The following is a 60948-nucleotide window of genomic DNA, read 5'->3' on the forward strand; positions in this document are numbered from 1 at the left end:
AAGAAAAAGATCTTCATGCTGAGTAGACTGAAGAGGAGGAGGAAAAGGAGGAGTTGGTCTTACTGTTTCAAGGGTATTTTATGATAGTCAATGACAAAATAGCCTACCATCTACATATATTTTATGCATTCATGACATACCTATTTTTTAAATTTTTTTGATATTTCTAGGCTATGCAGTTTGTCTGCAAATTTCTTTTTTTGTTTTTCTTTATGTTTTACTTTTTTTTCTTTTCTTTTTTTTTTTTTTTTTTTTTTTTTTTTGGAGGCAGGATCTCACTCTGTCACCCAGCCTGGAGTGCAGTGGTGTGATCTCGGCTCACTACAACCTTCACCTCCTGGGCTCACTTGATCCTCCCACCTCAGCCTCCCAGGTAGCTGGGACTACAGGCACACGCCACCACGCCCAGCTAATTTTTTAATTTTTTGTAGAGACAGGGTCTCAATTTGTTGCCCAGGCTGGTCTTGAACTCCCAGCCTCAAGCAATTCTCCCACCTTGGCCTCCCAACGTGTTGGGATTACAGACATGAGCCACTACACCTAGCCTAAGTTTTTTCAAATTATTGCAAATCTCCTAAACATGTTCCAATATATTTATTGAAAAAAATCCATGTAGAAAAAAATCCATGGACTCAAGCAGTTGAAACCCATGTTGTTCAAGAGCCAACTACAGATAGATAGATAGATAGATAGATAGATAGATAGATAGATAGATAGATAGATAGATAGAAAGAATTTTGGTAGCATATTACACATTGGTCTTTACTGTGCTTTTCACTTATCTATATATAGCTTGGACACCTTTCCACAACAGTGAATAGTATGCCATCTAATTCCTTTTTTTTTTTTTTTTTTTTTTTTTTTGAGACAGAGTTTCACTCTTGTTGCCCAGGCTAGAGTACAGTGACGCGATCTCACCTCACTGCAACCTCCAATTTCTGAGTTCCTGCCGTTCTCCCACCTCAGCCTCTCGAGTTACTGGGATTACAGGCATGTGCCATCACGCTTGGCTGATTTTTGTATTTTTAATGGAGACAAGGTTTCACCATGTTGGCCAGGCTGGTCTTAAACTCCTGACCTCAAGTGATACACCTTCCTCAGCCTTCCCAAAGTGCTGGGATTACAGGCATGAGGCACCATACCTGGCCCATATATAGAACTGGGGTCTCCCCTTCCCCTGATCTCTCTTTTCCAGGATTCCCCCGCCTTGATCTCCAGAGACTGTGTTTGTGCATACCCTGCCCTCTGGTTTTTCCACATAAAACCATGTTTTCTAGCAGGGTTTAAGCTACTCCCAGACCTTGGCACAGACTTACCCTGCCCTCAAAAACAAGGCACTCACCCAGGCTTGTCCCAAGTGGCAGCATCACTCTAGCACCTCGCTGCTTGTGCTCACTCCTCGGTGCCTTCAGGTTTTCACATTTTTTCCAGAGTTTACAGTTGTTATCTGCACAGGGTTGATTCAGGATGAGAGTGAATTTTTGCCTCACTCTTTTTTTTTTTTTTTTTTTTTTTTTTTTTTTTTTTTTTTTTTTTTTTACGAATAGGGTCTTGCTATGTTGCCCAAGCTGGTCTCCAACTCCTGGGCTCAAACAATCCTCCCACCTTGGCCTCCCAAAGCACTGGGATTACAGATGTGAGCCACCGCACCCAGCTTGCCTCACTCTTTAACTGCCACATTTCACCTTCAGAAATATCACAACCCCGCTGGGCATGGTGGCTCACACCTGTAATCCCCTACTTGGGAGGCTGAAGCAGGAGAATTGTTTGAACCCAGAAGGTGGAGGTTGCAATGAGTTGAGACTGTGCCACTGCACTTCAGCCTAGGCGATAAGAACGAAACTCCGTCAAAAAAAAAAAAAAAAAAAAAAAAAAAACAAAGAAAGAAGGAAGGAAGGAAGGGAGGGAGGGAGGGAGGGAGGGAGGAAGAAAGAGAGAAAGAGGAAGAAAGGAAGAAAGGAAGAAGGAAAGAAGGAAAGGAAGAAAGGAAGGAAGGAAGGAAGGAAGGAAGGAGGGAGGGAGGGAGGGAGGGAGGGAGGGAAAGATCACAGCTCTGCGACCCTCCTGTCTTCAGAACAACGGGTAGTATGGGCCATCAGATCCCAGATCATTTGAGCAATTTGGGATGGAGTGTGGTTTTGGTTTTTGTGTGTGTCGACAAAACACTGTCAGCAAATCGCTGACCTTGGAAGGGCTGCTTCACCTCAGTTCTCATGTATAAAGCTGAATGGCAATGAGTCTTTCCTTGCAGGCTTGTGCAGAAGTTCAATGAGATAGCACAGTGATGGTCGATGTTTTTGTGGCACTTACAATGTACACGTACTGCTGCTCAGGTACTTTATTCCCTGCCACAGCCCATCAATGAGGTCCTGTGATTATCGGCTCCATTTGATGGTGAGGACATGAAGGCACAGTGAGTTTACATGATTTGCTCAGTATCCTTCATGGAGTACGTGGTGGAGCTGGGATTTGAACCAAGGGCATGTGGTGCCTGCATCTGTGCACCTAATCATGTGGAAGCTATAATGTGGGGTTTGTTTTTGTTTTGTTTTGTTTTGTTTTTAAGAGTCAGTGTCAGGCCAGATGCAGTGGTTCATGCCTGTAATCCCAACACTTTAGAAGGCCAAGGAGGGCCAATAGTTCGAGCTCAGGAGCTTGAGACCAGCCTGGGCAACATTAGTGGGACCACCTCTCTACTAAAAATACAAAAATACAGCTGGGCATGGTGGTGCACACCTGTGGTCTCAGCTACTTGGGAGGCTGAGGCAGGAGGATCACCTGAACCCAAGAGGTGGAGGTTGTGGTGAGCTGAGATCACACCTTTGCACTCCAGTCTGGGTGACAGAGCAAGACCCTGTCTCAAAAAAAAAAAATTGCAACAAGCCAGTGTCTCACTCTGTTGACCAGACTAGAGTGCTGTGGTGCAATCATAGCTCACCGCAGCCTCAAACTCCTGGGCTGAAGCGATCCTCCCGCCTCAGCCTCCCAAGTAACTGGGACTACAGTCATGTGTGCTACCACACCCAGCCGAATGTGGTGCTTCTTCATCCTGGGTCTGCATCAGAATCACCTGGGCTTCCCTCAAAGACCTGCTGAATCAGAATCTCCAACTTCTGTATTTGGAAAAATCTCCACGCCTTGGCATTGAGTCAGTGCTGAAATATGAACGTCCGTACCTCCTGGTCTCCCTTTTCCTGATTCACAGGGGAGGACTGCTGCTGCCAGCCTCTTCTTGGCTGTCAACCAAGCTGCAGGACTGGATTATTAGGGTAGCCTCTGACCCATTCCTGATGGATCTATGTCACCAGCCTGAGCAACAGGTGGAACAGGCTCCAGGAGCTTTGGCAAGAAACAGCTGCCCCTTGGATCATCCTTACCCGCCTGGCTGAAGCTGTAACTCTGGTCATATGGCCTCTGGCAAAGATGCTATGAGCCACGGTGTATGTCACCCAATCTCTGTCTTCTAAATAAACCACACCTGGCAACCCCACGCTCTCCTGAGCCCCTGCAAGTTCCTGAAACCTCCCAGGATGCTCTTGATGATAATTACAGTTCAGTTGTAACTTGAAGGACTTAGGAACCCATGGTAACAACCATACTGAGAATCCTGAACATTAAAACAGGAATGTCTTCAGTTCTCATACCCTTCTAGAACATTCCCTTCTCAAATCTAAATTCATTCACACGGGTTTTATGATCCTACACTATCTGACCCCTGCTCATCTGTCAGGCCTAAACCCTACCGCTCCCCACAACCCCAACCCCAGTAACCACACTTCATTCAGCCACATTGGCCTTTTGACTCTCCCCTCCCTGTCCCCTGTTTTTAGAAGCAGAGTCTTACTCTGTCACCCAGGCTGGAATGCAGTGGCATGATCAAAGCTCATCGCAGCCTCGACCCCCCACCTCAGCTTCCCAAGTAGCTGGGACTATAGGCAAGCACTAATACGCTCAGCTAATTTTTTAGTTAGTTTTTTTTTTTTTTTTTTTTGAGATGAAGTCTCACTCTGTCACCCAAGCTGGAGTGCAGTGGCACAATCTCAGCTCACTGCAAGCTCCACCTCCCAGGTTCATGCCATTCTCCTGCCTCAGCCTCCCAAGTACCTGAGACTACAGGCGCCCGCCACAACGCCCAGCTAAATTTTTTTGTATTTTTAGTAGAGACAGGTTTCACTGTGTTAGCCAGGATGGTCTCAATCTCCTGACCTCATGATCTGCCCACCTTGGCCCCCCAAAGTGCTGGGATTACAAGCATGAGCCACCGTGCCCAGCCAGTTTTTATTTTATAGAGATGGGGTCTCACTGTGTTGCCCAGGCTGGCCTCAAACTCCTGAGCTCAAGTGATCCTTCCACCTCAGTCTCCCAAAGTGCCGGGATTACAGGTGTGAGCCACTGTGCCTGCCTAAGTTTCTTTTGATCAAACCTCAGGGCCTCAGCACTTGCTGTTCACCCAAGAAAGTTTTTTCCCTAGAACTTCCCACGGCTCTTTCTTTTCAATCAAATGTCAAGTCAAATGTCACCTCTTCACGGAGGCCTTTTCTGACCACCCAATGTTAAGTCACCCTCGCTCTCTGCCTCCCCATCACTCTCCATCTCACTACCCTGCTTTATTGTCTTCCCAGCACTTACTGCATCCTAAAGCTGCTGTTGACCAGGAGCAGTGGCTCACGCCTATAATCCCAGCACTTTGGGAGGCCGAGGTGGGCGGATCGCCTGAGGTCAGGAGTTCCAGACCAGCCTGGCCAACATGGTGAAATCCAGTCTCTACTAAAAATACAAAAATTAGCCAGGCGTGGTGGTGTGCGCCTGTAATCCCAGCTATTCCGGAGGCTAAGGCAGGAGAATCGCTTGAACCTGGGAAGCGGAGGCTGCAGTGAGCTCAGATCACGCCACTGCACTCCAGCCTGGGCGACAGAGGGAGACTCCATCTCAAAAAAGTAAAAAAAAAAAAAAAAAAAAAAAAAAAAAAAAAAAAAAAAAAAAAAAAAAGAGGGTCCTTGAATGATACATTGTTTCATTCAACATAGGTGGTTTCACCATAACTCAATTGCTAGCTAGGGCCACTAGCTGGAATTCGCACATTCTGCCCGTATCTGCATGGGTTACCTCACTAGGTTTCCTCTGACATTGCAAAGCTGTGCCTGTTCAGGGAATGGGGGCGTCTACATCCCAGTGTGAGTGAGTGTGTCTGTGAGTGTGCCTCGTGATGGAATGTGTCTTGCCGGGATGGGGTCGCATCGCGCACCCTGGGCTGCCAGTACAGGCTCAGGCCACCCGAGACCCTGAACTGGAATAAACAGGAAAATAACAATCTTACATGTTTTTCTTAATCTTTCTTAGAAGTACGTATAGCTCACATTCATTTCAATGTTTAATATGAGAAATGTGTTGGTCTTTATTTAGAAGTTTGGTGATGTTTTTGTGACCAGAAATATGCCATAGGAATGTAACTCTTGTTAATATCAGTAAACCTATGGTCAAATTGGTTTTGTTATGTGCTGTTTCACTTAAAGTCACAATTTCCAATAACCTGTTAATGACATTCAGTGAGGACTTACTGTGCCTGAGATGGGCGCTGGTGTGACAGACACCACTGGGAGCACCTAACAGGGAGGGCGAGCTGACTCCCTGAGTTTGAACCCTGACTCCGTCACGATTAGTGGGGGCCCTGGACCCACCTTTGGGGTGTATAACCTGAGGCTTTCTTCTGTGAGCCCTGGGTTTCTTTCTCTGTAAAACAGGGAGAAGAATCAGGCCTCCTCCACCGGGTCATCATAAGGATAAGTGAGATAGTACCTGTTAAGCCTATAGTACAGCACCAGGCCTATAGGACCAGCAACCCCGGTTGCAAAGTCGGGAAGAGGAGGGCGGGGCAGATGTTTGCCGGCAGCGTCACTCACAAAGTCTGAGAGATGACCTAGGTAAGCAAAGGCTTCCCCGTGTGCGCTTCTTCCAGGGAGGCTCAGCAGTGCGAGGGGAGGTTCCAGGCCAGCACCCTGCTTTAATCTATCAAGCTCGTCACTGCTGCAGAAGCCAGACAGAACCACTTATCAAGAGTCATTCTGGGGCCTCGCAAATAATTCCCCAACCCCTGCCATGAGCTTAGGGAAGACACAGGTGAGGCAGGCAAGGTCTGCGCCCTCTGGGAATTTATGTCAGAGCAGAGACAAGATAAAAACAAAGATAATAGGAGACTCGCTGTCGCAAGGGGATATGTTGGTCTGTTTATAGAGGGCCAGCTCTGCTCCTGGTAGCTGGGGACAAAGGGTCCCTTCTCCACGGGAAATGTTAGCCACATGGAGTAAAATGGAGTCAGTGGAGTGGGGGAGGCACTGCTCTCCCCGGCAAGACACATCCCATTTGCTTGGAGGTGTTGATGTTTGTTTGTTTGTTGTTTGTTTGTTTTAGACAGAGTCTCACTCTGTCACCCAGGCTAGAGTGCAGTGGCGAGATAGCTTATTGTAACCTCCACCTCCTGGGCTCAAGCGATCCTCCCACCTCAGCCTCCCAAGTAGCTGGGACTACAGACATGCACCAACCCATCCAGCTAATTTTTATATTTTTTTGTAGGAACGGGGTCTCACTGTTGCCCAGGCTGGTCTCAAACTCCTGGGCTCAAGCACTTTGGCTTCCCAAAGTGCTAGGATTACAGGTGTGAGCCACTGTGCCTGGCCTCCAGTTTAGTTTTTTACTTTTTTTTTTTTTTTTTTGTAGAGACAGCATCCCACCTTATTGCCCAGACTGGTCTTGAACTGGTGTCAAAGAATCTCCCGACCTCAGCATCCCAAAGCACTGGTATTACAGGCATGAGCCACCGTGTCCAGCTCACATCCCTTTTAAATGATGGCTCCTGTGTGACTTCAAGCACGTGACCTCAACTCTCTGAACCTCATTGTCTCATCTATAACATGGGGATACTATTGGGATGGATTCACAGTGTTGTTGGGAGGATTTAAGAATTCAATGCAGTAAAAAGTGTTTGGCTCAGGGTATGGTGAATAGAAAATGCATGGTAAATGCAAGCAGTTGTTGTTTTGTTGGTGTCAAGTTTGCCAAGTTGGAAGCACTTCAGAGAAACATACCACGTGAATTTATTTCCCAAACAACACCTAAGTGGTGCTTGTATACCAGGCATGGTCATTGAATTGCCTTAACAACTCTATGAGGAACTGAGCATGGTGGCTCATGTCTGTAATCCCAGCACAGGTGGGAGGATAGCTTGAACTCAGGAGTTTGAAACCAGCGTGGGTAACATAGTGAGATCCCATCTCTACTTAAAAAAAAAAAAAAAAAAAGAAAAAAGAAAAAAATTACCTGGGTATGGTGGCATGAGCCTGTAGTCCCAGCTACTTGGGAGGCTGAGGTGGGAAGATCACTTGAGCCCAGGAGGTCAAGACTGCAGTGAGCTGTGGTTGCACCACAGTACTCCAGCCTGGGTGACAGAATGAGATCTTGTCTCAAAAACAAAACAAAACCAAACAAAAACAGCTGTATGAAGAAGGTATTTTTGTTATCTTTCATACCTTTTTTTTTACTCATAACTTATTCTCGCAACCATTTTTAAGTGCACAGTTCGGTAGTATTAAGTATATTCACATTGTTGTGCAGCAGATCTCTAGGACTTTTTTGTCTTGTGAAACTGAAACTCTGTATTTTTTGAACACCATTTCCCCATTTCGTTCTTCCCCACCCCTCACTGCCAGTCTCTGGCAACCAACATTCTACTTTGTTTCTAGGAAGGGACTATTTCTAGAAACTAGGGACTATTCTACTTTACTTCTAGGAAGGAACTAATTTAAAGCCTGTTTCACAAATCAAGAAACCAAGACCAACTACATAATTTGAGAGACTCAGAGTAAAATAGAAACGTGTTTAATTTTTTTTTTTTTTTCTGAGACAGAGTCTCTCTCTGTCACCCAGACTGGAATGCAGTGGTGCAATCTCAGCTCACTGCAACCTCCACCTCCCAGGTTCACGTGATTCTCCTGTCTCAGCCTCCTGAGTAGTTGGGATTACAGGCACACGCCACCACGCCCTAATTTTTATATTTTTAGTAGAGATGGGGGTTTTGCCATGTTGATCAGGCTGGTCTTGAACTCCAGACCTCAGGTGATCCGCCCGCTTTGGCCTCCCAAAGTGCTGGGATTACAGGCGTGAGCCACTGTACCCGGCCTCCAGTGTTTAAACTGCTCTAAAGAAGGTCAAGACAGTGACAGCAGAACTTTAACTGAAGCACAGAGTCCTTCTGAATAGTCACACAGGGCCAATGAAACCAACCCTGGAGAAAACCACGGGCCAGAGAAGGTATATAACTTTCCCAAGGTCACACAGCAAGTGTTGGAGCCAGGATTCAAGCCCAGTCTCTAAAATGACACGACTCCCTTTACTTATTGAAAACTCCCTACAGGCAGGGGCTTCGATTTGATCACCACAAATTGCCTGGTTTCCTCTCAGGGCTTGTCACACAACGGCACTCATGACATATTTCAGATTTGGAGGAACGAATGAGTAGATCACACTCATCCAAGAGCCAAGCAGCTTCTCGGAGGTTCTTTTGCTTTGCCTTGGCTCTGGCACAAGTAACACTCCCATTTCTGCCCCTCCTTCATGTTTACTTAAAGCCTTGAATTCCTAGAAAAAGCAAGCCTGGCGTGCCTGTCTACATGTTATGGCCACACGCCGGACGCTTTTATTAGGCTCCACCTCTCCAGAGCATTCCTGGTCTCTGAGTCCCACTTTGATGGGGTGGAGTGAAGCTAGGAGACATGAGTTAATGGAAGGTCACCGATGGCATACCTCACTCCAGGCCCCCACGTCACGTGAAGTCTGATGACCAAGTCCCTGGTCTGATCCCAACCCAAGGAAACTAGAACCAACTTATTAAAGTAGAAGCAAAAAATTAGTTTTATTTATGGGTATGGCATTAAGTGAAAAAAACAGCTAATGCTTCCAGGCGCAGTGGCTCAGGCCTGGAATCCCAGCACGTTGGGAGGGAGAGGCAGGAGGATCGCTTGAGCCCAGGAGTTTGAGACCAGCCTGGGCAATATAGTGAGACCCCATCCCTACAAAAAATTTAAAAATTAGCCAGGAGTGGTGGCATATGCCTGTGGTTCCAGCTATACAGGAAGCTGAAGCAGGAGGATTGCTTGAGCTGAGGAGGTTGAGGCCACAGAAAGCTGTGGTTGTGCCACTGTACTCCATCCTGGGCAACACAGCAAGACCCTGTCTCAAAACACACACACACACACACACACACACACACACACACACACACCACCAGCTAATGCCATAACCGTACATAACTAGATTAGTCAAGATTAATTAATCTAGATTAATCTAATTAGACTAATCTAATCTTAACTAGATTTAGGGAGCTAGCCTAATTCTTGTTTCTTTGAAAGGAACTACATTTCTCTGTCTGAATGTTTAGAAGATGCTTCGCTGCCAGTTGGGGCAGTGGGGAGAGAGAAGGAAACTCAGGAAAACATAAATAAATGAATCATAATCCTAATGTCATAACACCTCATCATCATTGCCCTAGGCATGACTCTCTGTTTAATTATTTTTTCTTTATTTACTTATGGTAAAATAAGGAACACTTGTGAACCCACTCACCCAAGAACAACATCATTAGCCAAGGCAAAGCAACATCATTACCGACAACTCACATCTCTGGGAGGGGACGTGGAGGGGGCGGGTGGCTTCCTATCTCATCTTTCCATCTCAGAGGTAATCGCTGTCCTGAATTTTGATTTTTTTTTTTGGTGTTTTTTTTTCTGTTTTTTTGTTTGTTTGTTTGTTTGTTTTTGAGATATAGTTTCACTCTCGTTGCCCAGGCTGGAGTGCAGTGGCACGATCTCAACTCACCACAACCTCCACCTCCCGGGCTCAAGTGATTCACCTTGTTGGTCAGGCTGGTCTTGAACTCCTGACCTCAGGTGATCTGCCCTCTTCGGCTTCCCAAAGTGCTGGGATTACAGGCATGAGCCACGGCGCCCAGCCTTTTGTTATTGTTGTTGTTGTTGATACAGAGTCTCACTCTGTCGCCCAGGCTGGAGCACAGTAGTGCAATCTCAGCTCACTGTAACCTCCGCCTCCCAGGTTCAAGTGATTCTCCTCTGCTTCAGTCTCCGGAGTAGCTGGGATTACAGGCAAGCGCCACCACACCCCGATAATTTTTGTATTTTCATTAGAGACAGGGTTTCACTATATTGGCCAGGCTGGTCTCAAACTCCTGACCTCTAGAGATTCACCTGCCTCAGCCTCCCAAAGTGCTGGGATTACAGGTGTGAGCCACCGTGCCCAGTTCCTGAATTTTGTGTTGTTTAGTCACCCTTTTAAAGTGGGCGCCTGTAGTCCCAGCTACTCGGGAGGCTGAGGCAGGAGAATGGCGTAAACCCGGGAGGCGAAGCTTGCAGTGAGCTGAGATCCGGCCACTGCACTCCAGCCCGGGTGACAGAGCGAGACTCCGTCTCAAAAAAAAAAAAAAAATATATATATATATATATATAAATTAAATTAAAAAGATATATGCCTAGCTAAATAATGTATTGTTCAGTTTTATGTGTCTTTGAAATTCATTAGAAAGTTATAAGGTCTAAGTGCCATGGCTCTTGCTTGTAATCCCAGCACTTCCAGAAGCCAAGACAGGAGGATCCCCTGAGACACAGGAGTTCAAGACCATTCTGGGCAACATAGTGAGCCCCCTGTCTTAAAAAAAAAAAAAAATTAATTAATTAACTGAGTGTGGTCCTAGCTACTCAGGAGGCTGAGTCAGGAAGATTGTTTGAATCCAGGGCAACAGAGCAAGACTCTGTCTCTAAAAAAATATAAAAATTGGCCGGGCGCGGTGGCTCAAGCCTGCAATCCCAGCACTTTGGGAGGCCGAGGCGGGTGGATCACGAGGTCAGGAGATCGAGACCATCCTGGCTAACATGGTGAAACCCCGTCTCTACAAAAAAAATACAAAAAAAACTAGCCGGGTGAGGTGGTGGGCGCCTGTAGTCCCAGCTACTTGGGAGGCTGAGGCAGGAGAATGGCGTAAACCCGGGAGGCGGAGCTTGCAGTGAGCTGAGATCTGGCCACTGCACTCCAGCCCGGGTGACAGAGCGAGACTCCGTCTCAAAAAAAAAAAAATATATATATATATATATATATATATATATATATATATATATATAAATTAAATTAAAAAGATATATGCCTAGCTAAATAATGTATTGTTCAGTTTTATGTGTCTTTGAAATTCATTAGAAAGTTATGTCATCTTTGGATACTTGCTTTGTTGACCCAGATGAGCTAAAAAGATTTCACCACCATGTTACTACATGTAGCTATATTTCATTTCTTTCACTGCTGTACGATACTCCATTATCTGGAGAGACCACAATCTTTTCTTGTTGATGGGTTTTTCGGTTGTTTCCAGCTGGTTTTTTTTGTTTGTTTGTTTTGTTTTTTTTGAGACAAGGTATCACTCTGGCACCAGACTAGAGTGCAGTGGCATTATCATAGTTCACTGCACCTTCAGTCTTCTGGGCTCAAGCAATCATCCCACTTCAGCCTCCCAAGTAGCTGGGACTACACGCATGCACCATCACGCCTGGCTAATTTTTGTCTTTTTTGTAGAGATGGGATTTCACCATGTTGCCCAGACTAATGTCGAACTCCTGAGCTCAAGTAATCCTCCTCCTGCCTTGGCATCCCAAAATGCTGGGATTACAATTACACTTTGGGATGAGACAGGCACAAGCTACTGTGTCCCGCCTTTTTTTTGTTTGTTTGTTTGTTTGTTTTATTTTTTTGTTTTGTTTTGTTTTGTTTTGAGACAGGGTCACACTCTGGGCACCTAGGCTGGAGTGCAGTGGTGACCTCCTGGGCTCACGCAATCCTCCTACATCAGCCTTCTGAGTAGCTGGGATGATAAGTACGTGTCACCATGACCAGCTTTCCAGATTTTCCTCTTAAAAAGATAGTTTCCATGAATTCTTGTTCAAGTACAGTTAAATTTTACCTCCGGTATAGAACCAAGAATAGAATTACTGATTCATAGGGTAAAGGAATGCTTAAAGTTGCTGGAGTTAAATTTTACCATGGATGTATAAGCAAGAATGAAATTACATAGAGTATAGGAGTGTTCAAATTTGCTAGAAAATGCCAAATTGTTTCCCAAAGTGATAGTTCCAATATACATCCCATCATTGGGATACATCTCCCACCAATGATGGGATGTACATTGGAATAATCACTTTGGGAAACAATTGGTCTGGTCTCCAACTCTCACACACAGTATTGTCAAATTTTTAAATTTTGCAAATTGAATGAGTTTTGAATTAAATGAACACTGGGAAAACAATGGATTTTTCACATCAATTTTCAGAAAATCTATTCATATGATGACTTAATTTATTACATTTCTACAAATTGATTTTTTTTTTTTCTTTTAGGAGACAGGGTCTCATTTAGGCCTGGTACAGTGACTCACGCCTGTAATCCCAGCACTTTGGGAGGCCAAGCAGGCAGATCACTTGAGGTCAGGAGTTCGAGACCAGCCTGGCTAACATGGTGAAACTGCATGTCTACTAAAAATACAAAAATTAGCTGGGCGTGGTGGCTCATGCATGTAATCCCAGCTACTCAGGAGGCTGAGGCAGGAGAATCGCTTGAACCTGGGAGGCAGAGGTTGCAGTGAGCCAAGATCACGCCACTGTACTCCAGCCTGGGCAACAGAGGGAAACTCTGTCTGAAAACAAAACAAAACAAAACAAAACAAGGTCTTGCTCTGTCTCCCAGGCTGGAGTGGAGTGGCAAGATCATAGCTCATGGCAACCTCAACTTCCTGGGCTCAAGTGATCCTCTCACCTTGACCTCCCAAGTAGCTGTGACTGCAGGTGCACACCCCCATGCCCTGCTGATTTTTAAATTTTTGGTAGAAATGGGGGTCTCCCTATGTTGCCGAGGCTGGTCTTGAACTCCTGAGCTCAAGCGATCCTCTCTCCTCATATTCCCAAAGTGCTAGGATGACAGGCTTGAGTCATCATACTTGCTGAACATTCTTTAAAAGACTGCTGAGAAGGCAAAGCAAAAAGCCATCAACTATAATATTGTAAAAATCTTCTAAAAACAAAATCATCCCATTTGATTAAACCATCATAAAATATAGTTTAAAAAAAACACAAACTTTTGGTAAATGTTCAGCTAGTCATTTATCAAACTGGAATGGCTGAAAAATAATTTAGAGAAAGGGTCAGTAAACTTTTTCTGTAAAGGGCTAAATAGGAAATATTTCACATTCCATGAACTTTCTTCTTTGCTTTTTTTTTTTAACCCCTTTAAAATTTTAAGAAGTGCCAGGAGTGGTGGCTCAAGCTTGTAATCCCAGCACTTTGGGAGGCTGAAGTTGGGGCACTGCTTGAGCCTAGGAGTTCAAGATCAACCTAGGCAACATAGCAAGACCCCTGTTGCTAAAAATAAAAATTAAAAAAAATAAAAATTAGCCAGGCATATTGGCACACGCCTGTAGTCCCAGCTACTAGGGAGGCTAAGGTAAGAGAATTGCTTGAGCCCAGTAGTTCGAATTTACAGTGAGCTATGGTCAAACCACTGCACTCTACCCTGGATGGCAGAGAGAAGCTCTCACAAAAAGCAAACAAAAAATAACAAACAAACAAAAAAAAAAAAAACCAGGAAATTGAAAAATCGGTGCTATTGGCAGAATAGTACAGGTTACTTTTGGGGGAAATTATTTTCAGTGAATTATTATACTTTTTTGTTATTATTATTTGGGACAGAGTCTTGCTCTGTGGCCCAGGCTGGAGTACAGTGGTGTGATCTCGGCTCAGTGCAAACTCTGCCTCCAGGGTTCAAGCAATTCTCATTCTTCAGCCTCCTAAGTAGCTGGAATTACAGGTGTGCACCACCATGCCTGGCTAATTTTTGTATTTTTAGTGGAAACAGGTTTTGCCATGCTGCCCAGGCTGGACTCAAACTCCTGGCCTCAAGTGATCCACCTGCCTCAGCCTCCCAAAGTGCTGGAATTACAGGCATGAGCCACCATACCCAGCTGAATTATTATATTTTTAATCCAAGAAAAAAACAGTTGACTATTTGGAGAAAAAAAAAAAAAAGTTAATCCATGAGAAAAAAAGCAGACTTATCAAATGACAGGTGCTGAGACATTTGGATATCCATATGTGGAAAGTAAGATGAAACAGAACCCGCAGTTCATGCCATAAACAAAACTCAACTCAGCTAGACAAAAGAATTAAATATGAATGGCAAACTTAAAATCTTTTAGAATAGACTAAATGCATCGCCTATAAAGGAAAATCTTTTAAATTTGACATTATACTTAAACATTTCTATTCATCAAAGTATATCTAAACTAACAACTAAAAAATTAAAAAGGAAAGAAGGACTTAGAAAAATCACCGTTCTGCAACTGCCATAGTAATCATTGTTCAGGGAGGACTCTTCAATGAATGAATATTAGACTAATGGGTGAAAAGTTGATGAGGAACAAGGTCTTTAAATAGTCTCAAAATATCTCCCCACAGATTACTTATTAATTCCAAAGGGGTAATATCTGTATAGTGGATAAAACCAGCAAAACAACCTTATTTAAAAATCAAAAATAGGTTGGGTGTGGTGGCTCATGCCTCATGCAAACGTAATGATCCAATTGCAATGCGTCGTCCAGGATTGGATCAAAAGCCAGAAAAAAAAGAGATAAATTATATTAGTGGGTGGCAAAATTCAAATCTGAACTGTGAATTGGATAATAGTTCTGTATCAATGTTGCATCTCTGAATTTTGATAAATGTGATGTGTAAGAGAAAATGTCTTTGTTCTCAAGATCCCACGCTTTGAGAGGCCTAGGCAGGAGGATTGCATGAGTCTATGAGTTTGAAGTTGCAGTGAGCTACGATTGTGCCAGCCTGGGCAACAAAAGGAGACTGTGTCTCTGAAAATAAAAAAAGAAAAAGAAAAATAACATCATCAATAATGAGTAGCCATCATGGACTCCCTGCTGCAATGATTCCCTAAGTAGGACACATCAATTCTGTGGTTTTTCTGCCAGATATTCAAACCCTAAATCCAACTATGAGGAAACATTAAACGAAATCAAGAGACATCAATGTAAATGAATTATCCTGTACTCTTAAAAAATATCAAAAGACTACCAGGTGCAGTGGCTCACACCAGTAATCCCAACACTGTGGGAGGCTGAAAATGGAGGACTGCTTGAGGCCAAGGGTCCAAGACCAGTCTTGGCAACACAGCGAGACTCTTTGTCTCTACAAAGAAATTAAAAATTAGCCAGGTGTGCTGGCACATGCCTTAGTCCCAGCTACTCAGGAGGCTAAGGAAGGAGAATCACTTGAGCCAGGGAGTTTGAGGCTGCAGTGATCAAGCCACTGCACTCCAGCCTGGGTGACAGAGCAAGCCTCTGTCTCGGACAAAAAAAAAAAATTCAAAAGACAAAGGCTAAGAAAATGTTTCAGAATAAAGGAGATTTGAGAGAGATGGCAACTAATTGCAATGTGTGATTGAGGAATGGCTCAAAGACCAGAAAAAAAAAAAGAGATAAATTACATTAGTGGGTGGCAAAATTCGAATCTGAACTATGGATTGGATAATAGTTCTGTATCAATGTTACACCTCTGGATTTTGATAAATGTAATGTGTAAGATAAATGCCTTTGTTCTCAAGAAATACACATGGATGTTTTTAGGGATAAAGAGGCATGGTGTCTGCAAAATCCTTTCAGAAAGATCCAGATATACCTACATGAAGAAGGGCAGGGGACAAATGGTTAATAAAAAAAAAAAAAAAAAAATGGGGCCAGGCACGGTGGCTCATGCCTATAATCCCAACACTTTGGGAGGCCGAGGGGTGGGAGGTGGGGGCACAGATCACTTGAGGTTAGGAGTTCGAGACCAGCCTGGCCAACATGGCAAAATCCCGTCTCTACTAGAAATACAAAAAAAAAAAAAAAAAAAAAGCTGGACATGGTGGCTCGTACCTGTAGTCCCAGCTACTTGGAAGGCTGAGACATGAAAATCGCTTGAACGTGGGAGGCGGAGGTTGCAGTGAGCCGAGATGGCGCCATTGCACTGCAGCCTAAGTGACAGAGTGAGACTCTGTCTCAAAAACAAAAAAAAAGGAATAGGACAAGATGGGCACGGTGGCTCATGCCTGTAATCCTAGCACTTTTGGAGGCTGATGGGGGAGGATCACTTGAGCCCAGGAGTTTGAAACCAGCCTGGGCTACATAGTGAGATCCCATCTCTACAAAAAAAAAAGTACCTGGGTGTGGTAGCTGGAGCCTGTAGTCCCAGCTGCTTGAGAGGCTGAAGTGGGAGGATTGCTTGAGCCCAGAAGGTTAAGACTGCAGAGAGCTATGATTGCACCATTGCACTCCAGCCTGGATGACAGAGCGAGATTCTGCCTCTAAAAAAAAAAGAAAAACAAAAAGGAAAAAAAAATGAAATGAGACAAAATGCAAACAATTGCTGAATCTGAGTAAAGGCTAAATAGGGGTTTCTTATGTTCTTGCTACTTATCCATAAGTGTGAAATACTCCAATCGAAAAGGTTGTATGATTTCACCTATGATTCCAACTATATCACATTCTAGAAAAGGCAAAACTATGGAGACAGTAAAGAAATCAATGATTGCTTGGGGTTTGGGGTGGAAGGGAGGGTTGGGGAAACAGTAGCATAGGAGAGCCAGGGTTAACACCTTATTGATTGATTGATTGATTGATTGAAACAGAGTTTCACCCTTGTCATATAGGCTGGAGTGCAATGGCCCAATCCCAGTTCACTGCAACCTCTGCCTCCCAGATTCAAGTGATTCTCCTGCTTCAGCCTCCTGAGTAGCTGGGATTGCAGGTCCACGCTGCCATGCTTGGCTAAGCTTTGTATTTTTCATAGAGATGGAGTTTCACCATGTTGGCCAGGCTGGTCTCAAACTTCTGACCTCAGCTGATCCACTCGCCTCGGCCTCCCAACGTTCTGCAATTACCGGCATGAGCCACTGCACCCGGCCGGTGTCACCATTTTAAAACAGACTCCATCTTAAAACTATCAAGACACATTCCTTGCTGGTCATGGCTCATGGTCATATGATGTTTACAACTGAAGAAACAGCTTAGTAATGCCTGCAAGGACAAACTCCTCCAACAACAAAATGTCCAGATGTCCCAGTCTCACATAACAATATATGCTTTTACGATCATTATAGTCATGCTTTTTGATATACTTATGCACTAAAATGCCAAGGATGAATTTCTTTAAATCAACAAGGTAATAAATTTTGTTATGCTGTCAGCCCACTAGCACGTAGACATAGCTTAGCTTTTACATAGATAAGACCCCTATATTAGAAGAGGTTAAAATAAAGACAGTGCATGCCTCCTCTTGCTTTCTGAGGATGCCCTACTCTGTAACGGAGTAGCTTTCAATACACTATCTCTTCTCACTGTACTCTGAGACTCACCCTGAATTCTTTCCTGTGCCAGATCCAAGAACCCTCTCTTGAGGTCTGGATGAGGACCCCTTTGTCCAGCAACAGGACGGAGGGTTGACTAGGAAGGACACAGGGGAATTTTAGGGCTTTAACGGTGGACATATGTCACTGTACATTTGCCAAAATCCATAGAAATGTACAACACAAAGGGTGACTCCTAATATGAAATGTGGACTTTAGTTAATAATGTATCAATACTGACTCATCAATCATAACAAATATATGACATCAATGCAAAATGTTAATAATAGTGGAAGCTGTATGAGGGGAAAGGGGCATATGGGAACCCTATACTTTCCACTCAATTTTTCTGTGAACCTGAAACTGCTCTAAAAAAGAGTATATTGTGTACCAACAAAAATTAAACATTAAAAAAATTAAAATAAGGCTGGGCACGGTGGTTGACACCTGTAACTCCAGCACTTTGGGAGGCCAAGGCGGGCGGATCACTTGAGGTTTGGCGTTTAAGACCAGCCTAGTCAACATGGTGAAACCCCGTCTCTACTAAAAATACAAAAAACTAGCTGGGCGTGGTGGCGGGCGCCTGTAGTCCCAGTTACTCGGAGGCTGAGGTGGGAGAATGGCGTGAACCCAGGAGGCAGAGCTTGCAGTGAGCCGAGATCGCGCCACTGCACTCCAGCCTGGGTGACACAGCAAGACTCCGTCTCAAAAAACAAAACAAAACAAAACAAAACAAAAACAATATATTTCACAGTGAAAAAGGGAATACAATGATCTTCGTTCTGTATTATACCCTGTACACCAAAAAAAATCAAATAGATTACGGAGTTTAAAATTATGAAGCTATACATAAACTAGAAGGAAATATAGCAAAAAAAAAAAAAAAAAAAAATCTAAGATGAGTGCTGAGTGGGCTACAAGCCATTTCTCCAAGCAAAAAAAAAAAAACATAAAGCGAGAAAGGTCAATGGACTTTGTTTGGAGACAGATTCTCCCTTTGTTGCTTAGACTGTAGTGCAGTGGCACGATCATAGCTCATCGCTGCCTCAAACTCCCCAGCTCAAACTATCCTCCCACCTCAGCCTCCCAAAGTGCTGGTATTACAGACGTGAGTCACAGCACCCTGCGGATTGATGGACTGTATTACATAAACTGCAAAAAAAAAAAAAAAAAAAATACCCCAACAACTGGAGGCTGAAATATTAAATAAAATAGAGAGGCAACATGAAAGCAATCAACTCTCTGGAGAAAATACAGTGTGATGTAAGGGACGTATCTACCTTCTGTGAATTGGACTGAGAACACAGAGGCTTAGAACCTGATGATGGTTCTGCTGTTGGTGCTTTTTTTTCTTTTTTTTTTTTGAGACAGAGTCTCACTCTGTCACCCAGGCTGGAGTGCAGTGGTGCGATCTCGGCTCACTGCAACCTCTGCCGCCTGTGTTCAAGTGATTCTCCTGCCTCAGCCTCCTGAGTAGCTGGGACTGCAGGCGCCTGCCAATGCGCCCGGCTAATTTTTGTATTTTGAATAGAGACGGTGTTTCACCGTGTTAACCAGGAAGGTCTCGATCTCCTGACCTCGTGATCCACACACCTCGGCCTCCCAAAGTGCTGAGATTACAGGCGTGAGCCACCGCGCCCAGCTTTTTCTTTCTTTCTTTTTTTTTTTTTTGAGATGGAGTCTCGCTCTATGGCCCAGGCTGGAGTGCAGTGGCAAGATCTCGGCTCACCACAACCTCCGCCTCCCGGGTTCGAGTGATTCTCCTGCCTCAGCCTCCCCAGTAGCTGGGATTACAGGTGAGTGCCAATGCACCAGGATGATTTTTGTATTTTCAATAGAGATGGGGTTTCACCATGTTAGCCAGGCTAGTCTTGAATGCCTGACCTCAGGTGATACGCCCGCCTCAGCCTCCCAAGGTAATGGGATTACAGGCATGAGCCACTGCACCTGGCCTTGTTGGTGCATTTTTAAGATTAAATTCAATATATAAGCATAGAACAGCTTCCCTGGGACCAGCCACAAGCTCAGGCCTGTAACCCCAGCACTTTGGGAGGCCAAGGCGGGAGGATTGCTTGAGGTCATGAGTTTTAGATCAGCGTGGCAGCATAGTGAGGCTCTGACACCACTGAAAAAACTAAAAAATTAGCCGAGCATGTTGGCACAAGCCTGTAGTCCCAGCTACTCAGGAGCCTGAAGCAGGAGGATTGCTTGATCCCAGGAGTTTAAAGTCACAGTGAACTATGATTGCACTGCTGCCCTCCAGTCTGGGTGACAGAGCAAGACCCAGACTCCAAAATAATACTACTGATAATTAAACAAACAAAAAGAGAACAGCCTCCATGAAATAGACCTCATTCCAACTTCCTGAGCTTGAGTAGTTCACTACAGACAGCAGGCAGGCAGAGCTCCTTGGATCTCCCAATTCCTCTTGCTGGAACTGAACTTTTGACATAAGAAAATAAGTTAAAGGGTCTACTAACTGTCTATGGTCAGTGATATGAGGCTATATTTACTGGGTTTGAGAATGACAAAGGTTTGAAATCCTGGGACATGGGAGCTCCAGAATTGTAACATTATGGGAAGATTAGACAGGAATGCTTCATTCACTATAGGATAATACAAAAGGCTTTTTCAGGGCTTACAAAACTATTGGTAGGAGAGAGAAGTGGCAGGGAGAACAGCTCCATATTACCCAAGGAAAAGGGCAAAATTTACAGTTCAGCTTACTGAAGAAAAAATAAAATAAAAAGATTTTGTTTAAAAAAAAGAAAACTGCAAAATGAAGATTAGTAAAGGAATTTAGTGAAATGGACCAAATGTAGCATTGTGTCAATTATGCAACTCAAGTCATAGGCTTATTGGGGGTGGTTAATGCATTTTGACCTGTTTGATGTGATATGAAGTAAGGCCTCTGTAAGTGAGAATATCAAAGTTGAACAAAGCTCTTGGCAGATTAGAACAGTTGGACCAATTGACAACATTCTTTCCAAGGACACTCCCCCTCTGATTACGTTAGGATCCACTCTATCCTATCCTGAGGCTGTGGCCCGCTTTGAGATCCATGATGCACCAGGCTGATTAAATTAGGTATTCAGTATATAAAGCAGTCGGCCAAAGACAGGCGAAGGGAATAGATTCACCGTTTCAGAGTGAATGCCATGATGGTTTGCAATTTTCTGGTCGAGTTTTTCTTTCACTAGAGATAGCCCTCGCCCTTTCATTCACACAGAGGCTTTTAAGAAAAAGCAACCAACCTAAAGAGGACATGACAGCAAGAAATTTTTGGTGAATTAACAAAGAGGTAAAAGTGGAAGAAACGTGTTATATATGAAAAGTACTGATGTGTGTGGTTGAGTTAAATTGTATTGGTGTCTCTAGAGCTGCCCTATGACTGTGGCCAAAATTTTATTGCCACGATATCTCTATGGATCACGTAAAAATGTATCCAGTAATTCAGCACGTATTTATTGAGCACCTACTATGTTCTAAGATCTGAGGATACAGCAAAAACAAAGATAAAGATAAGATCCCTATTGTCAGCTGAAGGTAGAGGTTGGGGGAGACAGATAATTAAAAAGTAAATATATAACTGTCAACTATCTGTAAGTGCTAGGAAGAAAAGACTAAAGGGATAGAGAAAGATCGCCATCTTATTCAAAAAAGATGGCCTTAGGAAGGCTTTTCTGACAGGATGATGATTAATTTTAAATCAAGTTCAGTAAGAATTTGGAGTGTGCTTTCAGGAAGTCCCTGGGAAACTGCTACTTCTTGGCTATAGGATCTTATTCTCAGTTGCCTAAATTCATTGAGCCTCGCCTGTAAAATTCAGACTGGATGAGGAACATGGATTGTAAACGATAGTTATTATCGTTTATGAATGTAATTTTATTATATTATGATTTTTTCTGAATGTAATAACGTCCCCATGCCTGAAGGAAGAAAATTCCAATCTACTGAGGGGGGTTCTTGTCACTGTTCCTGGCATTTGCGCTTAGGAATGGAATTGGGACCCCGCCACTGAGTAGGCATTCCCTTCTGCAAATTCAGAAAGTACATGATTGCTAGCTTCAGTTCCATCATCTGTAAATCGGAAATAATGGTCATGTTGACCACGTAGGGTTTTTGTTGTTAAATTGACATTTATTGAGCCACAGTTATTAATATTTCGGTGCACTAAGCCATGTCAATGCACCGGCATGGTCATAGACTATGGATTTATTTAATCCATAACAAACAAGTAAACAAAGTACTATTTTTAATGGCATTTTACAGCCAAGGAGACCCAGGCACAGAGGGGTTAAATCTAGAGCCCCACAGGTAGGGATCCAACCCAGACAACGTGACTGCTGAGCCTGGCAATGTTATTATGCGATCAGCCCTGTGCCTAGCACATAGTAAGAGCTCAATAAATCTGTATGGTGCTAGTGGCTGTTGTCAGTTCTTGGCAACGGCTGCTCCACGATTTCCACTTGTGAAGAGTATAGGGTAGCCAGTTTATTAGGGGAGCAGAAGCTAGGGAGCGCTTGCATAGCAACCATAGTTTTCTGCTTAGCAACCATAATGCTCACTTAAATTGGGAGGCTTAGGGGAGCTGACAGGACCTGTGGGGAAGGGGGAGTTAGCTGGCCACCCCTAGGCAAGCCACTTTGCAGTGGAAACTGCACGCAGCCCCGGCAAGGCGAGCTCTCCCCACCGAGCCTCCCTGTGAGCCGTTCCTCCCGACGCGACAACCCCCCTCCCTTTTGAAGCAGTTGGTTCCTCCCGTTGTCTCGGCTCGTTCAGTTTCCGCGCTCTGGAGTCACAAAGCGCGGGGTCACGTGGGCGGGCCGTGCGCTTTGTGACGTCACAGCCCCGCCCCTTGGCCCGCCTATCGGCGCACGCCAGCCCCGCCTCGCGCGCGCCGCCCGTGCAATCCCTGCTTAAGAGACCCCGGAGTGGGGCGCTCGTCCGAAGCCAGGCCGCGTCCGCCATAGTGCCTGGCTTGGAAGTGTCGCCGCCGCTCGGTGAGGGCCCCCGAGCGGCAGGGGGCAACACAAAAAGGGAGCCGGAGAAGCCCTGGCCGCTGCCCGGCAGCTTGCGGGCGTGTTCTCCCGGTTCCAGGCCTCAAGGCGACGGAAACGAAAGGCGAGCGAAGCGCGGAGGATCCGGCGAGAGGAAACGTCAGGGAGCCTCGGCGGTGTCCCCGGGGTCCGCCGAAGCCACCCGACCGCCGGCTGGGGCCCGGGGTGGTGAGGAAGTGCTCCGAGGCCTCGCGGAGGCCTTGTGCCGGCTTTGTGTCCGAGGCGGCGGCGGCGGCGGGGGGAGGCGGAGCCGGGGGCGGCCTGCGGGAAGGCCTCTCCTCCGCCGACCGCGCGTTTTCGGCCTAGGCCGCGGGGCCGCTCGTGGCCTCCGGGGAGCAGGCGCCAGGGGTTTGTGTGCGGTGGGGGCCTGGGCCTGGGGAAGCTGACGCCGGTCGTCCGGAAGCCAGGAGGAGGCGTGAGGCCGCTCGTGGACTCCGGGCCTAGGCCCTCTCCCCTCAACCTTCTCCCGGGGCCTGGGTCACCCCAATCCACGGAGAGAGAGACCCGCCGGGAGGTGCGGCCGCGCTATGGACCCCTGACCCCGTGGGGTCGCTCGGACTCTTAACGTGTGGACTGACCGCTACTGACTGCACCGTCTATTCCCCCGTCTCTGCCGGCCCCTTAGCATGAGCGAGGGGGACCCAGCCGGGTGACATTGTGCCCGTTGGCGGATTCTCGATTTCCCCTCTTACCCGTCCTCGTCCTCCTCCTCCCCCATGAAGTGATTCTGAGTATCGGGGGGGCTCTGGATGATTGTTCTGACGAACCCCTGCTTGTGGTTGGGGGGTATTTAATCTGAGGCTTTAGGGTCCTTCGGTGTCTTTTAAGTGTTTTGTGTGTACATATTTTGCTCTTAAAGTTTATAAATATACATATATTGAGAGTGTCCACGTCTCCTCGCTGAACCTTAGGAATCCCTTGGCACCATGTCCTGTGTGCATTATAAATTTTCCTCTAAACTCAACTATGATACCGTCACCTTTGATGGGCTCCACATCTCCCTCTGCGACTTAAAGAAGCAGATTATGGGGAGAGAGAAGCTGAAAGCTGCCGACTGCGACCTGCAGATCACCAATGCGCAGACGAAAGAAGGTAAGGGCCGCATGGTCTTAAAGATATTTGCTGGCTGGAGAGAGATACTAGTTAGAAGGTGCCTGGCAGGAAGCTAACCGCCATTATGTCTCTAGTGGGACTGTTCGTTCTAGTACTTTGGATACAGCTTTCATTGATAGCCAAGGGTTGCAGCAGCTGGCCTTGGAGTTTCTCTGGTTTATTTTATTTCTGCATACTTGGGTCATCTGTAACAGGCTAACCCAAAACGTGGAAGCCTGATTATTCTTTTCGCTGTTTTTTTAAAGTGAGGGAGGGAGGAGAGGGGGATAGCTATCTAGACTCTTTGGGTGCTTGTCTTGGGGCGTTTTCTAACTTATTTTCCATCAAGAGGGAAGGAGAGCCTGTGCAAGACTTGTTTGTTCAGTCAGCCAAAAAAAAAAAAAAAAAAAGAATTCTCCAACCTAACAACATTGTGGAGTTTGATGGCAAATTTTACGTCCTGCCTTCCTCCCTCCCCACATTTATTTATTTGGAGTTGCTTGCCTGTGTTGTGGAGAAGGGATCTGAACTTTAGTATTTTTGAGGATTTAATCAGTGTTGGAATTGCTTTTGGATCTTGAAATGTTCTGATGTCACCGCTCTTGTGTGTCAGCTTCAGAATTAGTGACTACTCTTAAGATTTATCAATTCGATGAAGATCAAAAGTACTGATTTTTTTTTTAAGTGGTAGTTGCTAGATTTTACGTGACTGTTGATACTAAGGTATGAAAAATAGGTGGCTACCATAGAGTACAAATAAGCCACTGATAAGAATCGTTAGATTCTTTCTCCTTTTCAAAAGTATTTGATAATATTGGGAACTTAACAGTAGATGAATGTGACAGGCAGTCTTTCCTGACTCTGAACTTGTTTTGGTTTCTTTTTCTCAAATCAGTAATGCTGATGTGTGTTTTTTAGCAGTTCGGTGTTCTAAAAGTTACTGATGGGATGAGAAGTGAAGTTGACAATTAGGTTAGGGTATTTTTTTAGTCACTGAATTTTTATCACACTTAAGGTGTGACATGGATTCTTTTAGTTGAAATGGGAGGTCCCCCACTTCCAGCCTGTAGTTTAGGTAGAGTAAATCTTGTCATGTAGACCAGTTTTCCATTTACAATGCAGACCTAAGTATAATTGTATTAGATTAAGGAACAGCGGTGCTGGCGTATCATGACTCAAAAATATTAAGGAAGAATTTTATTTGCTCAAATGATATTATGTGAAAATACTGTCTGCCTCCCCACCTTTTAAAAACAAGTATCATACCATTTGATAATTGGAGCTATGTGTAATCATCTGACTAAGGAGAGGAAAAACTGATGGTGGTCATGAACAGTTGAGAAATAGCTTTATTTAAGTGTCTCACAAGCATCCCTTAACTATAACAGTCATATTTCACAGAACAGATGGGTTTATAAGAAGTTTGGGCCATCTTGATATATTGAGTATTTATGAATGAGAGGAGAGACAATATGAATGGAATTAAAGGATATTAAGATATTAATTTTTATCGTCATATATTCAAGTTTCATATTTTACTGGAGTATTACACAATTGAATCATTAGGGCTAGGCGTTATCCATCTTTTCGACTGAACAATTGAATGCAACTTTTTTTGTTTTGTTTTTTTCCTGTAACAGAGTCTCACTCTGTCACCCAGGCTGGAGTGCAGTGCCACCATTTCAGCTCACTGCAACCTCCACCTTCCTGGTTTGAGCTATTCTCATGCCTCAGCCTCCCAAGTAGCTGGGACTACAGGCGTGCGCCACTACACCCAGCTAATTTTTGTATTTTTAGTAGAGATGGGTTTTGCCTTGCTGGCCAGGCTGGTCTTGAACTCTTGGCCTCAAGTGATCACCCACCTCAGTCTCCCAAAGTTCTGGGATTACAGGCATGTGAATGCAACTTTAGACTAGGTAAGTTATAGTTGAAAGAATCCTGTCCAGAAATTTAAGAGTTTTGTGACTTTGTGTAACCAATTTTTTTTTCCTAGTCAAGGAAATAAATGCTACGTAATTCAAACCCAGAAAGCCAGGGAAGTGATTTGCCCAGCACATTTTCTTTTTTATATTTATGTGAGCTGCCCTTTATTGGAGAAAGCTTTGATATTAGGTTTGTTAAGAAAAGGGAGCTTTGAGGGAGAAAATTTGTTTTTTATGCAGTCCTCAAATTAAGAGAGAAAGATATATTGATGGTAGCTACTTAACTAGTTTTATGGGGAATAGTATCCAATGTCACAAGGCAGTTGAGTAGAACGCCACTTGATTTTCGCACTGATACTCAACATATTTACTAAAGAAAACTAGAGTAATCTTTTTTTTTTTTTTTTTTTTTGAGCGAGACAGATCCTCACTCTGTTGCCCAGGCTAGAGTATAATGACACAATTTCGGCTCACTGCAGCCTCAACCTACCAGACTCAGGTGATCCTCCCACCTCAGCCTCCCAAGTAGCTGGGACTACAGCCACACACCACCATGCCCAGCTAATGTATTGTATTTTTTTTGGTAGAGATGGAGGTTTTGCCATGTTGCCCAGGCTGGTCTCCTGAGCCCAAGTGATCCTCCTGCCTTGCTCCCAAAGTGCTGGGATTATAGGCTTGAACCACTGTGCCTGGCCTAGGACCCTTAAATCTTGATAAGACTAAAATGCTTGGGTCAGAATTCCATGTGTTTTAGACAAGAATCCTGCTTGTTTCTAGACTATATTTCAAAATGAATCTCAAGTAATCTTTGTTATATATGAGAAACGTTTCTACTTTTCTGCACACCGACCCCTAAAAAACAAAACATCCTTCATTCTGAAATTAAAGTGTGAGAGGTTTGGAAGCTGAATATGAAAGTTTATAAACCACTCTTACTATATTTCTAACTCTCCGTTTCTCAGATTCATCTTGTTTTTCATTTCATTCATGCCTTTCATGTCTGGGGTCAAAAAAACTGGCAAGCACAAAGGGTCTTTTGAAGCCAACAGACTACTTGTTAAGGAGGTATTTTAAATGAAATAACCTCCTAAGTGTCTTTACTTTAATACCCCTAGAAAGATACCTTGAGGGGTAAGAAATCATCATTGTAATTCAGGTATTTAAAAAGTCAGTTAGAACATCTGTTTTGAAGGGCATTGAGGCACCTTTTAGTTTGACACAGTACTGTGCTAATCAAATTAATAAGCTGTCTTGGAAAGCTCTTGTGAGTGCATTGAGTTGTTACCTATTCAGAAACTTCCTGTCAGGTGTTTGACACTGTTTTGTTTCTAGAATTAACTTTAAAAAAATCTAGTCACCCCATACTCTCAGTTTTTCTGAATCAAAGCTTTCATGGAATTTGGGACTATCATGAACTATCCAAGATAATGATTATAGTCCTACATTGGCATGCCTAAATCTAGGAAATTGCCTACGTCTTATTGAATACCTGTGAGATACCACCTTCTATTTGAAGTATATAGAAAATAACCCTTGCCTGAACAATTTCATTTATAACAAGGAGTACTATTAGCATTATGACTAAATTAATATACATTAAAAGCCGGATACGCCTACATATGTGGTAAGCGTAGTAATCGGAAGAACAGAGATAGTCACTTTGTGCAGAGTAACTTTAAGTGAAGCAAGTAAACTTAATGACAATAAAAAGGCCTGGTTAGGTGATTAAAGGAGATGGATACATTTTTGCATCTTCAAGATAATTTTTCTTTTTGGTAGTTTTACAGATTCTTTCACCATAGTTAAGGTCCAGTTTCTTAATTTCATTCTTATAAAAGTATTGCAAATAGCCCAAGGAGTATAAAAATAGGATCCATTCATCTCCCTCTTGGTTTTCCCAGAAGGTGACATCACTGTTTATCCAGTGGCTGTAGCCAGGAACCCAGGGATTCCTCTGGCCTGATTCCTCTTTCTCCTTCATCTCCCCAATATTCGGTCCATCAGCAAGCTTTGTCAATCCTACCCGAAAACATTCTGTCTTAATTTCTCTCTGTCACATCCTAACATAGGTCATCATTATCTCTACCTGGATTGTTTAACAGCCTCATTATTAGTTCCCTGGTTTCTACTCTTGTGTTCCTACAAGCAGTCTTTTTTTCTTTAACAAAAAGCAAATAATCACTTTGCTTAAAATCCTTCAGTGTCTTCCTGTTGCACTTTAAAACAAAATATAAATCAGTGTGTGGTATATACCTTTCTATCATTCTTCTCTTTTATTTTCTTAGGCTCTTCAAGCTGTTTCGTGTCATTTTCCCACATGCTTTTCTTATCCTCTGCCTGAAATAGTCCTCAACCAGTTTTTTCCCCGTATCTGGCTGGGTTCTCAGTCCTTAAGGATCCAGTAGAAGTTCCTCCAAGGGACTTTCTTGGAATCATCATGCTATCTGAAGTTGTATTCCATTATTCATTCCTTGTTCGAAAACCATTTTCTCTTTATTCATAACATCATAATTTAATTTTTAGTCTGTCTTCCTCAGTAATAATTTCTGTGAGTGCAGGGATTGTAATACTCAACTAATGTTTAGGGACTAGGAGAGACAGAATATCTTCATTCTAAATAGCAGCTTTTTCTCTGCTCACATGTTCAGCATTTCTGACTAAACTAAAGAATGACAGTGTTACTGAGATTTGGAGTTCCACAAAAGTAGAGGTGCCAGAGCCAAGAACCTGCTGATGATATTTGTTGTCCTTTGAAAAGAAGCCCTCTTACAGCTTTGGATGTTTGTTCTGACAATATCAGTAATCTAGTTGCAAGGAACTTTTAGTTATTATATTTAAATTTCCCATGAAATTTGTATTTGAAGTTTTCTTATTCTTGGGTACTCACCCAAATCCCCAAATGGAAATTCGATTCTGTCTTTTTATTTACAGAATATACTGATGATAATGCTCTGATTCCTAAGAATTCGTCTGTAATTGTTAGAAGAATTCCTATTGGAGGTGTTAAATCTACAAGCAAGACATATGTTATGTAAGTATCAAATCTCGTGTATTTCTCAAAATAGACTTTTTTTAGTTTGTTTTTTAATTTTGTGAGAGAAAACTTTATTTTAGAACTGAACTTACTACTTTAACCTTAATGAATACATTTTCTCAAGACTGTGAGGATAGTGGGTTTCTTTGTTCGTTTGTTTTTTATATCCTCCCCCAGTTAAATTGACTTAGCCTGTGGTGAGAATGGCCATTATTAGGAAAAATTTTTTCTCCATTTGGGCAGTGCAAAGTAATGTAAATGTCTTGTCATTTACAAAGACAAGAAAGTGATATTCAGATTATTTCTGTGCCTTTCTTTGACTGGTTTTTTTTTGAGCGTGTTCCTTCGGTTTTCTTCATCACAAAAATTTAGTATGGTAGACATTGGTCCTCAATATTTTGACAGCATCAAGAGTATTCAGCAATGCTAACATTTACTCTTTATCAATAAGGGGCTTTGGCTGAGAGGCATAAAGTATATAGGATTTATAATCATAGGCACTGAAATCAGGCTTAGATTTGACTCCATTTACTGCTTCATACCAGTTGTGTGACTTTGGACCTTGGGTAAGTCTCTGTGCCTCAGATTCCTCAAAAATAAAATAGGGATGTGAGTACTTAACCCTAGAGGGTTGTAAGAATTAAATAGTGTCTGGCACATGGTAAATGCACATTATTGGAGTAGGAAGAGAGCAGTCTCACAACTAGTCCAGAGCTGATGGTCACTAACCTGGGACAGGATTAAAACCTTATATCCTTAACTTTCTCTGCTTTCTTGCCGTATCAATAGTGATAGCAGAAATATAATATGTGAAAAGGGCAGCAACATAGGTTATTTAAAGAGTAGTGATTTTCACTTAGGATTAGGTAGTTTTGTTTGAAATGGAATAAATTGTTTTGAGTCAATGAAAAATTCTAGAATTTGCCAGTGCTAGGAAATGGAAAGTGTTCTTGAAATTAAGGTAAAAATAAAGTCATTTCTTGGAGCTTTACCTCATGTGGGCAAGTATTCTAAGATTTTTCTCATTAGTTTGTTGTAAAGTTACATTCCATATCTTAACATTTAGAAGTCCTTTTGTGCAGTATCTTCTGTATAGTAACAGCTTTAAAAAGCCGAGTACTCTCCTTGTTGTAATTGCCAAGTGAACTTTTAATGGTGTGTGTTCTTATCTTTAAATGATTCTAAGAACTATAGAAGAATTATATTAGGTTTTTTTTGTTGTTGTTGTTGTTTTCCCTGAGAGGGAGTCTCACTCTGTTGCCCAGGCTGGAGTGCAGTGGCGCAATCTTGGCTCACCGTAGCCTCCAGGCTCAAGCAGTTCTCCTGCCTCAGCCTCCCAAGTAGCCAGGATTACAGGTGTCCACCACCAAGCCCGGCTAATTTTTGTGTTTTTAGTAGAGACTAGGTTTCACCATGTTGGCCCGGCTGGTTTCAAACTCCTGACTTCAGGTGATACACTGGCCTTGGCCTCCCAAAGTACTAAGATTACAGGTGTGAGCAACCGCACCCAGCCTAAGAATTACAAATTTATGGGGATAATTAATTCCTACAATCTAGTGTGAAGTTTTACTTTAATTTACCAAGTGCTTTTTAAAAAATGGCAAACATCATTTCTGTAGATTTTTTGATAGAAACTCTTAAGAAAAGAATTACTTGAAGTACATGGCAAAATAAGTTGCCTCTTACACAGAATACTATGTTAATTTACAATATATAGGATTCTGTTTGTAATAAATTTGCCTCATAAAATGCATCTGGTTTTTTTTTTTTTTTTTTTGAGCAAATAACTAGAAAATCAAAGCTCAGCTTTTTTTTTTTCAAATTCCAAATTATACACAAACCTATAAACTGTTAGATGCTAAAATTTCTGTATAGTCAAGATACGTTAAACTTGAAGCATTAAAAGGTGTATCTAGCAATTCAACTCCTTCCCCGTTCCTGTGTCGATTAAAGTAATTTCTTTTGGGGTTTACGTGTGTGTTTTTTAAACACCAAATTTTCCAGTTCTACACAGCCATTTAAGTCAGTTCTTTTAACTAAAATATGTGTTTTTCTGGGAGTGAGAATTTTTGTTCAGTTTTTTTTTTTTTCTTTTTTTAAGAGATGGGGTTACTATGTTACAGCCCAGGCTAGTCTCAAACTCCTGGGCTCAAGTGATTCTCTTACCTTGACCTCTTGTTCAATTCTTGATTGTTGTTTCAAGGCATTTGAAAAATGAAAATAGGTATCAGCCTGGCCTTCCAGATTGGAAAATTAGTTTTGGGAGCACAGCAATTTCTCAGGGATCCAAATTACAGATGTTAACAACAGTGGTCTTCCTGATATGTGAAAATTTACCTATTCAGAAACTGGGAAATTATGTATTTTAATTTTTCAGTGTATTAAGAATAAACCACATTTCTAAACCTAAAATCCCTATACTACCTTTCAGAAAACATTTGTTTTAAGTGGCACGGTATACCTATTTTCGTATTCCCTAGTATGGAATTGTTTCCAAACCACAAATCTATCTTAAAACTGTTCAAAGGTGGTAAAGATTAATCAGAGTAATTCATTCAGAAATTGGCTGTTGTTAAATATTTATACCAAAGGAAAATTATGTTCCTAAAAATGTATTATTGAAGATAATATGTTAAAATTTATTAGCACAAAAATTCATAAATAGCTGTTAATTTTGGTTTTTATTTTGTTTTTTAGAAGTCGAACTGAACCAGCGATGGCAACTACAAAAGCAGTATGTAAAAACACAATCTCACACTTTTTCTACACATTGCTTTTACCTTTATAATGTAGCAGTGAAGTAAATCATTTTAGAACTTAATATCCAACTGATCATAGTACATATTGTAAATAAAATGTATTTTGATGACAGCTCAGTTGAATATGGATATATGTGGCATCATTTGCACACTTATTTTGTAGAAATGGGTAATTTGTGCCCGTAACACTGTTTCATATTAAATATGATAGCATTCTCCCTGTATGACACTGTGTTGTACAGTTAATGTATGATCCTTTTTAGATCGTTTAGGTTTTACACTAATGAACATGATGACATGTTCTACATTTGTCTGTCTATAGTTAGTATTTTGTATGTATGTACAGGCTGTTGTGTGCTTTTTGTTTCTTGCAATAAAAAATGTTTGGAGTGTATATTTTGCCATTTTCACGTTGTATCACTTAGTTTTTGTTAGTTTTTTTTTTTTCCTGCCTGATTTATGGCTTCCAAAAATGCATTAGCAACATGCAAAGCTTATATTGAAGTTTGATGCTTTCTCCAAGTTCAAACACATCATAGAAAAGAGCTTTCCAGAGACCATTGATGCAGCTTTATTATTTAGTCGTGCTTTATTTGGCATTTTGAGCTCCTTCTTTTGTTTACATCTGTACTATAAAGTGATACCTGAAACTGGGGCCCCCTATGAATATATAAATGTCTTAGTGATTTTCAGTTTATATAAATTTATTATATTGTTTTCAAAGTTGAATGAGATCTTCTACTTCTATCTAGTTAGTGCAGATGTCCAAATTAAAATATTTCCCTCTTTTTCATGAGATACTAAAATGCTGCGTTAATTGTAGGCTATTGAAAGCTGTAGCTTATCAGAGGTAACTCCCCTTAACCAGGATAACTGGTTTGAAGAAAGTTAAGCTTAATTTTTGTAATCACAGATTAACTTAATTTGTGATATCATTTTAACTTTGAGCTCTTAAGTAAAAAGCAGCATTCCTAAGTTGTGGGGTGAAACATCTGTTTCATAACACAGGTCTATCATAATTGGGTTCTGTAAATGTAATGGTTCTCTAAACATTTTAATGCCCAGGCTTGATATTGTACACAATGCAAGATGTCTAAAATCTTCATTTAGAATTCAAGGGTATTGCTTGCTATTTCACATTATATACTTTTTAAATACTATTGCTCTTTGTATATGAGGCATTTCACTAATCTTGGATCATTGGATCTTAAACATGATAAAATAGAATATCTGAACATTGGACTTGTTCTTTAGAGTTATATGGCCTTTAGTTCTTGTGGAACTAAATACAGTGATTCTAAGGTCAAAAGTCTTAGTGTTTGGGGTTTTTTCCCTCTTTTTGGATATGGGTTTTTTTTGTTTTTTTTGTTTTTGTTTTTTTTGTTTTTTTGTTTTTTTTTTTTTTTTAAGCATAATGCTGTAAAAACTGTCCAAGCTTATGTTTTGCTGGTGATTGGTTTAAAACTGATTTTTATGTATCCAAATGCTAGCGTAAATTAGATTGACTATCCTGGTGACTGTAGTAGTTAATGTAACACATTTTGTATAAAGTACAGTTTATATAGTATTTAAACTAATTCAGATGAAGTTTTATTTCTTGAAAACAGTTATTTCCTTTTTGTTTATTAGCATGTGTATAAACACAAATCACATGTTCATAAATAAAGTTAACATTCTTTTAGCCTTGTGTGTTCCGGCATGTCTGTATTACATTTATAAGAAGCAGTTTATTTAAGCTTATTTAGGTTTCTCTTTTCTTTTCTTTTCTTTTTTTTAATACTTTAAAAGTGGCTTTAATTTTTAGGTAGAATTATTGAAATAGAGATATTAGATACCCTGTTGTCCCCATCATTTATTTGCTTGGGGTGCATTTGCTGGCATTTAGGATGAGAATATATTTATTCATCAAGCATAATTAGTGCCCATCTTAGGAGATTTAGAATCACGTGGATTGTACACATTCACAAAAGCAAAGTAAATAGAGGCGCTAAGCCAAATTTTTCTTATCCTGATTAGTAAAGTGAATATATAGTTTTGGTAATGGAAGCGAACGCTAATCACGGATGGATGACTGTTTCCATATTCCCCAGTCTTGTTTTTAGTCATCCGTCCATGTTGATACCCCAAAGCTGGATGTTCTTCTTGCTAACTAAATATCAGAGTTGCATTTCATAGGATCCTTTAACTTCAAAAAGCAAGTATAATTAGCATAAAAGATTTTAGATCCTTGCTCCCCAAAACAAGACCCCTAATTAGGTAGGTGGGTTAATTTTAATGTCAACAATCTGCATCAGTCAGTTTTGTGAGGACTTTAAAGTGGCAGTTTTTTTTTTTTACCATTAGTATCTTACCAAGAGTCACTATTTTTATTGATGTTTAGTAATACAGATTCCTAATCATTTTTAAACCATTCTTTGTCAACATTTTTTGCTCGTTTCTTAATACCTTGCTATATATAGAAAACATTTGTTTGCTTTTCTAAATTTGAGGTAAACTTGACTTTTTTGTGGACTATAAGGTATTTAGGGGCAATAGTGATTATTTGGTAAAAAGGTGATTTAAGTGCAGTTGCGTATCTAAAACCACTTCAAAGTCAATGAATATATAATACTAAGTTGGCGGAAAGCTTAAAAGCACACAAAAGCCCAGCATAAAAACAAAAAGGATACTGTATCTTAAGTGTTAGGGGTGGGAAGACTTTTTTTTTTGTTAAGTTTTTAGTTCCAGTGGTAAGAAAGTTAATATAATTGTTTTCTTTCCAAGGAAATCATCAGTATTTGTATTCTATTCTAGATAGTAATGGGCTATTTTTAAAGGCTGTTTATTTTATTCGTGAGAAATGTAGTATAGATGATGGTTGACAGCAATTTGTCTAGTCCTTGTTACTTAAAATCAAATAATTCCTGGTTGATATAAAATCTTTAAAATAGATTGAGTAGGTCAGAACTTACTTTAGATAAAAAGAGAGTATGTATTATTTAGAGTTTTTTTTCTACTTACCACTTGAGATTAGTTCTTAAAGGAAAAAAATACTTTAAAGCTGGACAAAAATGATAACCCACTGGCAAATTATGTTAAAATGCATTAGGATGTGGGATTAGTGCATCATGAACTCTTTTATAGTCAGTTCCTTAATGTGGAGCAAAGAAACTTTTGTCTGAATAAACATCCCAGTAATATCCATCAAACTAACTTTTAAAACCCTAAGATATTTGTGAGATGTGTCTTATGTTTAGCCAACATTATTTTTTATTTACATTTATTTGCTGTGTGGGCATTGGCTAAGAACTTCATATTGAGACTGGTTACATTTCTCTTTGGGGCTCTTAAGTCATGTTGCTTTTATTTTAAAACTTTTAGTTCTCTGGAACATAGAATACCTGATGAAGACTTTTTTCTTTGATCCAGACATCTTGTTACATTCTCCATTTTAAATGAAGAGTTCTGACGTTACAACATGTTAAATAAGCAACCCACTTACTACATAGGAAGCTGTAGGGAAAGCATATCTTCAGGATTGTTTACTAAAGATTCTTTTAAAAACTAATATTTAAATCATTTCAGAGGATCAAATGAACAAAAGTTAGTGTTTAATTTAAAATACATTTTAATTTTTATTTTATTTTGAAAGATAAATGTTTTATTCCTCCTTGCACACAACAGTTTATGAAGGTGGCTCACTCCTGACTTCATACATCTTTTACACAAAGATGCCTCTTCAAATATGCCCAGTTATCTCCCCCACTTCAGTGTTGGAGAATTGGCAGTTAGTGAGTGGAGCAGAATGCTTAAGACTCATTAAAATACATTTTTTAAAGCCTTCTTATATCCTTTATATGTACACTTGCTCTGTGTGATTAAATTAACTTTCTTCAAATAATAGAGTCCACCATAATAAGTGATAGCTTTGTTGGCCTTCTCCACAGGGTGCTTTTGTTTTCCCTTTTTTTGACTTAACATCTTTGCCCTTATAAAGTTGTGGTTTCTTTGACAAGAAGCTATTCTTACTCTCTGTATGAGAGAATAAACAAGCTTCACTCAGACTGAAGTGTATGTTTTCAAAAATTAAAGAAGTAGCAATTATATGGGAGCTGTTATGTATTAAAGCAATTACCTAAGCCCTTAAAGAGCTGTTTGTTTTTACAATGTTGTATAATGGCCTTGCAGGAAAATTAGATTTCTTATTCTCTCTTCCAGTGTACATTGTCTTGAGTATTGTCAAATTTAGAGACCATAGAGAGACATGGGGCTTAACACTCTGAACAGATTTTCTGTGTGATATTTTTCCCCATTTTTTCATTTTAATTGAGCCCCTTTTTCCTCCCTTCCAACTGCTAGCCTTTTATAACTGTGTGAAATATCTAGAGAAGAATGAAGCAGGCTGAGCTACATTTTCAAGCTTAACATTCTTTAGAAAACTAAGAAAATGCCCAATATTTCAACATTAAGTCAATAGGGGCTAAATGATCACTTTAAGATGTTTTCAGTTTGGAACTTGAATGTGTGTTTAATTTTTTGTGAACAGATTGATGACTCTTCCGCGTCTATTTCTCTGGCCCAGCTTACAAAGGTATATATATATTCTTGAAAATATAAGTTTTTTTCTAACATCATATTTTTTTATGTGGAACGGTTTTTTAAGAGGGGTTGGGGGAGGATATATTTTGCAAAAGCATTGTACATATTATTACTATCCTGTAAAGAGTAGTTGCTGTTTTGAGAAGATAGGGGAATACTTTGTCAGCCTCAGCGTATTGGAGTATTGTTCATCTTCAAGACAGAAGAAACACTTGAAGCTACACTTAATTTTTTTTTCCCTCATACGTTTTGTTTAATTATACATTGGAAACTAACAAGGTTCTGGAGGAATTTCCTGCTTTTGGCTATAAATTATGTGGACCTTTTTTAAGCAGCCAAAACAGAAGATTTCCTTTACACGGACGATTGCATGGTTATTTCTTGAATATTTGACTTGATCCCATGAAGGTCAATATTTTAAATGTGATACAGTTGTTTCTTTATGCTATAGACTTGTAGTCTGTCTGCATTAGAAAAAGTTTTGAACAACCTAATTTGTTTGAACACAGACTACATGAATTGTGTAAGTGTGTAAAGCTGTTTGCAGGAATATACCAATGTGTATGTTTGGCAGAGGGGCAAATTGTTACCTCCTGAATCACTGTATATGCAATGTTTTGCGATAAGATTGCTGCATTTTCTGCTCAACAATGTGTATCTTCTGTTTGGGAAAGCACTAGTGATGGATTACTTTTTAAAGCAATACATTTAGCTTGCAAATTGTGCCTTTAAAAAAAAAATAGGCAGACTTTTGAGGGCCAAGAAGGAAGCTGTCCAGTTTTCCAAAAATCCTTTTTCCCTGCTATCAGAAATGTGAAACCAAATTTAGCAACCAAGATTAATGAAAAGATGGGTTTTCCATTAGTGCTGTCCCTATCTTGTCCTTGGCTTTGTTATGTCCTTTCCCCTAGACTGTATCCCGACAAAATGTCCTAGTAACAAATTGCTTTTTAAGCTCCTGTCTGGGAAAAGTAAGCGTTAAAATTGATTATTCTAAAACATAAAGTGGACTAAAGCCATCCTATTTTACAATTTTCTAATGCAAAGTGGTTTAGTATAGAGTTAACACTTAGAAGTTTATAGTTTACTGTTTTTATTCTTATGTACTGTAAGGACCATATTTGAGTTTTTGGTCTATTCCTACCATTGTTTCTTTGCGGGGAGGAGTTGGGGAGGTTTGCGGGATTGGGTTTTTTTTTGTTTTGTTTTTTTAAACTACAGGTATTTGTAAAACAGTGTTTGGGTTCAAACAAATTAGTTGTTAAACATCTGTAATCCAGTTTTCTGTAAATGTTGCTGCTGTTCTAAGCTCTGTTAATGTTAAGCATTCTTTGTATATAAAATTACAATAAAATGTTAAAACTGGTTGCTTGTTTTGTGGATGAATGTAAAGACAACCCCCAATGAATGGCTGATATGAGTGCTAAATGCCTGAAGATTCAACTTACTAGAAATCACTCCCTTAGACCCTGCTTATATCTAGACCTTGTATATCATACCTCAAAGATGAAATTCATAAAACTTACCTGAAGAGTTTAATTTAAAATTATAATGCTCAATGCACATCTTTTGCACTTGATTTGAAACTAACATCACTACCTAAAGAGCCTTCTTCTAATACCTGCTGCATAATATGTTCAGTCATTCTACCCCCATCCCTACCTCCACATTGTAAGTATAAATTATAGTCTTAATGCTCTGACACTTGAATTATTTTTAAAACATCAAGTGTTTCTATTCTAACAATATCAGTCTTTAACTTGTAGAAAATTAGTATGCAAGTCTTAATGTAAGGTACAAACAGGGTCTAAGGTTTGAGTGCCCCCAGAATGACTTTCTTCAGCCTTGCGGACACCCAAACATCATGTAATTACCTAAGGAATTCCCAAGTGCCTCTTCCAGGTTTTACGTGTAAATAGCTGTTTTTATGCAAGGTTAGTTAGATACTGCTCTTTACAGGATGAGTGGTGTTGTCTTTGGCTGTGTGGTCTTAAATGTGTTTCTAATGTGTGTGTCAAATAATTACCTGTTAAACAGACTGCCAATCTGGCTGAAGCCAATGCTTCTGAAGAAGATAAAATTAAAGCAATGATGTCGCAATCTGGCCATGAATACGACCCAATCAAGTAAGTTTCCTAAATATTTTATACTAATAGGAACTTTTGGGGTGGGTTTTCCCCCCCAATCAAAAGCACTATTTTTGCGAAGTCCTCGTATACATGTAATTTTTTTTCCCCCTTTTAGTTACATGAAGAAACCTCTAGGTCCACCACCTCCATCTTACACGTGTTTCCGTTGTGGTAAACCTGGACATTATATTAAGAATTGCCCAACAAATGGGGTAAGTTCAAAGCAGAAACTATGGTATATCTTACCTTTTTTCCTTTGGAATTGTTTCTTAGCTATCTTATTTTTCTTGGTTAATACTGCCTTCTGTAGACAATGGCAAATGAGCATGGTCTCTGGAGCCAAATTTGCCAGGCTTCACATCTTGGTTCTGCCACTTAGCTGAGTGAGTTTAGGCAAGTTACTTGATCTCTATAAGCCTGTTTTTTCTTCTCTAAAATGAAGATAAAATAGTACTTACCTCACATAGCAGTTACGAGGATTAAATGAGATCACATATGTAAAGCACTACAACTAATAGAGTAAGCACTGTATAACATTAGCTAATTTATTAAATAAAGGTAACTGCTTTTTCTCTTCCTCCTCTTCCTTTTTCCTCTGAATAGGATAAAAACTTTGAATCTGGTCCTAGGATTAAAAAGAGCACTGGAATCCCCAGAAGTTTCATGATGGAAGTGAAAGATCCTAATATGAAAGGTGCAATGCTTACCAACACTGGAAAATATGCAATACCAACTATAGATGCGTAAGTATGCAAATTAGGTATGACCTTTGGAGACTCCAGTCAGTCCCAGGGTATAGTGTTTTAATCTTGGGCTTGTAACTTGGCTACTTGGATTCCTTGAGAACTTTGTATACCAAGGTCATTAGTCTCTACACCTTGCATTTCTGTGAGGCTGCAGTCTGCTCCATTTAAAGCAAATTTAAAATGGATTTGGGGATTTTTGTTATCAGTGAGTGCCACTTCCCTTGTAGTCTTCTAATTTTTTCTTTTTCTGTCATTCCCTGCTTTCTTCCTCATTCACATACATACTCCCACATACTCTTATTATATATGCTACTTGCATTTTTAAGTGAACAAAACAGATTGTAATCATTTTGAGAAACAGGAGGCTTAAGAATAAAAGCTCTGCATGATGTTGAGGCAAATTTAAGTGTCAGGCGTAAATGAAATACTGAAGTAGCTTGAATAAGTTTGGATATGCCATGTGAGTCTTAAGATTCTCAGGTAAGGTTTATTTTATAAACCATTAGTTCTGATAAACTATAGCTCTATAAAACACCTTAATGCCTTTTTTTTTTTTTTTTTTTTTTTTTTGAGACCAAATCTCGCTGTGTCCCCCAGGCTGAAGTGCAGTGGCGCTATCTTGACTCACTGCAAGCTCCACCTCCAGGTTCACACCATTCTCCTGCCTCAGCCTCCCGAGTAGCTGGGACTACAGGCGCCCGCCACCTCGCCCAGCTAATTTTTTGTATTTTTTTAGTAGCGGCGGAGTTTCACCGTGTTAGCCAGGATGTGTTAGGAGTTTCACCACGTTAGCCTGACCTCGTGATCCGCCCGCCTCAGCCTCCCAAAGTGCTGGGATTACAGGCGTGAGCCACCGTGCCCGGCCCTTAATGCGCATTTTTAATGTCTATTCAGATTTATATTATGAACCAGTTTTTAATGAAATGGACAGACATGAAAATTTAGTGTCAGGGTTCAACTAGATAACTTCCCATTTTATCTGCTTTTATTAATGTAGTCAGTTACTTTTTGGATTACCTTCAACAGTTGTTAATTCACATGCTATACAACACAATAGTGAGTGTTCTTTGGACTGTCGTTTTCTAACTTTGTTGAGCATAAGAATCTCCTGAAAAAATATGTTAAAAGACTGGCCAGGTAGAGTGACCTTGGGCAAAAAAAAAAAAAAAAAAAAAAAAGATCCTGGTTGCCCTGCCCCCGATTTTGATTTGGAAGTTATGTAATAAGACCCTGATTCTACATTTTTAACAGGTTGTCCAGGAGATTGTGAAGTTAGGGGATCCTCAGGGCATCATTTTACAGAATAGGTGTTCCATGTTCTCAGTGACAAAAAATATATATATATATGTGTGTGTATATATAAGAACAGTTTTCCTCGGCTTCATGCTATAAATATTGTTGAAGTGTAGTGTAGTGAGCAGGTGGGGATGATGATGAAAATAGCTATGCTGTAGAATGGTATTGAAAAGATCTTGTGTTTTTGAATATGTACTTTAGTAAATAGTGTTTTCGTTCACAGATAAGAATGTTTTCCTTAACTCCCAACCCTGCTCACTTCCTCAACTTCACCCCCATCTATTTTTTATCAGTCACCATCCTGTGTTTTTGTGGTTCATCATTGAACAGTTTGTTGTTATGCTGTTTCTAATTCAGAGACATTTCATAGGTGTTTCCAAACAACTTTAGCTTGAAATTGATGATTTTTACAGACACAAGAGCAGACCGCTTCATCTCTATTATGTAAACTTTTTAAATAAAAATTTGTGTCGGAAAAATTAATATCACCTGTAAACCCTAACTAATAATTAACTTCATTGCTTTTGAATGCTGAAATACAAATGCCCAATTGTGCCAGACACACAGCAAATACTGGGGAAAGATGGGAATCCAAATATTTTAAATGAAACTTTCACCCTCTTCACTAACACCACTGATAAGCAACTCAGACTCTTCTTCTGTTTCTTTTTCTATCCTCTGTTCTCCTCTTTTTTTTCTTTTTTTTTTTTTTCTTTTTTCTCTCTTTTGGGCAGTGGGAGACTCCTCTTTCACAAATTGGGAACAATGGGGCATAAGCAAATTGATACTTATTTCTGGAATCGTGGTGATGTCTATGGAGCAACTGCAACACAAATAACACACCTAAGGTACCCTACTCTGTACAGCCGAGATTCTTTCATTTTCAGCATTGAGATAAACACACTCTGTTCCTGAATGAAATAGAAAGGGTTTCTCTAGGGATACCTGTGTTTTGCAAATTTGCCTGATTACAGAGAAGATGGGGGTGTAGAAGCAATGGTGACAAGTCTGAGAATAGCTATTTTTATTTTTTTAATACTATATTTAATGCCCAACATTTCTGCAAAATGCATTTCTACAAAAAACTGGACCTAGAATGTCTAATGAGGTGTTACTTTACAATTTTGTAACACATATTTTGATCATTTAAGTCACTAATGCTTCTTAATTGACTATAAATTGATTAACCTCTTTTAAAATACTAATACTAATAAGTAGATCATGGGTTTTGGTATCTCATTTTATTAATTATTTGTAAGTAGATACTAATAAGTATCTAATAAGTAGATCATGGGTTTTGGTATCTCATTTTATTAATTATTTGTTTGGCAATGACATAATATTTCCCTTGAACTATCTTTCCTTAATTGTATAATGTCAGTACTAATTTTAATTTCCCATCTTGTGGCATTTACTCCAATACCTTCACAGGTTTGAGGGACTTTTGGGATGTGGAGAAGGGGAGATTTTTTGGGATTTTTAATTTTAATTTTATTTTTTTCAAGAAACTTGATAGAGTAGGAAAAATTGTGATTATGGTGTTGTCTAAATTCAAGTCTTGTCTTTGTCACTTAAATAGAAGTTTATGGCACAGAACATGTTGCCTTATTTCTGGCCCTCAGTTCTTAGAGTTATGGGTTCTAAGATCCTTTTATTGTTTTTATAGCATTTCCTTGCTTCTTTTTGTTATACTTGTTTAGACTTTTGTGTCTTTGTTTAGGGTGAGGTTGTACATAATTACTCCCTTATTTTAGAAGATATGGTGCTTGTCTAAACTAATTTACCATTGTGCTGAATTATGTGTTCCGATCATGTAATAGTAGAACGTGTAGCATGAATACTCTGCCTTCTTAACAATGGTAAAACACTAAAACCTTCTTTTACAGAGAAGCATATGCAATTGGGAAGAAAGAGAAACCTCCCTTCTTGCCAGAGGAGCCATCTTCTTCCTCAGAAGAAGATGATCCTATCCCAGATGAATTGTTGTGTCTCATCTGCAAGGATATTATGACTGATGCTGTTGTGATTCCCTGCTGTGGAAACAGTTACTGTGATGAATGTAAGAAATGCTGAATCTTGGAAGATGTGTATTTCAGAATATTTGTATTTACTTGGAATGGCTCTTCCCAACCTCATATATTTTAATAATAAAATTAATAATGTTGATGACAAGTGTTGATCAATGAGCATTTAGTAGTGAGAAGTCTGTTTTTGTTGCTGTATCTTTGTTAAACAATAACCTCTTTGTCCTTTTAAATACTAGAATTGAACACCTTCTCTACCTTCATCAGGGTGACTATACTGAGGTGTTTTTCTTAATACAGACTTTGTTTTCTATATGTTTTAAGTGGTATCCAGAATTTTAAAACCTTTTTGGGCCTTAGATAATTCTGGAAATGTTTTTAAGTGGTATCTAAATCCTTTTCCTGGATTGTGAATAGCTTATCCTAATATTTCTAAGTGTATTAAGACCTGCTTCTCACTGTCTCCCAGGTTGGAGTGCAGTGGCGTGATCTCAGCTCACTGCAAGGTCTGCCTCCCAGGTTCATGCCATTCTCCTGCCTCAGCCTCCCAAGTAGCTGGGACTACAGGCGACCGCCACCACACCTGGCTAATTTTTTGTATTTTTAGTAGAGATGGGGTTTCACCATGTTAGCCAGGATGGTCTCGATCTCCTGACCTCGTGAGCCACCCGCCTCGGCCTCCCAAAAGTGCTGGGATTACAGGTGTGAGCCACCGCCCGGCGTCTGTAGACATATTTATTACCCGGCATTTACCATGCAGTTGTGACTTTTTAAATCACTTATATTAGCACTTAGTTTTTTCCTGCCTCTTATCCTAAGTTTGTGCCTTCTTACACAGAAGAAATCAGTGTTAACCTGAAAATTTGCTCAAGCCTGCTCTGACCTTTTTCATTTTTGAAGGTAGTTTTGAAATATATAGTCCTCGTACACATGGTTCTGCGTCTGCAGATTCAGCCAACCACAGATCATAAATATTTGGGGGGAAGGAAACAGTAAAAAATAATACAATAGTAAAGACTAATACAGATTTTAAAATAAGAGTATTAACAATTATTTACATAGTATTTATATTGCAGCAGGTATTACAAGCAATCTAGAATATTTAAAGTATACAAGGAGGATGTACATAGTAGTTACATGCAAATACTATGCCTTTGGGGCAGTTGAGGGACTTGAGCATCTACAGATTTTATCTTCAGAGGGTCCTGGTTTGGATACCTGTAAATCTTTATTTTTTGACCTCTTCAGTGAAGACCAAAATCAAGAAGAGGTTGCTAAAGACTTGTTTCAGAGTATATCTTAAGATTTAACAAACCACTTGATATTACTGGAGTTTTACTACATTGAAGCATAATCTTCGTATCTGTAATTTAGTGTTGCTGCTGTGTACTGTGTTGTAGGTCTCTCATTTCCTGGCTAGAATAAAAACCCCAAGTTAGCCATGTAAAATTTTTGTCTTTCTAGACTATCTCATACTTCTCTTTTGTTTTCTGCAATATTCCAATTACTAGCTAAACAAAGAATAGTCTTCAAGAAAGAGTGCTTTTGCTCTCAATTCAGACGTTTGTTTAAATGTGTCCTTTAAAAAAAAAAAAAAAGATGAGGTGGGGGATCCTTTCTATTTTGCCCCAGGCTGACCTTGAATTTTTGGGCTCAAGTGAGTCTCCTGTCTCAGCCTCTCCAGGAGCTGGGATTACAGGCACATGCCAGTACACCCAGCTATGACTTCTCTTTTTAGAGTAGCATAGGTCATATAGAAAAGAGCAGAGGGGTACTTAAGATGGGAGATTTTACTTAAGTTTCTTAATCTAAGAAATGATTAGCACAACGTGCTTGGAAAACAGTAATGTAACTGAACAAATGTTCAGTTTTAATTCATTTCGTAAACACTGAGGTCCTACTATGCTTTTATTAATATTTGAAATCTTATACATAGGTATAAGAACAGCACTCCTGGAATCAGATGAGCATACATGTCCAACGTGTCATCAAAATGATGTTTCTCCTGATGCTTTAATTGCCAATAAATTTTTACGACAGGTAAATCTTTGTATCCATTTTATGAAAAAATTCTTTTTACTCTTTAACTGATTTAACTATACTTCAGTGAATACTGCATAACATTTTTCTGCATTATTATGCTTGGTATCTGTAGGCTGTTAATAACTTCAAAAATGAAACTGGTTATACAAAAAGACTACGAAAACAGTTACCTCCTCCACCGCCCCCAATACCACCTCCAAGACCACTGATTCAGAGGAACCTACAGCCTCTGATGAGATCTCCAATATCAAGACAACAAGATCCTCTTATGATTCCAGTGACATCTTCATCAACTCACCCAACTCCCTCTATATCTTCATTAACTTCTAATCAGTCTTCCTTGGCCCCTCCTGTGTCTGGAAATCCATCTTCTGCTCCAGCTCCTGTACCTGATATAACTGCAACAGTATCAATATCAGTTCATTCAGAAAAATCAGATGGACCTTTTCGGTAAGCCTATGTATTTTTCACTGTTAGAAACCAAATGAGGTCAATGATGTAGTGTTTTGTTGTTTAGTATCACTTTAACAGCTTTCTTAGTGGACCACTGTGCTTAGTAATGTGGGATGACTTGTAAGAAATGACTTAGTCTTATTGGGGGAAGAGGAAAACAAAGGAGATTCATTTGGCAAATGAGGATTAAGCATCCCGAGGTCAAATACTACAGGAGGTTGCAACCAGCTCCTGTTAAACGTTGAATGTTCCATATACCATAACAGCTCTGAACTTAACAGAGGTGGGAGAATTCACTCGTGGTCATAATGATAGTTTTGGATAGGAGTAGTTTTGAGTAAGAACAATTTGGATAGATAGAGAAGTCAGAAATAGTGATTGTTATGGAGCATCGTTACGATGTAGGATAATAGTGAAAACTCATAGCCTGCCACTTCAGAAATGAGACTTTTGTCCATGTAATGTCTCATAAATTCTTAAAAAAAAAAAAAAAAAAAAAAAAGTAGGTGTCAGAGGCCCATTTCAGACATATTGAAGCAAAATCTTTAGGATGAAACCTTTACATTTACATTTAAGAAATTCCACTGATCTGGTGAAATGTATCTGGTTGATAGGGGAATAGGCCCAGAGAGTTCTATGGCTGGCCCAAGATTATCCTTTCAGTTTAGTGGTAGAGCTAGAGCTAAAACTTAACTCCTAATCCTAGGGGGATTTTTGTCTTCATAGGCCACACTTTGATTTTCTTTAAGTTTTACTTTTCTTGCAACTGATTTCTGTCATAAGTATCATATCTTCTTGAGAGTCCTTCATTTTACTTTTCCACTTAGATATAGAGAACTCTTCAAAGTTTCAGCCTTCTGTCATGTTTCTCAAAAGTATTCATCATCTTTCACGTAACTGATCTTACTGCAGGTGATGGGTAAACAGCAGCAAATTTTTTACTCTTAATTGTCCATTTCTGATGATTTTTAATGTATTATAATTTATATTTTTTAAGGGATTCTGATAATAAAATATTGCCAGCTGCAGCTCTTTCATCAGAGCACTCAAAGGGAACCTCCTCAATTGCAATTACCGCTCTTATGGAAGAGAAGGTAAATTTTACTGATGCTTTAATTTGGGATTTTTTTACAATAGGGTTTTGTTGTTCTGGTTTTGTTTTTACCTTTTTTTTTTTTTTTTTTTTAACTATTTCTGTTTATTTGTGGTTGTTTCTAAAGGGTTACCAGGTGCCTGTTCTTGGAACCCCATCTTTGCTTGGACAGTCCTTATTGCACGGACAGTTGATCCCCACAACTGGTGAGTAAAATGACTTTGGTTTAGACTTTTTTCCCTTTAAAAAATAATTTTAGCTTGATTTAATGTGCAATTTTATATTTACCTACTGTTTTTATTTTTTTGCTTCTAGGTCCAGTAAGAATAAATACTGCTCGTCCAGGTGGTGGTCGACCAGGCTGGGAACAGTGAGTAGATGTATACAATAATCTTCTGATGATTGCCTGCAAACTAGATGATGGAAGGTCCAAACTAGGCAGCCGGTCGCTGCTCTTTATTGTAAACTTTCATGTGCCAGATTAACTTTTTTTTTGTAAAATGTCAAAAATCAAGCTTATATGAGGGTTTTTTTTTAAAATGAGTAAATCTTTTCTAAACTACAGAATTTTTAAAGTTTTTTTCTACTTTCATGTCCAACAAATGGGGATCTTGACAGGACTTCAGTTAATGAGTAGATAAGATTACTTGAAAAGTTATTTTAAATATGGTGTCAGTTATTTTCCTAGTAGGTTTAACTTTTTCTGTCCTTAGATTGGCTGATCAAAGTTTGATTTGAGTACATACATAATAAGATTAACATCTACCAAACAAAAATTTTTTGTCTGAAATGAAGTCTTTTATTCTACAGGATATGTTTTTTCCACCCTAAAATACAAAGAACTTTGATTTTCTCTGTGGGATGTTTTATGGCATTGAAAATCAGCAGACTTACTTAATGTATTTTTATTTATATAATTATTTCTGTTTATATAATCCAATTGAAAACTGATATATTCTTAAAAGTATGAGTTACTAGTAGGATAAATCAGTAGAAGGAGCATAGGATTTAGAAACAGGTAGACTTGGATTTGAATCCCATCTCCTTCGTTTCCTAGCTGCATGACAGTGGTCATGTGGTTTTACTCCCTAACATCCATTTCCTCGTTTGGGTTTGGAATGACACTACCTACCTTAACATGTAAAATGACTTCATTGTGCCCAGCAGACAAAAGGGCTCTTTTCCTTCTATATAACAATAAGTTCACAGAGTAATTTATAGAATGCTAATTAAAATATAATATTACATAAAGTGATCTCTTTTGAGGTCTAGTTATTGTTATGATACAGTTAATTGGTGGAGGAAAGTTAGTTTTAAGTAAATATAATATTTATTCAACTCTATCCGAAACAAATTTAAGAATTGGGGAGTAGGAAAAAGTTTTCAGAGCAGTTAAAATTGGTGTCTTAACATCTATGCATGGAAAGGTCATGTATTATACCCATGGAGAAATACTTGAGCCTTTTTTTTTTTTCTCCCACACAGTTCCAACAAACTCGGCTATCTGGTTTCTCCACCACAACAAATTAGAAGAGGGGAGAGGAGCTGCTACAGGTAGGCATACTAAAAATCTTGGAAAATAATCATCTTATTTTATATATATATATATATGTGTGTGTGTGTGTGTGTGTGTGTATGTGTCACCAAAGGAAAATATAATACCAAAGAAATAAAAGCACAGCAGTGGCAGGAGGGAAGGGGGTCATTTGTTTGTATTGTGCTTATCCCTCTTAAGTCTTGGGTAGTTGTCTTTAAAGAGGGCTAGAAAAGAATAAATTATATATAGTACCTTAAATGATGGTTTTTAAGACATTTTTAATATTCCTTCCCAGTGATTACTTTCTCCCAGAATATTGGCTTGCATTTACCCTCTTGGAAGTAGAAGAAAGTCATTAAGGCTCAGACAATATTTAAGATACCAATTTAAGATGAAAGCTGACAAGCTCAGCTCCCAACTGTGAACAAGAATTGCATTTATTTCTCTTCTATACTCCACTGTCCCAATCATCTCCCACCCTCTCTTTTCCAAAAGAAGAGACAGAAGATTGTTAGAGGCCTCTGCCCTGGTGGGCAGGTACAAGCAATATTAATCTGAGAAGTAAGAATCTTACTGTCTAGGTCAGGGGTCCCCAACCGTGGGCCACAGACCACTACCCATCCTTGGCCTGTTAGGAACTGGGCAACACAGCAGGAGGTGAACAGCAGGTGAGCAAGCATTACCACCTGAGCTCCACCTCCTGTCAGTTCAGTGGTGGCATTAAGATTCTCATGGAAGCATGGAACCCTGTTGTGAACTGCGCATGTGAAGGATCTGGGTTGCACGCTCCTTATGAGAATGTAATGCCTGGTCCTGTAAGGTGGAACAGTTTCATCCCGAAACCCCCCTCTCCCCCGTCCATGGAAAAATTGTCTTCCACAAAACAGCTCCCTGCTGCCAAAAAGTTGAGAACTGCTAGTCTAGTTCATAATCACCACCAGGATAAAGGGGTCTCCAAAACTTTATAAAAAGAGTTTTGGCCGGGCATAATGGCTCATGCTGGTAATTTTAGAGCTGTGGGAGGCTGATGGGGAAGGATTGCTTGAGGCTTGAAGTTCAAAATTAGCCTGGTTAACATAGCAAGACTCTACCAAGAAAAAAAAAGTAAAAATTAGCCAGACATGGTGGCATGCACCTGTGGTCCCAGCTACCTGGGAGGCTAAGGCAGGAGGATCACTTGAGCTTAGGAGGTCAAGGCTGCAGTGAGCTATAACCACATCAGTGTACTTTAGCCTGGGGGACAGAGCGAGACCCTGTCTGTCTCCAAAAAAAGGAGAATGCTTTCTCTTTGAGAGAAAGCCTTGATATTTTCATTGTTAATTATAGAAGTTAAAACTAGAGTTTATTCTGCTTTGTATGATCTTCACCCGCTTCCTCCCTCAAAAAAGAAGTTACAGTAGGCGGTTTTCCTTCATTTAAACTTTTGGGGCCAGGTGCGGTGGCTCTCACCTGTAATCCCAGCACTTTGGGCATATCACCTGAGGTCAGGAGTTTGAGACCAGCCTGCCCAACTCGGTGAAACCCTGTCTCTACTAAAAATACAAAAATTAGCTGGGCATGGTGGCAGGCATCTGTAGTCCCAGCTACTTGTGAGGCTGAGGCAGGAGAATTCGCTTGAACCCAGGAGGTGGAGGTTGCAGTGTGCCAAGACTGCACCACTGTAGTCCAGCCTGGACGACAGAGTGAGACTGTGTCTCAAAAATAAATAAGTAAACTTTTGGGGAGAGCTAGGTCACAGCAGCATTAATCTGTCAGTTCCTTCAAAAGACAGTTTAGGAAGTAACAGGTAGTAATTAGTGGAGTGATAATCAATCTGAACTTCATAAAAGAGAACTTTTAAATACAATATTTCCATGTAGAGAAGGTCCTATAAACTTGCATCATCTCAGTCAATACATGGCCTTAAAAATTATGTTATGTTGTAGAGTTATTTTTACAAATAAATTGTACTGTTTCTATACTAGTTGAATAGTTGGTTCTATTCCACTGTTTTTAAGTTTGAAAATAATTATGGATAGAAAAGATAAGCTTACTTGTCTCAGATGACTTTAGTTTGAAGAAGTAATATCTTGGAATTTATTTCTCCAGAAGTATAAACCGTGGGCGACACCACAGCGAAAGATCACAGAGGACTCAAGGCCCGTCACTACCAGCAACTCCAGTCTTTGTACCTGTTCCACCACCTCCTTTGTATCCGCCTCCTCCCCATACACTTCCTCTCCCTACGGGTGTTCCTCCTCCACAGTTTTCTCCTCAGTTTCCTCCTGGCCAGCCACCACCCGCTGGGTATAGTGTCCCTCCTCCAGGGTTTCCTCCAGCTCCTACCAATTTATCAACACCTTGGGTATCATCAGGAGTGCAGACAGCTCATTCAAATACCATCCCAACAACACAAGCACCACCTTTGTCCAGGGAAGAATTCTATAGAGAGCAGCGACGACTAAAAGAAGAGTATGTATTCTAATTTGAAATTATTATACACTTTTTTCATTTTCTGATAATAACATTAAATAGGTGTCTGGAAACGTTTTCCAGTGTTTCCAGTTAGTATGAGAAATTCACCTAAAATTTAAACCAAAGCCATACAAGCAACTTCCTCAGGGATTCCTAGTTTATAGTTTTAAAGTGGAAAACTAATGGCAATTTCATTCATTTCATTCATGATCTAATTACATTTGTCTTGTTAGTTTTCTTAAATGGTTTTTGTTAACTTTCACTCTTTAACTTTATTTTACTAGGGAAAAGAAAAAGTCCAAGCTAGATGAGTTTACAAATGATTTTGCTAAGGAATTGATGGAATACAAAAAGATTCAAAAGGAGCGTAGGCGCTCATTTTCCAGGTTAGTGTTTTGCAAGCCTTCACAACAGAATTGCAAATGGGACTTTGAATATCCAGGGATTAGCTATGGATATAAAGAACATTGCACTTACGAATTTTTCTGATTCGGTCTAGGTGTGTAGAAGTGAAGATGTAGCTTATTTCCCAATATCTGTTCATTGAAATAATGTCTCAGTGTAAATTCTATTGTGTAGAACTAACAGTTGTGGGGATTAAATTGCCCTTGTCCCTTGAAGTTATTTATAGTATCAAATAATTGGGAAATGTTTTTGGAAGGAAAGAAATAGGGGAATAGCCAAAGAACAGTTGTCAGGACCCTTTTACCATAAGGCTACAGCTTCTTGCTGGAACATTAACCTGTGTAATTATGAAGTAGTAATAGAACACGAATTGCTTTATTGATAGAAAAAGTGAATTATAAAAATTCCCTGGAAGTTTGTTTAAAAGACTTTATTTTTTATCCTTACACTTGAAATGTTTCTTTTAAACTAGGCTGTTGGCCAGTATAGGACAAAAAACAGACTCCTACTTCAATATTCAGATAGGAAGTGAAATTTAAAATTAATAGACATTTTGTTTAATGTTAGTTAGCTCATATAACTCACGGTACATTAATGCACTTCACTCTAATTGTTAAGACTTCACTTTTGTTTTGTAACAAGTGATTGCTCTGATTTGTGTACTTTATTCCATTCCAGTAGAGGTCACTATACCTCTTTAATCATCTAAGATGAAATTTGATATAAAGACAGATGAAACCGTGAGGAAAGAATGCTAGAATCTGAGAGTCTGTGTTTTATTTTGTATGTATTTCTCAACTATCAACTATTGTTTTGTTTTGTTTTTAGGTCTAAATCTCCCTATAGTGGTTCTTCGTATTCAAGAAGTTCATATACTTATTCTAAATCAAGATCTGGTTCAACACGTTCACGCTCTTATTCTCGATCATTCAGCCGCTCACATTCTCGTTCCTATTCACGGTCACCTCCATACCCCAGAAGAGGCAGAGGCAAGAGCCGCAATTACCGTTCACGGTCTAGATCTCATGGATATCATCGATCTAGGTCAAGGTCACCCCCTTATAGACGCTATCATTCACGATCAAGATCTCCTCAAGCGTTTAGGGGACAGTCTCCTAATAAACGTAACGTGCCTCAAGGGGAAACGGAACGTGAATATTTTAATAGATACAGAGAAGTTCCACCACCATATGACATGAAAGCCTATTATGGGAGGAGTGTTGACTTTAGAGACCCATTTGAAAAAGAACGCTATCGAGAATGGGAGAGAAAATACAGAGAGTGGTATGAAAAATATTATAAAGGTTTTGCTGCTGGAGCACAGCCTAGACCCTCAGCAAATAGAGAGAACTTTTCTCCAGAGAGATTTTTACCACTTAACATCAGGAATTCTCCCTTCACAAGAGGCCGCAGAGAAGATTATGTTGGTGGGCAAAGTCATAGAAGTCGAAACATAGGTAGCAACTATCCAGAAAAGCTTTCAGCAAGAGATGGACACAATCAGAAGGATAATACAAAGTCAAAAGAGAAGGAGAGTGAAAACGCTCCAGGAGATGGTAAAGGAAATAAGCATAAGAAACACAGAAAAAGAAGAAAAGGGGAAGAAGGTGAGGGTTTTCTGAACCCAGAGTTATTAGAGACTTCTAGGAAATCAAGAGAACCTACAGGTGTTGAAGAAAATAAAACAGACTCATTGTTTGTTCTCCCAAGTAGAGATGATGCCACACCTGTTAGAGATGAACCAATGGATGCAGAATCCATCACTTTTAAATCAGTGTCTGAAAAAGACAAGAGAGAAAGGGATAAACCAAAAACAAAGGGTGATAAAACCAAACGGAAGAATGATGGATCTGCTGTGTCCAAAAAAGAAAATATTGTAAAACCTGCTAAAGGACCCCAAGAAAAAGTAGATGGAGAACGTGAGAAATCTCCTCGATCTGAACCTCCACTTAAAAAAGCCAAAGAGGAGACTCCAAAGACTGACAATGCTAAATCATCATCTTCCTCTCAGAAGGATGAAAAAATCACTGGAACGCCCAGAAAAGCTCACTCTAAATCAGCAAAAGAACACCAAGAAACAAAACCAGTCAAAGAGGAAAAAGTGAAGAAGGACTATTCCAAAGATGTCAAATCAGAAAAGCTAACAACTAAGGAAGAAAAGGCCAAGAAGCCTAATGAGAAAAACAAACCACTTGATAATAAGGGAGAAAAAAGAAAAAGAAAAACTGAGGAAAAAGGTGTAGATAAGGATTTTGAGTCTTCTTCAATGAAAATCTCGAAACTGGAAGTGACTGAAATAGTGAAACCATCACCAAAGCGCAAAATGGAACCTGATATTGAAAAAATGGATAGGACCCCTGAAAAGGACAAAATTTCTTCAACTGCTCCAGCCAAAAAAATCAAACTCAACAGAGAAACTGGGAAGAAAATTGGAAGTACAGAAAATATATCTAACACAAAAGAACCCTGTGAAAAGTTGGAGTCAACATCTAGCAAAGTTAAACAAGAAAAAGTCAAAGCAAAGGTCAGACGAAAAGTGACTGGAACTGAAGGATCCAGCTCAACTCTAGTGGATTATACCAGGTATCAGAATGTAGGGGGTGGGTGTGGAAGTTTTTTGGGGGAAGGATTTTCTTCAGTTTTACCCATGCTTGTGCTTTCTATATTAATTATGAATGTGCTGATCTAGGGAAGTAGGCTGGTTTTATTTAGTCTTTTGTTGTCTTTGAAGAAAGGAATTGCTAAAGACAAGGTTATAAGTAGATTTTGAGGGTGAGCCACATTTGTGTTTATACAATCATAATCTTAAATTGTGTGTCTTCCTTAGGGCAGAATAAGTTTTTTTTTTTTTTTTTTTAAGTTAAAAGGACATTTGTGTTTAAGTTAGGATTTTTATATTTATCAATGTTTTATAATTAATAAATCATTAATTAAAAATATTGTTATTCTTTTTAGTACGAGCTCAACTGGAGGCAGTCCTGTGCGGAAATCTGAAGAAAAAACAGATACAAAGCGAACTGTGATTAAAACGATGGAAGAATATAATAATGACAATACAGCACCAGCTGAAGATGTTATCATTATGATTCAGGTTCCTCAATCCAAATGGGATAAAGATGACTTTGAATCTGAAGAAGAAGATGTTAAATCCACACAGCCTATATCAAGTGTAGGAAAACCCGCTAGTGTTATAAAAAATGTTAGTACCAAGCCATCAAATATAGTCAAGTATCCTGAGAAAGAAAGTGAGCCATCAGAGAAAATTCAGAAATTCACCAAGGACGTGAGCCATGAAATCATACAACACGAGGTTAAAAGTTCAAAAAACTCTGCATCTAGTGAAAAAGGGAAAACCAAAGATCGAGATTATTCAGTGTTGGAAAAGGAAAACGCTGAAAAGAGGAAGAACAACACTCAGCCAGAGAAAGAGAGTAATTTGGACCGTCTGAATGAACAGGGAAATTTTAAAAGTCTGTCTCAATCTTCCAAAGAGGCTAGAACTTCAGATAAACATGATTCCACTCGTGCTTCCTCAAATAAAGACTTCACTCCCAATAGAGACAAAAAAACTGACTATGACACCAGAGAGTATTCAAGTTCCAAACGTAGAGATGAAAAGAATGAATTAACAAGAAGAAAAGACTCTCCTTCTCGGAATAAAGATTCTGCATCTGGACAGAAAAATAAGCCAAGGGAAGAGAGAGATTTGCCTAAAAAAGGAATAGGAGATTCCAAAAAAAGTAATTCTAGTCCCTCAAGAGACAGAAAACCTCATGATCACAAAGCCACTTATGATACTAAACGCCCAAATGAAGAGACAAAATCTGTAGATAAAAATCCTTGTAAGGATCGTGAGAAGCATGTATTAGAAGCAAGGAACAATAAAGAGTCAAGTGGCAATAAACTACTTTATATACTTAACCCACCAGAGACACAGATTGAAAAAGAGCAAATTACTGGGCAAACTGACAAGAATACTGTCAAGCCTAAACCCCAGTTAAGTCATTCCTCCAGACTTTCCTCTGACTTAACTAGAGAAACTGATGAAGCTGCTTTTGAACCGGACTATAATGAAAGTGACAGTGAAAGTAATATTTCTGTAAAAGAAGAGGAAACTTCAGGAAACATTTCTAAGGACCTGAAAGATAAAATAGTGGAGAAAGCAAAAGAGAACCTGGACACAGCAGCAGTCGTCCAGGTGGGCATAAGCAGGAACCAGAGCCACAGCAGCCCCAGCGTCAGCCCCAGCAGAAGCCACAGTCCTTCTGGAAGCCAGACCCGAAGCCACAGTAGCAGTGCTAGCTCAGCGGAAAGTCAGGACAGCAAGAAGAAGAAGAAAAAGAAGGAAAAGAAAAAACACAAGAAACATAAAAAGCATAAGAAGCATAAGAAACATGCAGGCACTGAAGTGGAATTGGAAAAAAGCCAAAAACACAAACACAAGAAAAAGAAGTCAAAGAAGAACAAAGATAAAGAAAAGGAGAAGGAGAAAGATGACCAAAAAGTGAAATCTGTCACTGTGTAAAAGGACAGATCTTAGAAATTGACTTAATTACTAAGTCATCTGTATTAAATTTTGTTATAATGTAAAGAGATTCAAGCCTTGTAAATAATGACATGGAAGACCCTGTGCTGCACTTAAAATATTGCTGCTTGATTATTTGATTTTTACATCAGAGCTTTATAACACGAACTTTTGTACAGAATTGTGAGTTGTGACCATGTAACATGAGAGGTTTTGCTAGGGCCTATTATTTTTAACCACCATTAATTAGTTGGGGTGGAGTTTACTGTAATGTGAAATTTTCACATTTGAATTTTTTTAATTGCCTGGCAAAAGCTGATATAAGTTCTAAAATATCAGCAGAATGATTTGCTGAATTCATTACAACCCCGTTATGTCACTTTTTGATTACAATAAAAGTTTTCAGTAAACTTTTCAAATGTTGAGTATTTGCATTATTTACAGAAAGTAGTGCCATATTTATATAGTTAACCCACAGACGGAGATTGTATGTGTGTCTCCATTTCCCTGTTTTAAAATTCTTAGTTTTTAATACAAGTTAAACTGAATATACAAAATTCTAAATTAAACATTGAAGATAACACTTCATAGGTGGGCAGGTGGTAGAGGCCAGAAATGAATCAGGATTAATTGGAGATGTGGTTAAATAAAATTAGGAGCATCTTGAATTACATAGAAATTAGAAGTTTGAACTTTCAAAATGGTTTGGATTTGAATATTAGAGATGCAGAATTGTGACTCGTTTACGGCCACGTATTTTTCTGGAAACCCTAGTAAGTGAGTATTAAATTCCTTGATAAAGTAGAATGTAGCTAAACCCGTGAGTGCTTGTGGCCTACCAGTCTGCCCAGTTGACAAGCAAGTGGTAATTACTTATGATGAGTTTCCTTTATTGCTGTGGTTTGGGAAGTGTACCTGGGGACAGTGAAAATGTACTGAAAGGATTTGGGGAATGAGGGAGAGTGGGAATGGTACTTTAGAAACAGTGGTATAAGTAGGGAATGAGATAATTTTTTTTTTTTTCTTCTTACTTGAGACAGAGTCTCACACTGTCACCCAGGCTGGAGTGCAGTGGCATGATCTCAGCTCATTGCAACCTCCGTCTCCTGGGTTCAAGTGGATTTTCCTGCCTCAGCCTCCCGAGTAGCTGGGATTACAGGTGCCCGCCACCACACCCGGCTGGTTTTTATATTTTTATTAGAGACAGCCTCACCATGTTGGCCAGGCTTGTCTTGAACTCCTGACCTCGGGTGATCTGCCTGCCTTGGCCTCCCAAAGTGCTGGCATTACAGGTGTGAGCCACCGTGCCCAGCCGATCATTGATTTTAAGCGGTATACAGACATACTTTTTTTTTAATGTTTTTTAAGTGCAATGCTTTAAAAATATTAAGTAACTTTAAAATTTTATAATGTTGGCCAGGCGCGGTGGCTCATGCCTGTAATCCCAGCACTTTGGGAGGCTGAGGCGGGCAGATCACGAGGTCAGGAGATTGAGACCATCCTGGCTAACATGGTGAAACCCCGTCTCTACTAAAAATACAAAAAAAAAAAAAAAAAAAAAAATTAGCCGGGCCTGGTGGCAGGAACCTGTAGTCTGAGCTACTCGGGAGGCTGAGGCAGGAGAATGGTGTGAACCTGGGAGGCGGAGCTTGCAGTGAACCAAGATCGTGCCACTGCACTGCAGCCTGGGTGACAAAGAGAGACTCCATCTCAAAATTTTAGAATGTTGTATAGATGACAGGCAAGTACTGTAAAGATCATGAAAGCTGTTCAGAACTGAATTAGGGAAATGCTACCTCTGAACCAAGTTAAATTTCTTCTAATGGGCCCTGCTTTTGTTGTGATGCTTAGATTACATTTGTTTACTCCCAGACACCCCTATTGCTCGGGATGGGATATCTGGCCTAACCATTCCAACTCTACCCCACCCCACACACAACACACACTGCCATTTCTACTTTAAAATAATCCAACTAGATTTACTGTCAGTTCTTGCGATTCTGGACCAAAAATCTGGATTAGATCTCTCACGTTCATAGGATCTGGCACCTAGAACTGTCATACATTGTATCATCTGAGGTCAGTTTCATTATCTAAGCTCATTGTTCTTTAAACTGACCTTTTCTTTAACTGCAGTCACTCCTATGACAGTTCTAGTTACTCAGCACCTGTGGCAATTCCTGTCTTGGAGAAACACTGTAGTTAAGCTCCAATGTTGGTCTTATTTGGGGCTGAAGTTTCAAGTCATTCCCCAGTCTCTCTTCTTTTTACTCTTTCCCTTCCCTAGTATCCTGTGCCCTGTTGTTTCAGCCACACACTAACATCCCCATAACCTGCTGCTCCTTGCCCATCTTGCTGCACCCAAACAGCTAACCTTCAAACCTGGATTAAGATGCTGAACACTGCTTAACAAAACGAAAGTTTTGTTAATAACTTACTTTAAGAAGTAACTTATTTGCAAGGCACTGTGCCGGGTGCTTGGAGTTCATTTAATCCTTAAAAATTCCAGTGGCTCTTGATGTCTTGTGTTACGTTAAGCAAGAAAGTCCACTGCCAGTGAAGGCTCAGTCCAGCCTTAGATATTCAAGCCAGCTCCTAACTAATCCAACTCGCCCCTACCATGTGGAAGAGTAAACCAGCAAGTAAGACTCCACCTCTTGCCAATCCCCAGAACCATATCATGTCTCCCTATCTTTTGCACTCAGCTGTTTGATCCAGCTGGAATTTCCTTCCTCTTTTGCCTGTTTCATAATTTCCTACTCATTGTTCAAGAGTTAGGTTGCTGTTTTGGAATTATTCCCTCACAGTGCCCACCAGCCCCCATACATGCCTAAGGTGCGGTAGCATCCCTGCATATGCTGTAGTAACACCTTCCAAATTGTTTTCTGTGGGCCGTGTTTGGTTATCTCCCTCACCGGACTGAGCATGACTTCCACAAAAAGAAAGTCTAGTTTAGATTCCGGAAGCCAAAACATGCCTTGTACATAGTAATAAATGTTTGAAATAATAAAATGAAATTACCTTGTTTTAAACTTTGAGATTATGTTTTACCAAGCAAATTAATTCTTACCCACACACTGGCCTAAAGACATATGACATATGTGTAGAAGCTAGTAATAAGAGCAGACTTCACAGACAGCCGGTGATGTGTCCGTTTCTCAAGGGAGGGATTAATTTTTGGCCGCCTACAGGTTTGAAAAGTAGTATCCTTCAAGGACCTAGGCGTTTCTGTGTGCCAAGAATACTCCAGAGTGTTAAAATCAGAAGCTTAAAAATCACTCGTTTGCCCGGGTCAGCATGGCAAATGAAGGGAGAGAAACCCGCTCCAAAATATTTAAGCCAGGATTTCAGAGGGGCAAAAAGCTACTTAATAAACTTAATAGTTTATTCATCCCCGTCTGCGCAAGTGTTTCTGTGTACTTGTCCACTTTCCCTGTCTTTCAGCACCTTTAATGAATGCTGTTCTTACTGTATAAAGCTAGACATAGAACCAAAACCTCTGTCCTTTCTGAGACTTTTTATACCACTGCTCATTTACTTTAGCTTCAGCAGTTGTCTTATTTTTAACTAGAAAAAGCTTCCTATATATAGTATGTATGTATATATATACGTATATATATGCGTGTATATATAAAATATAGAGAGCAAGTGTATACCCTGCATTTTCTTTATATCATAAACACATCCTTTGACATTAAATTTTTCCACAAACCTTTTTAATTTTGAGAATTGGAATGGTCAAGAAAGAACAGACTTAAAGTCACCTACTTAAATCCTTGAGAAAGTGTACTATGGAGCTGCTGTATGTGAATAACTTCAGCATACGGATCTGAAAGAAATAGAGTTAATAGGAATATTCAAAGATTTCAGGCAAATTCTTTCAGTAATGGATCTAAAGTATAAACAGCTTATCAAGGCTCCTCTTTGATAAAAGCCTTTGAGATTATTTTTAGGATCATGTTAAAAGGACTTTGTAAAAATAACTATTGCTAATTCCTTTATGCACTTTACCTTTTATTAAACTTAATGAAGAGTGAACAGTGGTCTCATATTAAAGCCAACACCAGCATGAATCTTGCTTTTCCACTTTGCTTGAAATGTGGCTGTTTTGTAATTTACTATGAAGTTGGTTTGGCCAGTGTGAATGTTTTCAATTTAGGTTTTTATTTTTAAAGTCTTTTGTGGTAAGATTTTAATATGAGAATGGACATACATTTAGAATTTAAAATACCATTTTTTGGTAGAAACAACTGGAAGCTTAATAAATTTTGGGGGGATTGAGGGGTTTGTTTTTGTTTTTGTTTAGAGACAGTCTCTCTCTTGCCCAGGCTGGAGTGCTGTGGCACAATCATAGCTCACTGCTTCCCCAACCTCCTGGACTCAAGCAATCTTCCCGCCTTAGCCTTATGAGTAGCTGAGAGTACTGGTGTGTGCCACCATGCCTGGCTAATTTAAAAAAAAAAAAAAAAAAAAAAAAAAAAAAAAAAAAAAAAACAATTATAGAGATAGGTCTTGCTGTGTTGCCCAGGCTGGTCTCAAACTCTTGGCCTCAAGAAATCGTCCTGCCTGGGCCTCCCAAAGTGCTGAGGTTACAGGGATAAGCCACCACACCTGGGCCATTAACAAAATTTTGATAATTGTTAAAATACGTTTTTACCTAGCTTAATGATATAGAAAGCTGGTAGACTGATTCTTTTTGTATCCTGAAAACTAAAACCAATAAAAACAAATAGGAAAAATGAAGCCAGGGAAAACCGTATTAGTGCTAGAAACCCAGGAAAAGACAGAAGGGGCAGACATAGCTAAAAATATGACATTTCTGCCATAGCACCACATCTTAAAAGTTTTTTGTTGTTAATGGAGAGAAGGTGAAATAAAGACAACTGACCGTTCTCTCCTTGAGAAGGCAGATGGCCTCTTGGGAAGCTTGAATAGAAGATCTTGGGTATTAGGAATACACCATCATCTCAAGAAACAGGGATGGGCCATGGAGCAAATGAAGATGATTTCCTTTGAAGTCACTTTGAATATGATGAAAATTGCACAAAGGACACCTGAAGCGTAGGCTACCATGTTGATGGGGATGGAGAAAGATTCTGTCCAGAGACAGATTTGTTATAGCTGGTCTTGTTGCCAGGAAGGAGGCCGGACCACACAGCCCTCATTCCCCTGGCTATTATGGGGGCTGAAGGGGGAAAAATACACCATTTTCAAAGCATTATGGCACTGGTGCCAGAAGAGGCAGACAAGTCAGTGGAATTGAATAAAACACAATAAACTGGCCCAAATACAATAACAGTTTCAGCATAAGTAAATGTGAAAAAGGATAGGTTTTTCAATAAGCTTTGAGTGAACTGGTTAACCACTTGGAGAAAAAAAAATCACATCTTAAAATTCCAGATTAAATATTGCTTATCCAAAATTTTATATATTTAGGATTTAAAATATTCTTTTATATAAATTTTGGTACCTAAATAAAATGTTGATAATTGTGTGTTTTGACCTATCATATTAAATTCCTGGATGACCATTTTTTGATAGGTTAGGAGTTTATTATTTCAACTGGCCAGTTCAACTGGAAGCCCAGGAGCTTCCCCGATATTTTTGATTATGGTTATATGAGATCTGGTTTATCCTGGTTTGCTTCTTTTTAATTTTCTGATGTCTCTTCCTGGTGCTGATTTTTCTCTTCAGCACTTCTCGTTATGGTAGAGTCTCGATCTTTATACATTTTGTGACATTTCTGCCTATTTTCTGAGAATACATCACATCCTCTCATCTTCCTGTGCACACCATCGTCCCTTCTTTTCTGTTCTGCATCGTAGGTTCTTCATCTCTGAAACTAAAGTTAGGCATGATTTTTCTGAACCAAGGATGAATTATGCCATTAGAGGGCAGAAGAAGCTGCTTGTTCTTTAAACTAGCAACTCTTTCCCCCTCTGCAATTTTTTAAAATTACAATCTCAACTATTACACAAATGATCAATAAACATCTGAAAAATTTAAATGCCACTAGCAGCCAGGCGCGGTGACTCACGCTTGTAATCCCAGCACTTTGGGAGGCTGAGGCAGGTGGATCACTTGAGGCCAGGAGTTCAAGACCAGCCTGGCCAATATGGTGAAACCCCATCTCTACTAAAAATACAAAAAAAAGTAGCTGGGTGTGGTGGTGTGCACCTGTTATCTCAGCTACTAGGGAGGCTGGGACTCGCTCCAACCTGGGAGGTGGAGATTGCAGTAAGCCACAGTACTCCAGCTTGGGTGACAGAATGAGACCCTGTTAAAAAAAAAAAAAAAAAAAAAAAAAA

The 60948-nt window shown here is 39.9% G+C and overlaps 1 protein-coding gene across 2 annotated transcripts; it reads left to right on the forward strand.

The window, feature by feature from the left end:
- Nucleotides 1-22423: 22423 nt before the first annotated feature.
- Nucleotides 22424-55059, forward strand: RBBP6 (RB binding protein 6, ubiquitin ligase). Of its 2 annotated transcripts, XM_010367874.2 has the most exons (18): nucleotides 22424-23642; nucleotides 28496-28595; nucleotides 31296-31332; nucleotides 35883-35927; nucleotides 37973-38061; nucleotides 38180-38276; nucleotides 38668-38807; nucleotides 41993-42165; nucleotides 44067-44170; nucleotides 44286-44623; nucleotides 45624-45720; nucleotides 45847-45925; nucleotides 46035-46089; nucleotides 47205-47273; nucleotides 49345-49707; nucleotides 49995-50096; nucleotides 50944-52698; nucleotides 53071-55059. In XM_010367874.2, the coding sequence occupies exons 1-18, from the start codon at nucleotides 23477-23479 to the stop codon at nucleotides 54638-54640; spliced, it is 5379 nt and encodes a 1792-aa protein (XP_010366176.1). In that variant the 5' UTR covers nucleotides 22424-23476; the 3' UTR covers nucleotides 54641-55059. The 2 variants fall into 2 exon arrangements, with proteins under 2 accessions (XP_010366176.1, XP_010366177.1); XM_010367875.2 differs by lacking the exon at nucleotides 49995-50096.
- The last annotated feature ends 5889 nt before the right edge of the window (nucleotides 55060-60948 follow it).

This window comes from Rhinopithecus roxellana, chromosome 20 (genome assembly GCF_007565055.1).
Source record: "Rhinopithecus roxellana isolate Shanxi Qingling chromosome 20, ASM756505v1, whole genome shotgun sequence".
Lineage (NCBI taxonomy): Eukaryota > Metazoa > Chordata > Mammalia > Primates > Cercopithecidae > Rhinopithecus > Rhinopithecus roxellana.

Coding starts and splice junctions, on each gene's coding strand:
- RBBP6 (XM_010367874.2), top strand. CDS start 23,477: ATGTCCTGTGTGCATTATAAATTTTCCTCTAAACTCAACTATGATACC. Junction 35,928..37,972: donor CTCTGGCCCAGCTTACAAAG/GTATATATATAT, acceptor CCTGTTAAACAG/ACTGCCAATCTGGCTGAAGC. Junction 47,274..49,344: donor GGGGAGAGGAGCTGCTACAG/GTAGGCATACTA, acceptor TTATTTCTCCAG/AAGTATAAACCGTGGGCGAC.